Genomic DNA, 71,568 nt, shown 5'->3' on the forward strand with positions numbered 1-71,568 from the left:
TGTGCCTAAAGATGAAAGGTCGAAATTAACTGCCAAGACAAGGCAGTGCATCTTCATTGGTTATGGCCTTGATGAGTTTGGTTACAGGCTATATGATCCAATTGAGAAGAAGGTTGTGAGAAGCCGTGATGTTATCTTCATGGAGGATCAAACCATTGAAGATATTAACAAAGCGGAGAAGATAAAATCTTCAAGTTCTGAAGGTTTAGTTAATCTTGATCAAGTTCCTCATACAAATGCTGATGAAGTTGGTGGGCTCGATGACGATGGTGATGCCCAGAATCATGTTCCAGATCAGCATGTTGATGATGATAACGATGCTGCTATTGATGAAGTAGATGCTCCTACTCATGAAGTCGTGGATGAGTCAGATATTCCACTTAGAAGGTCTACTAGACAGCATGTTCCTTCTTCCCGTTATTCACCTAATGAGTATGTATTACTCACTGATGGGGGAGAACCTGAATGTTATGAGGAGGCCATGGAAGATGAGCACAAGGATCAATGGATTGAAGCCATGCAAGATGAGATGAAATCTCTGCGTGAGAACCATACTTATGAGTTGGTGAACTTGCCTAAGGGCATGAGAGCTTTGAAGAACAAGTGGGTGTTCAAAGTTAAAGCCGAAGAACACAGCATGAAGCCCAGATACAAAGCTAGATTGGTTGTTAAGGGATTTGGTCAAAGGAAAGGTATTGACTTTGACGAAATATTTTCTCCTGTCGTGAAAATGTCCTCCATTCGGACAGTTCTTGGTTTGACTGCTAGTCTTGATTTGGAGATTGAGCAGATGGATGTGAAGACTGCTTTTCTTCATGGTGACTTAGAAGAGGAGATTTATATGGAACAACCTGAGGGCTTCAAGGCAAAAGGTAAAGAAAATCTTGTATGCAAACTCAAGAAGAGTCTATATGGATTGAAGCAAGCTCCCAGACAGTGGTACAAGAAGTTTGAGTCTGTTATGGGGGAGCAAGGCTACAAGAAGACTTCTTCAGATCACTGTGTGTTTGTACAAAGATTTTCTGATGATGACTTTATCATCCTTCTGCTATATGTGGATGATATGTTGATTGTAGGCAAAAATGCTTCCAGGATTGACGAGTTGAAGAAACAATTGAGTAAGTCTTTTGCAATGAAAGACTTGGGTCATGCTAAGCAGATTTTGGGCATGCGAATTACTCGTTCGAGAGATGAAAAGAAGCTTTATTTGTCGCAGAAAAAGTACATAGAACGTGTACTAGAGCGCTTCAATATGAAGAGTGCTAAGTGGGTTAGCACACCTCTTCCTGGTCATCTGAAATTGAGCAAAAAGATGTGCCCTACTACAACAGAGGAAAAACAGAGAATGGCCAAGATTCCTTATTCCTCTGCCGTCGGAAGTTTAATGTATGCAATGGTATGCACTCGACCAGATATTGCTCATGCAGTCGGTGTTGTTAGCAGATTTCTCGAAAATCCAGGGAAAGAGCATTGGGAAGCTGTGAAGTGGATACTCAGGTATCTAAGAGGAAGATCAGATGAATGCTTGTGTTTTGGAGGATCAAATCCAATTTTGAAGGGCTATACAGATTCTGATATGGCAGGTGACCTTGATAACAGAAAATCCACTACTGGATATTTGTTTACTTTTTCAGGGGGAGCTATATCATGGCAGTCAAAGTTGCAGAAGTGTGTTGCACTATCTACAACGGAAGCGGAGTATATTGCGGCTACTGAAGCTGGCAAAGAGATGATATGGCTCAAGAGATTCCTTCAAGAACTTGGATTGCAGCAAATGGAGTATGTTGTCTATTGTGACAGTCAGAGTGCAATAGACTTGAGCAAGAACTCCATGTACCATGCGAGAACAAAACACATCGATGTCAGATATCATTGGATTCGTGAGCAATTGGAAAGCGAATTGTTCCAAGTCAAGAAGATTCACACGAATGAAAATCCTGCAGATATGCTGACCAAGGCGGTACCGAGAGACAAGTTCGAATCGTGCAAAGAACTTGTCGGCATGCACTCAAATTAGAAGCCAGTGTACCCTCCTTCAGGTGAATGGGACTGGAGGGGGAGATTTGTGGGGTCCAGTCCCCTATCCCATATTTTAAGAAAGGAAGATTTTTCTTCCTTTGACAAATTATACATTGGCAACAATTGTGGACTTGGCCAACAAGCCAATTTCTTTGTTCACATTTTCATGATGTAAGCGCTTACCTCATCATAATCGTGATGTAAGCGCTTACCTCACCATAGGAAATTCATTCCTATAAATAGGCAGCTTATGGTTCATTTGTAACACACCAAAATCTCAGACAATACATCTGAGTGAGAGCAAAGTGAGGTATTCCATAGACTGTAAGAAAATAGTCTGTGAAGAAAAATAGAGTGTGAGTGATATTGTAGTGAGGTGGGAAAAATCAAAGGAGTGTTTTTCTTTTTTGAGTGTGTAGTGGTCTTTGGAGTATTTATACTCGTGACTACACAGTGTAAAATTCCTTACTATAGTGATATCAGCTGCTCCTCTTGGCCGTGGTTTTTCCCTTATTCAGAAGGGTTTCCACGTAAAATCTTGGTGTCATTATTGCTGCATTTTATTCTTGCTGATTTAACCATAACGTAGTGTTCCGCGTTTATCACTAATACCGTGAATATTATTTTTGCGGGTCTATTTTATTCCCAACAATTCCATATCCCGATGAGGAACAAGCCATCACAACAACTATAGAGTTCTATACAACAATCTGGTTTATAATTTGAAGGCCAATCAATGCTCTGTATATCCTTAACAAGTTGAAGCAAGGATAAAGAAGAACGATAGACATTTAAACTTTTGTCCTTAGGTGACCATAGGTTAAAAGCCAATTTTTGGGAACTGAGTTGGTTCTTGGCATGATTGAGATGCTTCTTCTTAACGTAAGGTTCAGAGATTAATTTCTTCCAAGATTCAGAAACACACTTGAACCGAAGAGAGACTTCACAGGTAGCCTGCTGAGAATGTCTATAAGAATTTCCTCTTGGTAGTGAATTCCAATTGATACAGGACAAGGATGCTTCCCCAGTTTACCTTTGACGACATTAAAAATGAAGAACAAAGACTGAGGAAGAACGCTACAGCAATTAGAGAAGTATTTCAAATACACTCACTTTAATTTGTTAGAGAAGGCCAACGGACAACGGTGATCCAGATAAAGAATATAATGCTGTTCTGTTTTTTCGAAATAGGGTTAAACGTTGATCTATAATTCGATTTATAACTTTGTTTCCTTGTAGAAGTAAAATTTGATTCCTACAAGGATTGGACTACTTTTTTGTTTAGTCAACGTAAAAGGATTCCACCGTATGCTCACTTTTAACCTAAATAATTAATTATTTAAAATAGTTACAAAAGTAACTCAAGTGGATTGGATTAGCTTTGCAATGCCTAAACTGACATTTTTTTTTTTTTTTGGTCATTGTGTATTTTTCATCTTTATCTCTCCAAGCAGATGTAAGTATCGAATTTAAATGGCAAAACGGAACTTGTTGATTTAGACAAGGTCCATGGAAACTACAGACCAGAACATTAATTTCCTATGGCTAACAATCCATGGATTGATAAACAAATCGCCATTTCTGAAAAGGAAATAGAAACCGGAATTAATGCATCTTAACCTTTGAGTGCATAATACATAAGAGGATGGATGGCATGTCAATCCTCTTGTATTGATGTTCCAGCAATGGCTGCATCCGCAATATACTATCTCTTAATTGACATTGTCTTTAAGCAGATTCAAGTTATTTAAGCCTTGCAAGCAGATCCGCACAACACTTCTATAGCTAAGAAAATGTACAAATATTTCAAGACAAGACAACATTAATGCCGAATGTATTATTCAGTTTCCACCCCGTCTTCACAATCTTTGAGATGTTCTTTGAGGCTTTGTCCAGGAATATCCCACTTTTCACAAATCCATGTTGAATCTGCTTCTGGCAATGTATAGTCGTCAGGTTTGAGTGACAACTGGAATTCTGGAAGATCTGGCAGTACTTGAAGATCTCTGCAATTGCAAAGTCATCATATTTAAATGTAAGAGCCCATTTGGATTAGTTGAATAAAAGTAGCTAATACTAAAAGTACTGGAGCTGAATTTAAAGATAAATAGATACATGTTTGGCTAAAATAAAAAGGTCATGTGTTTGGTGAAAAAGTGCGACAGTAATGAACACTATTTTCTGTTAAAATGACTAAATATCCTTAAAGTTGCTAATTCTAAAAAGGGACTGACTTTGTAAACAGAAGAAGAAAGTATCAATATTATGTAAGCTGTAAGCCTCACTTTTCTTGGTCCAAAAGGTAGCCATACATCTGAGACTTCTTGGCAGCAGTTTCGGGGACTTTTTTGTTCAAATGTTTCATAACACCCCATGCTGGAGGAGTTCTAGGAAAACACAACAAGGAATTAAAGTTAGTATTTCTGTAATGGTCTATGTTTGCAATGTAACTAAAAAGAGCAAAGACATAAAAACCTGGTGACAGGTTCTGCAAGGCAAAAACTTAAGGAGGCCTTTTTACTCTCTGCAAGTAGTTCTTCAGCTGCGAGGAAACAGCATACTGCACTGACATGGCAGGAAGGTTCTGTGCCCTTGTCAACGATTATACCGTGGTAGTAGTAAGCTGCAGCCTGACAATGCCGTTAACATATATATGAGCAAGCAACATGAGAAAAGCGTGACAAGAAATCAACAATTTTGGTAGGAAAAAAAAAACCTTTGCTTCAAGGTACTTCCATTTGATGAACGACATATGCTTTTTCGCTGTTCCATGGAAATTATTATCTCCAGACAAGCAGCAAAGAGCCTGAAGGAGTTAAAAAAATAAAAAAAAAGGGGGAAGAAAAAACTTAGATATACAATCACAGGACGCAAAAAGCAAAGTAAGACAAAGTCGACTAGTCTTTAATGAAGAAGCAGGAATTGTCAAGTTGATTTGGAGTTATAAGGGGAAAATTTTCTAGCAAATAAATCAGCATTGATAAGTTGTTAAGTACCTGGCCATAGTAGCTTACTGCTTCACAAGCCAGCCTCCTCTTCACTGATAAAGTCGCATTCTGGCTTTCAAGAGCCAAACCTAATTGAATTTCGGTTCCCTGAGATAGAGGAATCAGTCAAAGGATTTTCTATGAATTTCAATGGCTTCTGATACAGCCTATGATGAACCAGATAAGTTTTATCTTTTTATTGGCATCGATCTGTCAAAGCTAATCGTCATGAAATTCTACCAGAGCAAGCTGTTGAGAAAATTGGATCTTATCATAAACTGAATTAACTGACAGCCCTGTATAAAATAATTTGGATTCATCTATCCCACTTAATCATCTTCTTATTGGAGATTGTTATAATGATCTGACTGGTATTTCCATCTCCATTTCTCCCAACTCTTTCTTAATGTGCTGCTTTCCAGTAACTACACGGAAAGCAGTTGTGTTTTCATTGATTTTACTGGCTAAGGAATCAAAACTTGTGTTCCAAGTAATCATCGAGTAACATAACATATACCTGGGCTAGTGCTTGGTTTGAGGTGGCTTCAAGAATACCCTGATGCAGATCTTTAGGCAACCTGTTCCTGGTCAAATTTTAATAACCTAATAAAAATGACAAAAAAATAGATATATCCGTAGAAATAAGGTAGAACATATATTTACATACTTAACATCAGGAGGTAGGTGGACAAGAACATCTTGGACACAGAAATCCAAATAACCTGCTGCTTTCAGCAGCAAATCAACAGCATCCCTCATGCAATCTAAAAAGGAAACGCTGTTAATAATTGCTGATCACACTTTAGAGTTTTTAAGATTAAAATTCATAACCATAATACCTCCGGATACAATCCGTTCAGTCATATCACTGTCTTTCGGTATCAGCTTCATATTTGCCTCTACTAATGTTAACATTGCCATCATGTGGAGGACAGACAGTAGTTCAAACCAGGAGTTTGCTACAGATATTTCCTGCTAATTATAAAAGAAGCAAAGGATCATATATAATGTCAGCAAGTGACAACCAGTCAGCAGATTCAATAATTGATAAAGAGTTTGAACCTCTTGCCCATTTTCCAAGTTCCTCCACTTAAATCCAATCAATTCTTGAAGCCCGAATTCTATAAAATGACATGTTCGATCGATTAGCACTAAAATTGTATGTTTGAAAGTGGAGATAACAGTATGAGAAGTGTTGAGAATATAATTAAGTAAATAAAAGTGTGCTCTCCCTAACAGCTTAAGCTTTTGGATGAAATGGTCACACAATTCAACATGGTTTCGGTGCAGGCTGAGGTCCTGAGATCGAATCTCACCACCACAGGTTATCAAAGGAAAGGGTGCAAACCTTTTCTAGTGAGGCCAACAAGAAGAGGCAAATACTCCTCGAGCGCTTGTTGTAATTCATCAATAGCAGAAACATCTGGAGAACATAATGAAGTAATCAAAAGATTGATAAGGTACAACTGATATATGTTCAAGTTCCCAATTTCAGTCCATATATACCTGTATCTTGTGCGATCAGCACAATCTGGTTCCTTATAGAAGTCAGTCTATCAGCAAGATCCTTAGGAATCACACCCTTGAGTGTCCTCTGTAGATCACATTGAACAGGAACTCGCATTGACGGGACAAATATGCTGACCTCAGGGATAACACTCTTCTTATTCTTCTTTTTTCCAACCGCGTAGACAGAAACCGCGCACCCCATTGTTCTTCAAGGGGACAAATCTCAACTTGTAACATCCTTCATATCAGCTACAAGTTGAAACTATTGAAAACATTGACACATTTATTGACTAGTAACGTTGATAAGAATGGGAAAGAATCAAGTTAGGACTATTTGTAATGTACTCTAATAAATGTTATGAACTTACTGCCAATGCCAGGCTGCTAGTGTGGGCTGACATCAAATGTTATCAGTATCTCTATCACCTATTAAGTGAAGCTTCCAGGATGGTTTAATTGATATTCATTTATATATAACTAATTAAAAAGAAAAGAAAGATTGCTACTTGCTACTGGATCCACAGTTATATAAAAAGATTAGATATCTGAGATTTGGAAGCAAATTAATGAGGATTACGAGAAATAAGTCACATGCGAATGCGTAGGAAAGACTTACAAGTTACAACTAGTCCATTATTTTAGATATAACAATTGGACTATCTATGCTATTGTCTGTATGACTCCTCGTCGTACTATTATATATTACTTGTAATTTGTGAACATTTTTCTAACAGCGGAAAATAAGGAAAAACGGAAGATACATATTTGTTTTTTCCTTCTTCAATGAGTGTAACATGTGCAAAGCTGTTTGACTTTGGAGTAAATTATTGAGCATTCTCCGTCAGTGAAATTTGTTCCTTTTGAAGTTGTGTTTGTCTTGATTTGTATGCCAATTGCACTTGGCCTAAAAGTCCATAATTGGTGGAGCACCCGAAGGCATGGCCTAACAATCAATAAAGTGAGTGAAAATCACGAAAGATCCGGGGTTGGATTCTAATAAAGACAAAAAAAAATTGGTGATTCTTTTTATGTGTTTAAGTTGTAGTGGACAAAGTTACTCGATACCTATGCAGGTAGCTGATGGAATAGTCGAGATGCTTGCAAACTGGCCCAGTCACTAGCAATATAAAAATAAAACAAGCATTAGAGTTGCTTTTACCTGTTCAAGTACCGGATGACAAGGGTGGATGCACAGTCATGGCTATGGTTCAGCCGAACCCGATAGCTTTGACTTAGATCATGTATATGTGTTAAACAATCTACTAATATGCACACTATTAAATTTCGGACATAATAACTCAAATAGACACTGTGTTCAGTGGTATCTGGATTGGATCCACTTGTGCTTGATAAAATAGCCAAAATGCGCACAAAACTGGCCAAGATAACACCATTATAAAACCGATGAAAACCTCGGCATACCATCTGCGATTCAAGCTAATTTGAGTCAGTATATTCTAGTACATGCCTGATCAAGTCTCTCTTTTAATATTATTCCAATGTATTCAATTCTATTTGCCAATTTGCAATTGTTAAATTGTACGGTACTCCATGCAACAACATAGATTGACTCATTTGCCGGGTATAGAAGTCTATGCATCTCAATTCCCCATCATTATTTAATCTGTCGGTACCACAATATTTAATACTACTAGCTAGTAAAAATCCAATTGATTGGCTAAGATCAACATCGCAAATTCACACTTGACAACTGGATCCAGACAAATTAAACAGCCATCACTTAGGTGTTACATGACGAGTTGGATCATATTTATATTGGTTAAAATTGATAGACTAAACAAGTGATAATTTTTCCTTCTAGAATGTTGTTTTGATGAAAATAAGTTGGGCTAAAATAAATCGATGAATTGGTCATCATTAAATTGTAAAATACTAACCTGTCACATTCAAAATCACCTGTTTATTTGTTCCTCTTTTTCTTAGCTCTAGCTATACAATTGGGGCATTCAAAAATGATCAGCAAGAAATAAAACAATTTGTACATTCGAAAAAATTGTTTCTATTTTCTTCATTATGACGAAAATCTTCTGTAAATTAAACTGGTCACTAAGGTAGTTCAAATAGACCAAACAATTTGGATGGATTATTTCGATTTGGATTTACAATTCCATATCAATATATCGCACCCAACTCAAATCAAATTTACGAAATCGAATGTTAAACTATGGATCGAAACTGGCACACGTGGCTGTTAATTAAGTGTCTCACAATACAAAGGAATTAGTTATTTGTCTTATATGGTCTTAAATAATTCTAACTAATTTTTGGAGTTCGAGTTCAGTCCGTTATCCCTTGCTTATGATCACTGACTGGCACACCCCATTTGCTACTGTGAAATTCAAGCAAAAAGTTCACGGATAGCCTGTTTATCGGTGGCGGATTCAGAATTTTCACTCAGGGGTTCGAAAAAACAACAAAAGCTAAATATAAAAAATAATATTGTTAATGGAATTGAACCTAGGACGCAATGACAATTTTGAACACCTTGGACCGCTTTAGCTAACCTTTTGCATTTATTCAGGGTGTTCAAAAGTTAATATATGTACATAAACACAGAAAATCTACCCTATATGTACACTGTAATTTTTTGCCGAGGGTGTTCGGGTGAACACCTTCGGCATGCTCTAAATCCGTCCCTGCTGTTTACCAGTGCCATTTACGATATAGTCACTTTTGGAAACACAAGATATAAATTTTATCCTAAGTTTTATCTCGGAATATCCCAACTTATCCCGTATACCAAACGACCTCGAAGGTTCTGTATTCTTTTTAAAAAAAAAAAATGAGTTGGGACTCAGCTTCAGTCCTGGGACTGAAGATTAGTGGTTACACTTGGAAGTTGGAAAGGTATTAAAAGTGGCTGCGTCTTAAATGACGCTACTTTTCTAGGCTGCTGGGCTACTACAAAGGGACATGTACAGCTGGGAGCAGGGATGACCCATTTGGATATGGCCGAATACGATGCATTTTTTTTTTTTTTGCACGGATTGACGGCTCTTTATTTTTTACCCTTCAAGAATATTTAAAATTTTAGATTCGAATATTCGCTCAGTCAAAAAAAAAAAAAATCGCAAGGCAACGCTTCGCGAAAATTCTGCCTTAAGGCTTGACCTTTGACTGAATCGGAATTCGGACCCAAAATCTTGGAATATTTTAGGCAAAATCCAAAATTAAAGGCCAGCAATTTGAGGGCCAAAAATTAAAGACCACCCCTCGGCCAATCGTGCAAATTGCCCATAGCATGAAGCCCAACCACATAAACAAAATACATTTGCCTACTCTTCTACATGAAAGCAACTCCGTCCACCAACGGCATCTTGCGTACTGATCCGTCTTTTTATTTCTTTTTATTTTTTACGACCCAGAAATTCATCTCGGGTCAATCCTTACCTTTGAAATAGAAGATAGTGTGAGCCCCTCTAACCCTTTCCAACTTAAGTAGATATTGTTTTGTCTCAATTTATGTGAAGGTGTATGATTGAGCACAAAATTTAAGAAATTTTTTTAAAACTTGTGATCTAAATCAATGGCCATCTCATTATGGATAAATTAGGTGATTACTAAATATAGGAGGGTGTCGTTCTTTACTTCTTCTTGGAACTGACTAAAAAGAAAAGCGTCTCATGAGACGGAGAGAGTACCATATTGATTTTTCATGACCTAGGGCTCAAACATGTGACCTAGGTCACAAATTCCTCAAACTTTACCACGTTAAAGAACTGCACCTTTGACATGAACTTTATGTCATATAGCAGCAACTTAACTATGAATATGTTTCATTAATTACATTTATTCTCAATAATGAATCTCTAGTAGTCTAGTAATTGGATTTTTGGCTAATCCTATATGTTGTCCCTTGTCAAGTTGATACTCCCTTCATTCCATAATAAGTGATGTTTTAAGTTTTTTATTTTGTTTCAAAATAAGTGGTGTTTTAGAATTTCAAGAAGAAATTGATCTTATTCTTCCAAACTACCCTTATTTATAATCAAGAATCATTAAGTAACTTTTTTTTTCTAAGCATTAATTAGGGGTAAGTTAGTGTCATAATTTTTTAGGAGTGAACAATTTATTAAGGGGATGTATAAACTAAAAATACCACTTATTATATGAAAAGGAGGAGCAAAATGATTCCCTGACATTTGCCCGACATGTTTATCAATATTGAATGCAATTTGACAAAGATACCCAGAACTAAATACTCCAATAAGTACATGTAACATGTTATTAAGTATTAACTCACGGGGTTTAGTTGACTAACAACTTTAGTAAGTGCCAAAAATACAATTTGAAAATGGTAGTGTTTCACGTTTGCCCACAAAAGATGACCCTGTCTGTCACATGAGTGTAGCTAAAGACAAAAGAAAAATGATTAATTAGGCCTAGTCTTAGCATAATTAAATTAGTCGTGTCTGTAAATTGTAATGCTACTGATATGCTTAAGATTTAATTGTTTCGTCTGTAAGAACTCGACTAATAGCAACTTTACGGAAAAATAAGGCACGTGAAACTGAATTTTTTTTTCAGAAAATTAGAGCTTCAGTCCAAGAAACGGAGGAACAAAGCTCAAGTGAGCTGCATGCTCCTGTTGTTACCATAACGAAAGGGGAAAAAAGAAGATAGTCCTCTCTCGTTTTCTTCGAATAAAGATTAGAAAGCAAAACAAGAAAGAAAGCATCGGATTCGACGTAGTACAGTTTTATCGTATTTGCAATTCTACTTTACATCATTTAGATTTTAGACGTAAGTTATCATCTCATAAAAGAATATTTATTTTTCATTATTCACGGGTTCATTTAGTTCCAAAAGAATTGAAAAAAAAGAAAGAAAGAGGACATCTATATTTAGCAAATACCAGCTCTACAAAGAACTAACTATTCCTTGTATCTTCTTTTACCTATTAACGGGCTGTAGGCTTATGCATGTATAATAGTAGCAATAAGTTTCAGAATATATATAACAGGCAATTTTCTAATTATAATTTGTATCAACTTTCTGGGGCAAAAGGAATAAAGCTCAAAACTTCAAAGTGCAAAGTAAATTACCTCTAAAGCATTCCAAAAACTAAAGAAGAGTGACCATTTAAATAACAGCTCTAAAAAGAAGGGAAAACTGTGGCTTCAGTAATGACGACAATTCCAAGTTGAAACTCAAAAACTGCTTTAGACCTTTACAGACTTTACTAAAAGAATGGGATTACCGTTAAGTAAGTTCAGTCTGGAGTTTAGATTTGTACTCCCTCCGGATCAAAAAAATAGTTCACTTAGCAAATCAAGAAAGAATTAATCTTATTTTTTCCTATTTGCCCCTATTCAGTGTTATATGATTAAATTTCAATGTCTCTTTGATTAGGGATAGTTTAATTAAATTACCTATTTTTGTCTAGGAGTTAGTGTTTTCTTAAAGGGTGTGCAAATGACTAAGTAGACTCTTTTTTTTATCCGGAGTGAGGGAGTATTATCTTAGTTATCAATGGGTCTTTTGCAATTACTAAACAATGTTTAAAAATAAAAAATAAAAAGGAAAATTTTGCTCCATCATTTCATGTAAGATTGGAGTGCATGTCATTTTGCAATAATAACAAGATGCCAAAATCAGAGATCATATAAAAGAGAAGCCCCCCATTCCCAAGGTTTTCTTTTAGTAGAACCAAACATCCCTTCAATGTGCACAACGCCAAGTTGTTCTCCAAGTACAGGGCAAGTCGTGACCTCGTAATCAGAACAGGCTGTAGAATATATGGGCCCTGTTATAGGCCATGCGTCTTTTTCCAGTCGGCTCAAATTCCGAAAAAGGATAAGAGGATCCTTGTATATATTAGACTCTTTGATCAAAATAAGCTATTATTTCAGCCAATTCACTAAAATAATACTCCTACATTTTTTTAAAAATTTACAGGACTAGAATAAATATATTTCACAGTAACGTATTAGACATTATTTTATTTCAAAAATTCAACGGGCAAAAAAGTTAAAGGTTAACGGTGTTAAAGGGTAATTCGTTACCGTGAGTAACGTTTTATGATTAATACGTTACTCTGAGTAACGACTCTAAAGAATACAAAATCTGACATTGATTGATCTTAAAGTCGTAACTCAGAGTTACAACTTTAGGCTAAAACGTAACTGAGAGTAACGTTTCTACATAATCCAGGCACGAGCAGTTAAATCCTGCAAAGAATTCCTCAAATTACGAACCCTTCTGATTGATGTAATTATAAAACTTTACCGACAATATTGATTACCCTTAAAAAAAAAGTATCGATTAGCCTTACATAAAGATATTGATTAGCCTTAAAAAATATTGATAAGCCTTATAAAAAAAGTATTGATTAGCTAAATAAAGTAGTTGTTTTTCAATTTCAAAACAACACCACCAGTGGGAAATTATATGAGCAGAAATTGGTTAATTCTCCCTTTCAACATTTTCTTATACATTTTAAAGTGCAAGTTGGTTAAGACCCAAAAGAAATTAAAGATACAATGTCTTAAGTTTGCACCAATAACTACTAGTAATTAATGCTTATATATCACAGCCTTCTCATATATGAAAATTAAGAAGCAACCATCTTTCATATCTACTGCTTAACGAAAAATACTCCATCTTCTAGAAGCAAAACAATAGCTAAATTTGGTCTCTCAATTCACTTCGCGGGAACTAAATTTGTATAAAGCAAAACGGCAGCTAAGAATGGTTTCCATCAAGTTGTAGACTAAGAGACCTTAGTGAATCATATATACTCCATAAAATAAAGCACACAAGTCAGCTAGGATAAAATAAAGAACTCAAATCAGTGGAACATTGAAACCATTAATTAACCATAAAACGTTACTCACAGTAACATATTAACCATAAAAAGTTACTCACAGTAACGAATTACCTTTTAACACTGTTAACCTTTAACTTTTTGCCCGTTGAATTTTTTGAATAAAATAATGCATAATACGTTACTGCGATATACGTTTATTCTACTTCTGTAAATTTTCAAAAGAATATATTATTTTGATAAATTAACTAAAATAATGACTTATTTTGATAAAAAATTCTATATATTGTGTTCTTCTTCAACTCCATCTTCTTTTGATCTTTTATAACAATACCAATGTGATTATATTTCCTCACGATCTCAGTCACTTTCCCTGAGATATTGGCTTTTTTTATTGAATTATGTTTTAATTATCTTACCCTTAAAGAATTGAATCTCTGACTTCACACTTAACGAGTAACAATCAAGTGCCATATCACTATCTACAAGCTAACGTACAAATAACTATTCCTCTGTCTCAATTTCAATTGAAGTGTCATTTTTCATCCGGTGTTTAATATCTGCATTGCATTTTTCAATTAATTCGATTACGAGACACACAAGGTCGATTAGAGAGGGAAGCACTCCGTAACAAGATTTTTTTATTTTGAGGCTCGAACCCAAGACCTATAATTAAGAGAGAATGAGGCCTAATTTTACCTATAATAGATTTATAGGTTATTTTGAAAAAAAATATATATTGAACAGAAAAAACAAGGCCTTCCATTAAAGTTGGCTTTAGGCCACTGATCTTATTGAGCTGCCCTTGTTCAAAATATGCTTAATGTATTAAAATATTCTTTAAATTTTGTGGTTTTAAACTTGTCATATAGCATGCTAGAATTGTAACTTACTAAATTTAGAAAGAGACACTTCTTTTTAGGACAAGTCAAAAATGAAACTATGACATTTAAATTGGGACGGAAAGAGTATTGCTTATTGAAATATTGTTTTGTATATCTTTGAACATGACCATTGACCAAGCTCATGCATAAATCACCAGTCCATCACATGTATGGTATTTATGGGAACTTACTGAGAATTAAGGCTTTTAAAAGAGAGAGCACTATCCTAGGCACTTGCAGTAGAAATTCTCAAACTTGAAAAGGTTAAATTTACTTATTGAGGTAGTTTTAAATTTTGATCAGTAGTTAAACTCATCCAAAACCTAATGGAGAAAACAAACAAATTAGAACTTGACACAATGATGTGTAAAAAATATTTACATAACTAGATTATTTACGATCGAACCTTTCTATAATTAATATATATATATATATATATATATAAATTTGTTATAACACATTTCACTATAATGATCCAATTTTCTCCAGAATCGATTTTTCATATAATATTTTGCTTCTCTCTAATAGCATTCTACCTATAACACCAGTGACATTCATTATAGCGATACACACTTTGTAAATTTACCTCTCTATCACAGCCATACTCAATTATTGTATAATAATATTTTGTAAAAAATATATTATTTATAGCTATTGTTAAGAGTCAATTGTTACTTGGGGCGAGGTCTTCAAAGAAAAACTATTGAATTCCCTTTTGCTGAAAGTTTGGATAAAATTCTTCATTAATGCAAGCGTACTGGAATTTATGAAACAACCTACAATGGCAGAATTCTTATGAAACAATCTACAATTGTAGAATTCTTACTTCAAACTTGAAATATTTAAATTCTTAATTAATTTTAAATGCATATGTTCCTTCGGTTTTAATTCTTTATCGGTATGGTACAACTAATATGGATTTATTAGTAATTTGTTAGTCATTTCAATCTTTAATTAATGAGATATGAAAATCAATTGAGATTTTAAAATTAACAAATAATTATTTGTGTACTTTTGCTTATAACAGCCAAATGAGATTTAAACATCAAACATCAGCATACATACATAACAACACCTCACTATAGCAGTCATGAAATTTTCGGACAAACGCTGTCATTATAGAGAGGTTTGACTGTATTACAAATTAAACTACATTGATAATATAAATCCTATTTACAACCAGGATTTAATTTACATGCAGAGATGGTATAATTTTTATTTAAGCTATCCGCATATTTTAACCAGTTTTAATAACTAACTTACTTTAAAATCACTAATTTTAATTTTTATTAATAATTGTTTGTAATTATTTTTTAAGGTACTTATAATGTAAAGATAATAGTATTATTAATCCTTCAGTAAATTCTGATTTTGATACTTGTAATATCTAATTAAGCACATTAAATTTTGGATTAGTTCAACTGATGAGCTTTTCATCCTTCTTCTGCTTACTACTCTTTCCAAATGTACCGAATTATCACCGGTTACGCTATTTAATTGTCTATGTGTAATTTTAAGTAGATATTATTGTTCAATATTTGAAGGTAAAATAGTTTTAGAATATATATAATGAGGTATATTTCCTATATAAAGGAACCAAAATCACATATTTTTAATTAGATATTATAAAAAAAAAAAAATTAATAATTGTGAGACTAAAAATGCTATTATTCCAATAATGTAAGAATTCTTTTCGTTGGGCATAAAAATAGAACTCTTAAATGTACCCAAAAGAAAATAGAACTCTCAAATGTATCCAAAAGAAAATAGACTTAAAACTGTCATACGTACATGAATATAAAAGGAAGTTTCCGGTTGGGTGGGTGTCCGAAAAGAAAAGCAATGAGCCAGAATTTTTGTCTAGGAGTTCAAATATATGAAGAAGCAAATGCACGAAGAAACCAAGGTGATTCAACATCTATTATATAAATAAAAAAAATATTTTGAACCTTATATACAGCGGTGGATCTAGGATTTTCATTCAGGGTGTTCAAAAAAAAAAAAAAGCTAAATATAATTTATTAAGGGTGTTCAAAAGTTAATATATGCACATAAACACAAAAAATTTATTCTATATATACACTGTAATTTTTTCCAAGAATATTCGGGTGAACATCCTCCACAACATGTGGATCCGCCCTGCATATATATAGAGTGTAATTTTTTGCCGAAAAGTTACTTGGCTCCGCCCCTGGAGAATAATAGTGGGAGTGGCACATTGCTTTTCATTTTTGAGTGTGTGAAAGAGAAAAGAAAACCGTCACCAATAAAGGGAGAGACCTCAGTAAACCTAAACTGGTCCCCTGTTTTTTCTCCTAGACTTGCTCAGTTGCTCTGCATGTAGCACTAAATGCTTTCTCTGTGTCGGGTACTGTTTTGTCAACTACCTTCCATTCCTCCTTCATTATACTCTTCTTCCATTTCTTCTAATTCCACACCCATTTATTGCTTCTTTTTATAGTTCTTGTTCTGCTTTCTCTCTCTTTTTTGCTCGTGTTTTGCTCTCTGTGTTTTCAGTCTTCTCCTTCTCCCAAGAAAAAAAGAACATTCCTTTAATTAGCCATTATAGGTTATTTATTTCGCATTTCTTGATGGGGTTTTAGCAAGATTCTTGCAGCATTAATTGTTTGGTAGCTCTATCTCGACTTCTCTTCACATTTAGACTTTAACGCTTCTCATTTTCACTGAACTGGGACGGGGCCAGCCAGGACATTTCTTTCCACTTGGGGTTATTCATGATTAGCCAAGAATTCTAAGGTCCAATCTTGGAGGAAATTTGGCTCCATTTGAAGACACTGTTAAATGGGTTGCTTCAAGATTCTTGTGATAGTGTTGGTTATACGTGCTTTCTTCATAACAAACACTTACCAGTTACAGTCCTATGAAATTCAAGCTCTTCTTCAGTTGAGAAAGCACTTAGAATATCCAAGTCAGCTAAATGTTTGGGAGAATTACAATGGCGATTTTTGTAGTTTGACTTCAACACCGCATATGAGCATTACTTGTCAAGACAACTCTGTTACTGAGCTCAGAATCAAAGGAGATAAGTTGGTTAAGTTAACTGAATTTAATGGATTTCCAATTCCCAATCAAACATTATCTGAGGGTTTCTCCATTGCTTCCTTTGTTACCACTTTGACAAGGTTAAATAACTTAAAGGTTCTTGCTTTAGTTTCTCTTGGTATTTGGGGACCCCTTCCTGATAAAATTCATAGGTTGGGTTCTCTTGAACTTTTGGATATGAGTTCAAATTTTCTATTTGGTTCTGTTCCTTTACAAATGTCAAGATTGGTAAAGCTTCATACTTTAACCTTTGATGGCAATTTTTTCAATGATACTATCCCTGATTGGTTCGATTTATTAACCAATCTCACTATACTAAGCTTGAAGAACAATAGGTTGAAGGGTCAGTTTCCTATTTCGTTGTCTAAAATCACCACCCTAACTGACATTGTTCTGTCACACAATGTGCTTTCTGGTAAATTACCGGATTTAACCGCCTTGTCTAATTTGCTTTTATTGGATTTAAGGGAAAATCATTTGGGTTTTGAACTACCACCCTTGCCAAAAGGAGTTACCACAGTTCTTCTTAGTAGTAACGCTTTTTCGGGTGAAATTCCGGTAGAATTTGGCATACTGAATCAACTTCAACACCTTGATCTGTCGAATAATTCTCTGAGTGGAACGCCGCCTGCTGACTTGTTCTCTTTGTCAAGCATTAGTTACTTGAATTTAGCGTCTAACGTTCTTAGTGGTTCGCTTCCTAACCTTCTACATTGTGGGGGTGAACTTGGTTTTGTTGATATTTCTGATAATAGATTGGTTGGTATGCTTCCTTCTTGCTTGAACACAATTTCGGATAAGCGAATTGTTAAGGTTGGTGAAAATTGCTTGTCTATTCACACTCAATATCAGCATTCAGAGGGCTATTGCAAACAAGCAAATTCGGAAAAGAAATGGATCACTGGAAAAGAAATAGCATTATTGGCAGGTGTTATTGGGGGAATTCTAATTGTTGTGGTGTTTCTATTAGTTGTGCTTCTCGTCATTCGTAGAAGAAGACATGCACACAACATGATGGATCAACACATGTTTCCGAAAGTTGTGCAACGTAATACACAACCCGGAATTCCATCTGAACTCCTAGCAAATGCCAGTGAGATGATTTTTTTCCTTCAGTTTAATCAGTTTAATTTTATGTCAAGGAAATGTTTCTCCAGAAAAACTTTGTATGGATTAAACTCAATCTTCGAATCCTCAGGAATCATTTCTCAAGCGGCAAACGTAGGATCACAAGATGCCACATCATATCGGGTGTTCTCCATGGAAGAATTGCTAGAAGCAACAGAAAATTTTGATCAGTCGGCATTACTTGGTGAAGGGTCAGTTGGAAAAGTATGGCTTCAAAACAATTCTTATGGTTCTCATTGACAGTTATTGACCTTGATGTTCTCCATTCAATGGTCACACTAAATTTTGACTAAAAATTAAAGAATTGCTGTAAACCTTGAATAAATGAAGCAGCAAGTTTTCTCTGTTATTTTCGTTGCACAGACCATGTCTGACAATGATAATGCAATGGATGCACAAGTTCACCAAAATACAAAATGGATTTAGGAGTTGCTTCTTTTCATAATTGATTGCTTATGTGATTTATATTCATATTCTGCATGTGTATCTTTGATTTCTTCTGATGATAAAAACCGGTGATCAGCATTAATGTGCTTGTGCATTTGAGTTAATATCTAGTGAGCACATGAAAATTCATAGAAATATATAAATTGCCCTTAAAGGCTAAACTAGATAGTCACTTACTTTGAGTGACTTGTTCTTTCTTGCTTGAAACACAGAATTATTTTAGTTATTAACAACTCTCTCAATATTTATCTCCATGTCAGATTTACAAGGGAAGATTAGAGAATGGAGTTTACATTGCTGTAAGGTCATTAAATGTGTACAGAAAATACTCTAACCGGAACCTCAAACTACGATTGGATTTATTGTCAAAGTTTCGTCACCCCCATTTAGTTAACCTTCTCGGTCACTGCATTGATGGCGGAGCACCAGATGATTCAACTGTGCCCAGAATTTTTCTCATATATGAATATATCTCTAATGGAAACTTCCGTGCTCATCTATCAGGTCAGCAATGTAAACCTTTTAGCATGAGCATTTGCATGAGTTTTGATGCTTGGTTGAATATGGAAACAGTATATGCACATATGATGTGCTAATTGATTTTTTTTTTCTCCGACAAATGATTGGGATACCCTTGTTGATGAATCTCTATGGTGAGCTAGGCCCGAATGATCCCTTCTCATAAAGAGAGAGAAGTGGTCGAAGAAGTATGCTAATTCATCTTATTTTACTTTTCCTGCTAGTAGTATACACTTTCATTTAACCCTGCATGAGTGCATGTCCAATAAGCTAATGAAAATACAAGATATGCACCATAAAAATGAGATTACATGTTCCGCTTATCTTAAACAGCTGTACCTGCAGAAAATAGTCCAAGAAAGATCCTCAAGTGGTCAGACAGGTTGTCAGTGCTGATTGGTGTTGCCAAGGCTGTGCACTTTCTTCACACAGGCATAATTCCTTCTTCATTTAGCAATCGCTTGAAGACGAGTAATATATTGCTTGATGAGCATAACATGGCAAAACTTAGTGATTATGGGATGTCCATCCTTATGGAAGAAAGTGAAAAGGTGTGTATTTAAATATTTTGGTGAGGAAGGCGAGAATTCAAAATTAGGAAGGTGAAAATTCAAAATTTAGGATAGACAGTAATTTCTCATACTCAATGTCTTTTTTCAGGCCAAACGAGATGACTTCACCTCCTGGTAAGATACTTTTCACTCATATGTATTACCTTAGCAACTGGGATAGATTTTTCCCGGCATTCTATTTCAAGAATGTCAACTAGATGCATATATCATCTACTATAGGTCTATAGCTGTTTGCAGAATATAGATTAGTGACATTTTCTTTTCTTATGTATATAGGCATATGACAAAGAAAGAGGACGATGTTTATAACTTTGGTTTCATACTACTGGAGTCACTGGTGGGTCCTGCTGTTAGTGGAAAAGGAGAAGCATTTTTGCTTAATGAAATGGTATGAAACTGCTAATATTATCATGCAACTCCTTTGGTCATTTCTGTAACCTAATAAGATGCTCTTCAGCAATTTGTTCCCTTAGTATCCTGGACTTTCTTGCCATCTCTTGCAATCTTGGATGAGTAAAGTAAAACAACCTATTCCTTACAATCACTATGAATATAGATTAACAGAACAGAGATTAACTTTTATAAGGTAAACGTCCTGATATGCAAATACCATAGGGAGAAAAGTTGAGTTTGTTATTAGTACAACAGTCAAAAGGCTTGATTTTTTCACCGGTGTTATATATATTCATATCTCTGTGAAAATGTAGTTTGAGTTGAAAGATAAACACTTGATTTTCTCTTTGAATGACAGGCATCCTTTGGTAGCCAAGATGGTCGACGCAGAATTGTGGATCCAATAGTGCTAACCACTAGCTCCCAAGAGTCTTTGTCAATTGTAATATCCATCACCAACAAATGCATATCTCCAGAGTCATCAACTCGTCCCTCGTTTGAGGATGTACTCTGGAACCTACAATATGCAGCTCAAGTCCAAGCTACATCAGGTGCTACGTCGCCATCATGAGCTATTTCAGAAGTTCAACTGCATTGAATCAACGGTATTTAATTTGGTCATAGCATGGGAGCAAGTTAGCTGATTTCATGATGGTTGTGGAAGTACCAACCGGTAGGCTAACCTCAAGGCTCAAGTTTAAGCTATCCCACATTGTCTTTATTTTGCATTAGAATTGTAAATTATATTTATCAATTCTTTGATTCTAGTAATAGGTGATGTTTGCATAGCAAAGGCTCTAATTTTAAATTGTATCCTAGGGGTACAACTAGAACAATAGTACTGAGCTGTATTTGTTGTTTCTTGTGAAAGATCAATATTTTTGGTCCAGATTATAATTGCAAATAGGCAATTGAACTCATGGAGATCTAGATTCAGACAAGCCAATGTTTGGTGAAACCGAAAGAAAAATGTGGATACCGCAAATGCAAGACATTATGACTATGCTAACAAAATTTTGGTGGGTGCTGTTATGAGCAATTTGGTTGAGAGACCATACCACCTATAATATAACTTGCACACAGAACTACAAAATTGAAAGGACAAAAAAGGGCAATATGTTTAGCAAATGGTAAGTTCCTAGTTAATTAATGACACTATTACCGAACGGAAAGGAAATGATTTCCTGTGTCCACTTACCATTTAAATAGAAAAAAAGGTAAGATTTCTTGTATTTACATATTTTTTGTGTTATTTTATACTGATCTTCTATGAAAAATTCATATAACTAAAATAACATTTGTAATGGACTACAAAGTTAAATCTCCATGGAATGCTGTGATACATAAACAACGACTTTCATTTCCAAATTGAGAAAGAAAAGTTAGGAACAAAAAGAAGAGGAAGGAGGACAAAATCAAACATTAGATTAAGATGGGTCGTTGTTCAAGTTCTAACAAGGGCCACATTTTGTTGTTTCATCATCTTTAATATAGACGTGCCAACCAACTAAAATCTTGAACCAATTTACAACTTTCATTTACCTATTTCGTGTTTTGCCGGTTGTATGGCATTTCACAAATTTACCACCGTCCTTCCACTTATTTAAAAAAAAATTTAAATTCTTCGAAAAAATTTCACTGATTACCCATTATCAGGATTAGAATAATTGAGGGAAAGTTATTACGATGATAAAAAAAAAATGATTGCCAAAAGATAAATTGACTAGTTCTCATTATTTAATTAAGAAATCCAATTACTGGTCGTTAAAGAATACAAAAGAAAGAATTAGGTAGTTATTAGATAATTCTTTAGTAATTAGTAACTTGAAAAAATGATTATCAACCAACTAGTTATATACATTAAAATATACTACTATTATGTATATAACACGTAACTCAAAACATTAGTATTTCCAGGTAACTTATTAGATAATTGCAGATTAATAAGTGTCCTCTATTCTTAATCAAAAGTCTTTAATTCGATCCCTAGGAATCAGGGGCGGAGCTACATTGGCTCCGAGGGTTCATCCCTCGACGAAAAATTATAGTGTATTTTCAGAGTTAAAATTATTTTGTTATGTATATATCGTAGATGTTGAACCCCCTGACTTCTTCGTGTATTTACCTTTTAGAATTTTTGAACCCCTGGATGAAAATCCTGACTCCGCCACTGCTAGGAATGAAGTCACATCTGATAAGGGTATTTTACTTTTTAAAGTGAGACTTTCATGCGAACCTAAATATTGAAGCTCCAAAATAAATAATGAACACCGAAAGAAAAATGAAAAATAATCACTTGAAAATAGAGTCACCTTTTGTAAAGTGAGACTTGCGATGCAAATAAAGATTAATCATGTTCTAAACTGAGTACCAAATACCGAGAAAAAAATAAAAACAGTCACTTGACAAGCATTAATTAAAACACCTGAAAAAAACAATAACTAAACTGCTAAGATATGATTACACATTAAAATTTTCTAATAATATTAGATAAAATATGTACGTTAGTCCATACAATATGACTTAAAGCCTGTTTGGATGAGCTTATACCTATAAGTTGTTAGCTTATAAGTTAAAAAAAAATAAGTTGAGGTAGTATAATTTTTTTTTTTTGGCTTATAAGCTGTTTTAGATAAGTTAAGTCAAATGGGCCTAATTATTTTTTTAAGCTTATTTTAAGCACAAAATGACTTTAAGCTGGCCAGCTAAACATTCAAAAAAACTGAAAACAGCTTATAAGCAACTTATAAGTCAATACACACGGACTCTTAAACCCAATCGAAATAGTGCTTGGTCTCAAGCTGGGAGAAGCTGGTAGTATGACCCCAATGTCGGTGGAATCATTCAAATGCCCGTTTCATTACAACCAAAGTACTGCCCCACCTTTTCATGCACCATAACTCCACGCGCCTTTCTAGTTACGTTTATTGCACGCACTCACCTTTTCAGCCTTTAGCTATACGAGACAAAACAAATAAATTTATTATAAAATGCAATTTAATTTTAGTAGCTCGCATGTTTCAATCTTCCCTTTCAAATCCTTCATTTATTAATTTAAATATTTAAAATACTCCCTCCGGCCGTATTTACTTGCTCATGTTTGACTTGATACGCTTTTTAAGGAGCAATAAATAAAATGATAATCAAATCATACCACTCATAATTATTACCCCTGTCCACTATCCTTTTCTTTTGTTCAAAAAGAGTGTCGACTTATTAAATTAAGGAACAATTAATCTTATTCTTCCAAAATTATGCCTATTAAATGTTAAATGATCAAATTTCAATACTTATTTCATTAGGATAATTTAGTCAAATTATCTATTTTTATCCCAGAGTTAGAATTTTTTAAAGAATGTGCAAATAATTTAGTGAATACTCTTTTTGATCCGAGAAAGTAAAGCCATCTAGATGTTGGGAAAGGAATAGTATTTAATAACAAGAGAAAATATGTATAAAATAATAAATATCTCTTGATTTTCCGAGCGGAACAAGTAAACGTGTACAAGTAAAATGGACGGTACATAAAATGCAGAAACTTTGTAAATGGTGTTTGTGTTGCACCTTCCTAATTGCGAGTAGAACTTGTGTATTTTCTGACAACCGGAAAGCACCATTGATTTTTTAGAACAAATGCAGCAGTCTCCACCACTCGAACCTTTGCATTTTCAACGCTGCATTTCTTTATTTTACTATATACATGTTTATTGTTCCTATATAATACGTACTATATGTTGTCTGTTCCCAAATTTTCAATTAGAAAAAACATTCTTCTCACTGCTCACTCCCTCACGGCCTGCAACACAAGTTGTCGGCAACCACTCCAATGCTCAATGCTTTCTAATTCTCCTTAGTAAGTCTACAAATCTTGCAATTTTTGTGTATATATTTTTGTGTGTGTAATGCTTCATTTTAGTACTCTAAATTTGCTTTTTCTTCGTTTCTCTGCTTAACTCTAGAAGCATTAACTGCTTTCAGAGATTGATGGTTGCTACTGAACTTCATACACATTTTATTTTACTTCTAACAGATTGAAATGTTTAGCTAACAACATGGTTACTTTCTTTTCCATGAGTTATTAATTGGCTTGAGCATTTAAAGTAAGTGTTCAAAAGTACACTATTAATTGTTTCCTGAAAGAAAAAAGAAGCTCTGTAGAAAGCATAGAGCATGTGCAAGCACAATGAAATGTCATGGAATATGGAGTTATTAAAACTTGATATTCTAATCACGTGAACTCATTTAATTCTGAAAGTTCTACTCACTTACTATTGCTACTCTTTTTTTTTTTTTTTTGGTTGATTGCCTTATCCAAGTTAGGTTGCATTAATTGTGTTAAAAAATAGTAGGTTAGGCCATTGTAGAAAAGATAAAATCAATTTGCTCTGAGAAGCCAGCAAGTTAAGTTGGATTTGTTGCTAAGGGTTTTGCTTTAGCCTTTGCAGGCTTGTATAATTCCACTGAAGACCATTTTACATTTGTGTCTCTGAAATCATGGTTTCCGGACCGAGGGCGAAAACTAGGAAAGGCCCCTCAGTTCAAGTTGATTATCTAATACATATTCAGGAGATTAAACCTTGGCCACCCTCACAGTCCTTGAAATCGGTGCGGGCTATCCTGATCCAATGGGAACATGGAAATAGGAATGGCTTTACTAGTCAAGTTGTCCCGTCTTTAGGCTCTGGTGTTGGTGATGGAAGAATTGAGTTCAACGAGTCTTTTAAACTTCCCGTGACCTTACTGAAGGAAATATCTATCAAAGGGGGAGATAGAGATGGAGACGAGTTCCAAAAAAATTGCATTGAGTTCAACTTGTATGAACCCCGCCGTGATAAGACAGTGAAAGGTCAACCTTTAGGAACCGCTATTATCAATTTAGCTGAATATGGTGTTGTTAAGGAGGGTTTGAACGTAAGTGCCCCTATTAACTGCACGCGGGCTTATAGGAACACTGCACAACCCCTTCTCTTCCTGAAAATCCAGCCAGTTGAGAGGAGTCGAATGAGCTCATCCTCAAGGGACATTTTAACAAGAGAAGCGTCAGTAGACCGGAATGGTGTTGAATCTGTTTCTACATTGACAAGTGAAGAATACGCTGAGGAAGCTGAGGTTGCCTCGTTCACCGATGATGATGGTTCCTCACACTCATCAGTTGCTGTTTCTTCTTCAGCTAATGGTTCGAACTGTGGTTCACTACTACAAGGAGAGGTATAGTGCTTACTTTTTTTCAGTTTAGTATATGTCCTCTGCAGTATGGATTCACCTTACATGATCCCGAGTCCTTCCTTTTTGTTGCTTCCAAATTGGATGATGCAAGGAAGTTTCAGTTGTGTTGTGTTTAATATATACTTAGCATAGGAGAAGGGAAGTAACTCCATGATATCCATCTCTCCATACTGTTAGAAAAATAAGTAAACAATATTGAAGAAGAAAGGCTTTGAGGCGTGAAAAACCGACTTTCCTTTAAGAGATATTGCCCGTATACAGATTGGGGAAAATACAGACAATACCCTTTAGGATACAACAAAACCTATGTTTGTACCTACGATTTTTTCTTTTGCCACTTCATGAAGGGAAAGCCTAATAGTATTTCATGAATAGACATGTCCATTTAAATTCAAGTTATGAATAAAACTTGAAAATACCAAGGCTTTTGATATTTAAAGTCTTCAAACTCATTTCGCCTTCCGTTGTGGGACAATCCCATTTCATGTATATTACAAACTATCTGACACATACTAAACAGAGAACTACTCCTTGTACACCTGTGCTTGATAGTAAAATTATGGATAGTTAATGCACGACTTAGCCAATGCTGTAAACAAAATACGAAATCCCAGTAGCTTGACACCTTGCGGTCATTGCAGGATGAAGCTGAGGGAGTGAAAAATGACCCTGGACAAAATGAAGATGAACATGTCATACATTCAAAGAAAACATCTGCTGATATGGATGAGAAGACAGTGGTGGAATCGTTATCGAATTCGAAGGCTTGTTTGTCTCAGTCTTCAACTGATTTGTCTTCTGATTTGGCATGGCTCTCAAGGAAAATTGGTGGTAGTGGTAGCAATAAATTGCCAACATCAGGTGTGAATGAAATAACTGAAAACACTCAGAATCCATATGTGATAACCGAACATGTCAAACCAGTACAACAAATGGAACGAATAGTGGTTAATAGTGAAAGTGGTGGTGAAATATATACTCCGCAAAGTTCCATAGAAAGGAGGGTCAATAGTCATCTAGATCAAGAAGATTTTCCAATCTCACATATCACAGATGAGTGTAAGAGCTTTATGAATGCTGAGAATGCTTCTACTCCTGTTGGGAATAGGCAAGAGGATGCGAGAGCTGTTGTTACCGAGAATGGTTCGTATGAGGGTGAAATCAGTGAGAATTATCAAGAGAGGAGGCAAGAATCTGGTGCACATAACAGAGAGAATTATCAGGAAAATGAACAAGTACAAGAAATTGTTGAAGAGGAAGAAAGTGAGGATGCTATGAAGAATGACTCGGAAGAAAGTGGCGTAAATTCTGCTGACACGGATAGTTGTGGAACAAAGAGTAGTATCTTGAATAATGAGAGATTAAAGCATGTGAAGTCAGTTAGGTCATCAGCAGAACCTAACAGGGTAAACGGGTCTGTCAGAGGCAATCAGATCTGTGCTCGAGGTTTATCAATTGAGAGGAAAGATCGAAAGGAACAGTCAACAGACACATCAAGAATTATTTTGGAAAGCAAACTCCATAAGTTGGAGCAAAGAGTAAAGATGGCTGAAGGAGAATTGAGAGAAGCTGCTGCAATTGAAGTTGGCCTTTATTCGGTTGTTGCAGAGCATGGAAGTTCCACAAATAAGGTCCATGCTCCTGCTAGACGCCTGTCAAGGTTCTATTTCCATGCCTGTAAAGAAGACTCTCTATTGAAAAGGGGAACTGCTGCTAAAAGTGTCGTCTCTGGATTAATTTTGGTTACAAGGGCATGTGGAAATGATGTTCCTAGGTACTTCTTAGTTTTCAATCATTTTTGGCATTCAACTAGCAGTTTTGTGTTTGTCAATTTCACTTATATATGCATTTATTTTGTACTGGAACAAGTTGTTCAATTACAAGTATTTTGATATGAAAGCCTAGTCCAAGCAACTTTGCAGACCTGTGATGACTTATATCTTAGTCCTAAATCCAGTACATGAGTATACAACAAGCTATTTTCAAAGGCTAAGAGCACTATAATTATCATTGCCTTTTAGAAAAGGCAGCTATATTTTATGCCCAAAGAAAGTATTTACCATTTTTCCTAACTTATTCTTGTTTTATGTCTGAGCACAGGTTAACTTTCTGGTTATCAAATTCGCTGGTGCTAAGAGCAACTATAAGCAAGTTCCAGAGAGAGCAAAAAGCTGTATACAGGGACAAGAAACAGATATCGTCTCCACTTAAGTGGGAGGCTTTCTCCAGCAATGGTATTAGGGATGATTTTTGTGAAAGTTTTGGCAATTGGGAGGACCCTCGTACATTAACTAGAGCACTTCAGAGAACAGAAGCTTGGATATTCTCCCGTATTGTTGAATCTATTTGGTGGCAGGTCTCTCTTCCAGTTCCAATTGAACTTTAAAATAGAAGAATCTATTATCCAATTGATTAATATAATTGTCCTTTTCTTTTTCCAGACTCTCACTCCACATATGCAATCTGGTGCTGCAAAAGAAATCCGCGAAAGTATGAATTCCTTGATAAGCAAAGTTTATAGAAGGACAGCAAGTTCAGATAATGAAGAGCGTGGAAGTTATTCTTCACAGCTTTGGAAGAAAGCCTTCAAAGATGCATGTGAAAGGATTTGCCCTGTTCGAGCTGGAGGGCATGAGTGTGGTTGTATGCATTTTCTACCCAAACTGGTACTACCTGGCTCATTATCCTTCAATATCTTTTTTGTCCTAATTATAACACACATTATTATTAGTCTGTGTAGAACTTCACAGGCAATCTTGGAATTTTTTTACATTGAGGTCTACCTCATAAACACTGATTTATAAGACACTCCGATCACGTAAGATGAAGTTGGGTTACGAAAAACTAATTTACAGAAAATGTGAACTCTCCAACTTTGTTTGCTTCTTTTTTCTTATGATGTATGAAAACGTTGCTGACTGAGATTGTAGTCTAGTTCTAGTCTACTATTACTTTGATTGAATTATGTTATTTTGGCATGAGTGGTAGTTGTTATGCTTTATGGTTCAGCATCTTGCAAAGCTCCAAAAATGTTTTCATTGAATTGTTTTAATGTGCATCATGCTTGATATTTCAAAACATTTCTATCTTGTTGATGAGAATGTCATTCTTGTAAACAGATAATGGAACAATGTGTGGCGAGATTGGATGTAGCTATGTTCAACGCCATCCTTCGAGAGTCTGCTGATGAGATTCCTTCAGATCCTATATCAGACCCGATTAGTGATGCCGATGTTCTTCCAATTCCAGCTGGAAAGGCTAGCTTTGGGGCGGGGGCACAGCTGAAAAATACGGTAAGAATTACGGTTGGATATTTCCCTGTAGATGGAGTATTAGAGTTTAGACGTGACAATAGATAGCTATTTGCCTGTTGTTATGAAAAGTATTTTACATTGCAGCCTTTGATGGAAGGAAGAACTATTTATTTCATTAACTTTCTTTTCTGCTTATAAAAAATAAATCAGGCACCTCACTTTCTCCCTCTGTATCCAAGAAAAAGGGAATTTTCAAAACCAACCGTGCCTATTCAATTATAGACTTGTTTCCGAACCTACAAACCTATTATTTTTCCTAACTAATTCATTTTTCCCTATTTACATTCAACCCCCTTTTTTCTGCATATCCATTCTAATGACATTACGTAGATTTCATTGGCAACTTTTGTGAAAAATTATTATTTATCCTTTGATAAACATGCACTTTTATTTATGTGGATCACAGATTGGGAATTTGTCCAGATGGCTTACTGACCTTTTCGACATTGATGATGGAGAATCACTAGAAGATGGAAAAGAGGCAGATAATAATGAAAAGGATGCGAGTAAAGAACTTGACACCTCCGCAAAGTCTTTCTACCTTCTTAATGCATTGAGTGATCTTATGATGCTTCCCAAGGATATGCTTTTAAGCAGGACAATGAGAAAAGAGGTTAAACTGAGAGCCCTAACCATTAAGATCTGTTCTTAATTTGTTTCTTATTTTTTTTCCCTCTTTAATATGGTGCTGCTTGTTTCTTCAGCTATGTCCGGCATTTGGTCCATCACTAATAAGAAGGGTTCTTAATATATTTGTCCCAGATGAGTTTTGCCGTGATTCAATACCTGAAGCTGTACTAGAAGCTCTTCTCTCAGAGGTAAGCTCATCTATAACTTCTGGAAAATATTCGTTGTGTATTTGCCAAGCTAGAAGTTGAAGCTACGGTTTTGACTGGAGTATAATGTCAAGCATTTTATCACGACGAAATAAGTCTTACAAACTCAATCTGCTTCTGCATTTTTTTATTTTTTTTTTGACTAGGAACCTTCTGAGGCTGAGGAAGATTCTGTTAGAAACTACCCATGCACAGCAGCTCCTGTGGTTTATATGCCACCTCCAATAGCTTCAGTAGCCGGTATGTTAGGTGATGGTTATAGCTATTCTAAGCTGACACGAAGTGGATCTTCAGTGCTCAAAAAGTCGTACACAAGTGATGAGGAGCTCGAGTTATTAGATTCACCGTTGAATCTTATCATGAGCGATGGCATTAAAGCTTCACAGTCTTTAGCAAAATCTAGTTCGATGCCAAAAAGTAGTGGAAGGCAAAGGTACCAACTCCTTCGTGAGGTTTGGATTGACAGCGAGTTAACAGACTAGTTATGGCGTTAAAAGATCGTTCTTGATTTGCATCTGAAGGAAGGTATGGATCAACAGTGAGCATATGATTTGTGGATATGATAAGCACTTGTTATGTGTCTTCATGTGTAGATATTGAAGGAGTTTGGTGTCTGTAGAAACGATTTAATAAACTTGAAAAAAAGAGAGGCCTTTACGATTTAATAAACTTGAAAAAAAGAGAGGCCTTTTTCTTTCCATTATTGAGATATCGCACTTGAATCTATAATACATTCTTCTGTTTCTACTACAAAGTTGACAAAGCAAAACATACTCAAAAGATGTATAGATAACAGCAGATAACAAACTCTGTTTTCTGCTAAAGATTCGTTGCTACAACATGGTTACACTCGTAAACAAGAATGAAACAAAAGCTAGCTCTACTTTCCCGGCCAAAACTGATTTTGTTACACTCATATCACTCACCTAATATACTTGCAAAAAGAATTACTCACAGGAGAATCAACTCAGCATCCTGCAGTCAACTGAGTAGAACCAGCTGTGCTCATCATGTGCTGAAGATGCAATGCAGTCAAAAGGCCTTGCCATGTTTCTGAAGGTCCTCCTGCTACTTGAAAATCGAGGAGCTTTTTCTGCTTCCTATAGTATTCCTCTAAGGATTTGATCTTCAAATAATACACAGAAAGCATAACGAATTGAGTGAGAACCAATGGATGCTAGAGTTCGGGGGAAAAATTGACATTGTTATATAAACTCTTTAGCATGACTAGTCCAACTAAGGATCAAGAACTCACTATATTAGCTTTCTATCAAGAGTCTTTTGCTCATACATTTACAGTAGAAATTCTACTAAACAGAAGTGCTTTGAGAATGAGAATTTGAGTAGATGTTGAAGGAGTTTGCCTCTGTGTAATTGAGAAGCAACAGGACAAAATCACATTAAGGCTGATGAATCTTAGCTAGGCAATCTCAAATCCTAACTATCTCAAATTTTTGTGGCTACTAATTTTCCTAACTTCTAAAATTTACAATATCATAGAGATACCTGTTCAGCATGAACATGTTGCTTCTCTCTCCAGGCACTATCCATGACCCTTGAAGACCTTAAATTACCACCCTCTAGTTCCAAATCGGCTGAATAAATTCCGTTGCTTCTATCATTCTTTGACAGGTAACTGTCAGAACACTTGAGATTCAGAACTAAATCTATGTCCACAACTTTGTCAAGGATTTCCTGTATGCATAATAAAGCACGAGTATCTATATCAGAGAAAAGGCTACACATTTTTAAAGAGTAGATGAAAACTTAAAGATCAAAAGTAAAAGAAAAACGAGACAATAAGAGATTTACATACAGCCTGAAACTTTGAACGAGGAATCCCATCCAAGATGAACCCACTTTCACCCCTGCAGTAACCTTCTTCTAGCCTCTTTGATAACAGATCAAAAATAAGTTCTTCTGGAACAAGCTTTCCATCATTCACAGCATCCGCAATCTTCATAGAACAAATTAAAATACAAGAACAGTTAATTCAAGTTTTAGGCTGACTCACATGGGTGCAAAGAAAGAAGTCATGTCACGCTAGGGAATTCTTTTCCTAGAAGAAATCTTTCGGTTCCCTTTTAATGAAAGTACGCCCAATTCCCAAAATTGACTTTGTAGGTCATAGACTCGTAGCTAAGAAAATGGAACTCGGGTCTAACTCAACTTAATAAAATTGAAAGATTAGACCCTATAAGGACACAAATACATTTTCTCTAGTCCCAACCAATGCGAGTATGCGACACACTTGACACCTTCGCTTGTACGCCCAAGAATATTGGGAGCATGGAGAACATAATATAGGGATCAGCGGTGGGTAAACTAAGAATAGAGATAGGACTGGCTCTAATATCACGTTAGAAGGACGACATTAGGCCTAACTCAATTCATATGACCGAGAATTGTCTATAAGCAGTTAATTTTTTCAACCAACGTCAGACATTTAATAGTCAATAACATAAAGGCTAAAAGAGAAATACCTTGTCGTAGAGAGTAGAGCGAGTGTGGAGTTCTTGACGAACGAGAGAGCCCATGGAAATATGAGGGACATCAAGAAGTTTGGATAGCCATTGGGCGTACACATGTCTCTGGGTCATTGGGTCCCCCATGATCAGCCACTGCACTCCCCTCCTAGGAACTGATCCTGCAGATTCCTCATAGTCGTAACAATCATAATGATAATCAAGCTGAGCTGCAGCAGCTGACCCGTAGGCCCGAACCCACTTGCTTGAAGCCCGAAGAAATGGTCGGGCTGAAACTCCCAGGAAACTCAGCACTGCCATGACTTGTGGAAAAAAAAAAAGAAGAAGAAATTTCTCTATAACGATGTGAAGAGAGAGGCCTAAAGAAGAAGAGAGTGTGATGGTTGTTAAAAAACTGCGCTGAAAATGTGTGGGATTTACATACGTGGATGGCATGAATGAAAGGAGTTGACCAAGAAATGGGGTGGATGTTTTTAACCAGACTGGGTCTTATTACTCCTAGTACTTTGTTTGAGGTAGTCCTTGGGCAATGGAAATAACAGAGACCTGGTGTGAGAAAAGGGCGTGGGGCATGTGCTATTGTAAATGACGTGTTGACTTCGTGGAACATTATGTGTGTTATTCCAATAAATGACATGGCAATCTAAGCCTGTTAACCGATTTCAACTTGCCCGGACCGGCAACTGGTTAGAAAACCGGTTAGAAAATAGGTTGGTTTCCAGTCAAAAAATTGGAACCGGCCACCGATTAACAGATTTCAAAGTTGGAAATCGAAACTGGCTGGTTTTAAACGTAAAAAGAATCTTTTATTTTTATTTTTTGTATAGTATATGTATATTATATTATTTCTTAGTATATTGTAGGTATATTTATATATGTTATATAAGTTTATAACTAAAGTTTATATATTTACTACTCCCACCGGATCAAAAAAAGAGTCCACTTAGCAAATTAAGAAAGAATTAATCTTATTTTTTCATATTTGCCTCCATTAAGTGTTATATGATCAAATCTTAATGCTTATTTAATTAGGAGTAGTTTAGTCAAATTACCTATTTTTGTCTAGGAGTTAGTATTTCCTTAATGGGTGTGCAAATGGTTAAGTGGACTCTTTTTTTAATCCAGAGGGAGTAACTAACAACATATATGTATATATATTAAGTTATATGCTTAAGTTATAACTTTCTATTTATAACTTAAGTATATTTATACTAAATATACCTAAAATATACTAAGAATATACTTATAATATAAATAAACTTAAGTTATAAAATAGAAATTTATAAACTTAGAAAAAACTTAACTTATATGGTTATATAATATATATATATATATATATATTATAAGTAGCTAAGCATATAAGTTAAGTTTTTTCTAAGTATAAATTTCTATTTTATAACTTAACTTTATTTATATTATAAGTATATTCTTAGTATATTTTAGGTATATCTAGTATAAATATACTTAAGCTATAAATATAAAGTTATAAACTTAGAAAAAAATTAACTTATAAATAACTTAAGTTATAATACATATAACTTAAACATACATACATACATACATGAGTTGTATGTATATATATATATATATAACTTTCTATTTTTTAATTTAAGTAGATGTATATTATAAGTATATTCTTAGTATATTTTAGGTATATTCCTAACTTAATATAAGTAAAAATATGAACAAAAGTAAATAAAAGAAAGTTCAATGAGCCATATATTTTATTCATTCATGGATAACATTTATTTGCAAGTTGTAGTTTTTTGTAACTTGCAAATAATACATGAGTTGCAAAAAAGTAGTACAAAAATAAAATCAAAAAGTGTCAATCATTTGGCTAATATCGGCAATATTATATTCGGTCGTTGAGATATCTTCAAAGTCTTTCATTTGGTCTATTCCACTTGCTATCAAATCTTCAATCTCTTTCTCTTTGCCTTCCACCGCTTCTAAGTTTTGGTTGCGTCGCTTCGATCTAATTCAATCGCAAATGCAAACTAGTACTTGTAAGCTAAATTCGGATAATGAGTGTCTATAGTCTCCAATTTGTTTTCTTCCTTGGCTAAATGCACTTTCCGAAGCCACGGTTGATATTTGAACCGTAAGAATATCTCGAGTCATTCTTGAAAGTACCGGATGACTCGTCTTGTATTTCTTCCACCATGCTAAGACGTCCAAATCATCTAGTTGGTTGATATCCACATTTGGCTGCATAAAGTAAATGTGATATTCATCAAAGTTTGCATTATGAGAAGGAGTTAGATGTGAATGTAAAACTTTTAAATTCGACAAACCCGATAAGCCCTTTTTGCTACTTTGAGAAGTAGTAGGGCGTGGAGCAACGGGTGTAGCACTTTCTTCCAAAGTAGAATAATAACTAAAACTTTTCTAAACTCAGCATCAATAGCGAGCTTGGCGTCATGTAAAGATGGTTCAACTCCCTCGTCAATTTCTAAATAGTTATAAATTTGACCAGCCAATGCTCTAGTATAAGGCATTTTAAAACAAGGATTTAAAAGAGAACCCAATATAAATCAAGTTGGGATGGGAAAAAAATACTTCTTAAATTTTGTTGTCATAGAAAAAATAGCCGCTTGATAACCAGATTTATCTTTGTACTCATTTAAAACTCTAGCTATTTCCGTTAAGTAGGTTAAAATTTCAGTTACCGTGGGATAAAATTGTCTAAGAAAAAGCAAGAGTTGTATTATAAATTTTTTGTAAAAGTTCAATACATTCCTTAACATCTTCCCAATCGTTAATATTTATCAAATCATCATTATCCGTATTAAAATGGTTGTGAACTTGTTGTATGCGAATCCTATAATCATATGCTTGCTGTAACATAATGTAAATGTAGTTCCACCTAGTGTCAACTTCTACTTGAATTTTCCTAGGTCTAAGGCCATTTTGCACACAAGAATTCTTAAAATCTCTCATTTTTTGCTTATTAGAATTACAAAAAAGAAAAGCAATTGCATTTCTAACTTTTTGAATAGAATCTTCAAAATAGTCAAGACCATCTCTAACAATCAAGTTTAAAATGTGACAACTACGTCTCACATGAAAAATATTTTTTAGCAGAGGGTTTAATTCCCTTTTTAAAAGACCAACTGTCTTTGTATTATTAGAAGCATTATCTAAAGTAATACAAAATGTTTTTGTATAAATGTTAAAAAATTTCATAATAGTTGACATTGAATCCGCTAAAAGTTTTCCATCATAACGACCTTTCCCTTTATCGTATAAAAAAGCTATAATTCTTTTATCACTCAATTATCATCAACCCAATGGCATGTAATAGCAAAAAAATCTAACTTGTTAAAACTAAGATCCAAATCGGCTGTAAGAGAAACACTATAATTTAAAGAATTAAATACATGACGCAAATAAAATCTATATTTTTTTATATAAATCTATAATGAGCCTGTTTGGATGGGCTTATGTCTATAAGCTGCAAATAGCTTATAAGCTAAAAAATATAAGTTGGGATAGTCTAACTTATTTTTTTGGCTTATAAGCTATTTTCAGCTTATAAGCTGCTTTAGATAAGCTAAGTCAAATGGGCCCAATTATTTTTTTGAGCTTATTTTAAGCACAAAATGACTTTAAGCTGGCCAGCCAAACACTCAAAAAAGCTGAAAACAGCTTATAAGCAACTTATAAGCCAATCCAAACGGGCTCAATATCTGCTCTACAAGTACTTCTAGGAATACCCTCAAACAACGGATTATAACAACGTTGAATATAAGTAACAAACCTCAAACCCAAAGGAAAGGAAAATGGTAGAGCATCAAAAGCAACCATTTTAGCTATTTCTATACGATCTTTTTTCTTGTCATAGCTAAAAATTTTACCGGTTCGTGGGTCTATTGTTTGTTGAATATCCCTCACATTTGAACCCGTTTTCTCTCCTCAAACATCCCTATGTCTAGCTTTCATATGACCCGTTAGTGAACCCGTTCCACCATCCTTACTAGTTTGTTGCCTAAAAACAAATTCTTTTTTTACATATATTACATATAGCTACTTGTCTTTCCTTATCTTTAGTCATAAATTTTCAAATTCTAGCGGTTGGCCTATGAGTTTTTAGCAGTTTGTCTTGTGTATGTGATTGTGCAGGATATATATATCTCCTATGGGATTTTCGGAGGCTTGCGTTTCATCATTATCATCAATTTCATTAAAAGTGCCAGTATAGTGTTGCATTACCTCATGATCTAAAAGTGGATTATTTATACCAATATCAATACCTAAATTAGGTATTTCGTTTACAAATGTTTCCTCATTAAACCCACCACTAACAATACCAATACTACCGCCACCACGTCCCACTCTCTTCAACATTATTAAATAGAATTAATTTAAATCATAAGCAAATAAATCACTAGAAAATAAATTGCAACGAATTAAATTGCTTAAATTAAATAGCGAAAAATAAAGATAGAGTTGGAACGAAAGTACCAAATTGCCGAACTAATTTCCACCATAGTGAAGGCGGCTAGAATTGCAAATACACCAAAGCTTTGGAGCTACTTCGGATTGTTACAAAATCACCAACTCCACCAACAATTTTTTTTTTTATAATTGTAAAATTAATAATTGAAACTAGAATAAAACTTTATAATATTTAATTGAGAGAAATTTAAAGTGGCTAATTGTTGCAAAGTAGCTATAATTGAGAGAAAGAGAAGAGTGAATTGATGTGGATTAAAATTGGAAATAGAGAGGGTACATATAGGGGTGGGGAATGGGTTAAAGTATATAAAAAAAATTGGTGGGGGAGGCCAAAATGGCTGTTTGGAGTCGTTGGCAATGATCATTTTTGCAAAATGGACCGTTGCCCAACAGTCCAGTCCACTGGCAGCATTATTTAAAAAAAAAAAAAAAATTTGATTCCGGTTAACCGATTAATCGATCCCATATTTTGAAAACCGACCCGATAAACAGGCGGCCGGTGAACCGATCCACCGGTTTGGACCCGTTAACAGGCTTATGACAATCTGCTTCTAAATGCAGTATAAAAAGATGGACAATTTGACATTGTCCATAGGAAGTGTAGATAGATCCATCATTATACTTCCTCTTCTCAATTTATGTGTGTTTTTGCTTTTCGAAATTTAAATCAAGTAAAGTTTGACCAGCATTATAAAATGTACATTTTCATGATATTGACGTGAAAAAAGTTGTAACTTATATCCCTTAGGTTCTAAATAATTATTTAGTTGGCCTTTAACACACCCTTAAGATATTAATTTCTAGGAAAAATAAGTTATAGGATTAAACTACACTTAGTACTACCTAGTTAACATAGTTTTTGATTACATAAAAACACACTTATATATTTAGGGGTAAATTTGAAAAAAATTAATTAATTCCTTAAATATTGAGTTGATCTAATCTAATTTAACTTAAAAATTTAGTCTATACTTGCCTAAAAGTTCAAAAAAAAAAAAACTGAAAAATTAAGACGCCCACCGTGGGGCTCGAACCCACGACCACAAGGTTAAGAGCCTTGCGCTCTACCAACTGAGCTAGACGGGCTTGTTGGTACAGTATTAGAGATTTATAGCTAAACATATAATGTTTTCGCAACTATTCAAACTTGTATTTTGGGCTTCCAGGAGCCCACCCTACTCCAAAATATTACTCCCTGAAAGGGAGATTCGAGAAGAGAATTATACACTCAATAAATAGCTTAGACTTTGAAATATTATTCCACCTTTTGGCTTTCCTAGTCTCCTTCCCCATGACTTGGTACATTAGAAGCACCTTCTTCTTGGTTTCTTCCTCTATATCTCGAAGCCCAATTCTTCTATGAAACCTAATCAACGGTACACACCTGAAAGTCCAGCGGTTTCCTTACGCACGCCACACGCATTCTGCCGCACTCAATATACATATATATATCTCTTTCCTCTTAGTTTATTTTTGTGTTTGCCTTATAGAACAATTCCATAACACAGCAAGACAATATACATATATTTCTTTTTCTCTTTATTGATCATAAAGGATGGCAGAATACAAGCAGCACCAACGCCTATTTGACCGTTTTGATGAGAACAAAGACGGAAAAATATCAGCAGAGGAACTACAACAATGTGTCCACTTGATTGGCAAAGACATGTCGTACGAGGAAGCAAAGGCTGCGGTTGAGCTTAATGATTCGGACAACGATGGCTTGTTGGATTTCGAAGATTTTGTGAGATTAATCGAAGATGGAAGCGAAGAAGAGAAGGCGCATGAGTTGAAGGAGGCATTCAGGATGTATGAGATGGAAGGATGTGGATGCATAACGCCTGAGAGTTTGAATAGAATGCTTGCTAGATTGGGAGAATCAAGAACTATTGATGAATGCAGGGGAATGATTTGTCACTATGATATTGATGGTGATGGTCTCCTCAATTTTCATGAGTTTGAGATTATGATGCGTTGTTAGTAATAGTGAGTTAGAGACATACCCTAGTTGTTTGTCCTTGTTTCTCTTCACCTTTTTTTTTCCCCCGATTTCCTTGAATCTTTGATTCTTTCAGTCTTGGGTTGATTTGTGGATGGCTCATTCTTTCTGTATATTACCGGATTGTACCTTAATCTAGTCTAAAGGTTCTAATTTTAGTGAAGAGTTGATATATCTCTGCTTCCAAAGTTCTTTTGTTGGTATTTGAATCTTGCAAAGCATTTTGTCCTGTACTTTAGTAATCTACATCAGTTTAGATACTCTTGAAATGTCTTGTTTCATCATTTGGCCGTAAAAAACTGTTTTTTTTTTTTCAGTGTGACATGTTGGGCGCTTCCCTCGCTTAGCAGGCACTTCAATGTCATGATCAAGGTTATAAGGCATACCTTCCTTGCCAATAAACCGAAGAGGTGGCACTAAACAATTGATATTTCACTTAATTGTAACTTGTTTTAATTTTTTTTGCCCATATATTTGTTATTTGCTTATAATTAGTCTTTGGACCACACATACATATCTGTAAGTTTTTCTCTATTTGAGCCTTTTTAAATTAAAGCCTATGTTTTATTTGTGCTTAAAGCACCTCCTATGCTGACACTGAATCTACTATGATCTGTAATATCTCTTTCGTTTTACCTTTTGGGGTGTCCTTTGAATCAAGGAAACGAACTTAATCTCAGGCAACAAAAACATTTTAATAAAAAGTCAGAACATGTTTGGGAGATAGAACTGAAAATTGATTGACAACGGTAGCTAAATAAGAAAATCACCATTGATTAAAAAGTAGCTATATAGTTACTCAGTACGTACATATTTACAAGTTACAGTAATAATAAGCAAATAAACTCTCTTATAGTATTTTTGCCTTAAGTAGAGAGGAAATCCAGAATTTATGACTCATAAAAACCATACAACAAGTTAAACACCTGATAAACTAGTCACTTTACAATTCACAAAAGCTGGTGACTTCAACAAATCACAGGGTAGTACTTGTGCTTGCAGCCTTGAACAAAGGTTTGCAAGAGCTTTCGGAGATTAAGAGTTCCTCCCCTTCCAGTAATTCTTCAACCAATCTTGATAACTTCTCCACAATTTCACCAGCATTTGGTCTTAATGACGGCTCTTCCTCCACACATGCTCTAGCCAAATTTGCCAATGTCACTGCTGCATCAAATGAATAATTCTCTCCCAATGCACTGTCTATCCATTCCCTTAGCTCATCTGCATTCTCTGACTCTAAAATAACCTTTATTTTCTGAGAGAGTGCTACTTCATCTTTTATAGGTGTTTGGCCTGATAACACCTCAAGCAAAATTACTCCAAAAGCAAAAATATCAATGCTCGGGGCAATGATTTTTCGTTCAAGATACTCTGGCGCCAGGTAACCTTTTGCAACATCATCTTCAACGCATCGAGCCATGCCAAAATTACCAACTTTAGCCTTGAATTCTTCATCAAGAAAAATGTTCCGGCTCTTCATGTTTCGGTGAACATAAGGAGGATCCATGATATGGTGCATAAATTGGAAGGCAGTGGCTACATCCAAACAGATCCTTAGCCTCTGATTCCATGTCAAAAAAATATCACAGGAAGAAATGAATTGGTTTTTCATTGCTAGGCCACCATGAAGCCAGTCCTTTAATGAACCATTTTTAGCATATTCAAACACCAAGAATGAATCAGGACCTTCTGTAATGCACATTCCTAAGAGCCTGATAATGTTCGGGTGATGATGAATTGCATCGTTGAATAGCCCGAAATCTATTTTTGAGATACTGCAAGTCTCTATCTGTTTGATTGCCAAATTTTTACCACTAATCCGGCCATGAAATACAGAATCCTCGATAAGATTGGAGGAATCAAATTCCTCTGTTGCCTTCTCTATCTCTTCAATAGTGTAAGTCTCGACTAACAGTTTATGTGGGGTGGCATCAATAATCTGACCATCAAGATCATTTTGAGACCCCTCGAATGAAACTTTCTTTTTGCTGGTAGTTCTCACGCTTAAGCTCAACTTTTGTAGCTCCATATCTCCTTCCTTACTCGAATTATCCCTTTTCCTCTTGAGAAAAATAAACAAGAAAACTGCTGCAAGTGCTACAATTGCCACAAAGGCAACCACAGCGACAGCAATATAAACTCTCATCATCCGCATTTTGATCTTCTTTTTATGTATTTTGGTTGACGCGATGCTTGCTGCCGGATAACCCAAATCCGGCTGCTGAGGTTTTGGAAATGAGCTAAGTTTGGGTTTACCTGTTGGGACACGATATAATTAAAAATTAAATATATGCTCTCTTATGGCTTAAAACTTTTAGATGAGACGGTTTCACAATTCAAACATGTTAATACAGCAGGCAAGAGGTTTTAGGTTCAAATCACACTGCCACTATGACTCATGAAAAAGGGTTAGGCCTACACGAGAGGCGGCATGTCAAGACACAATATAACTAATTAACTAAATGTGTGCTCTCTAGCAGCTTAAACTTTTAGATGAGATGTTTACACAATTCAACATGTTATTAGGGAAGACAAGAGGTTTTAGGTTCAAATTGAACTGCCACCCTAACATGTGAAAAAGACTTAGGCCGACATGTGAAGGAGCATGTCGAGACATAATATAGTTAAGTATTTAAAAGTATGCTCGCTCTAAACATTACCTTCGAGTGGAATCAAAAGAGTTGAACCTGGTGAAAGTCCTTCAGGTCTAAAACTACCTCCTTCTGATCTTCGATTGACATCTATTATTCTTTCAGCAGTCGTATTGAAGCTGATTGCTAAGGCTGCAATTGTATCTCGTTGCTTCACGGGGTATGATAGCAAAAGTTTTGTTTGCGGACTAATTTCTTCCGTAGAAGGACAAGCACATCTCAATGGAATGGACAGCAAAACTTTCTGAGAAAGACCAAAAGGAGTAACATTTGGATTTTTCTCCTGAATTGCTTTGCAAGTTGTTAAGCCTTCCAAAGATTGAGCAATGCTATAAAAGCTCTCACCTTTGATTGTTGTCTTTGTTAATTCTGCTTCAAAGAAACCACCAACGCATTTACAATCTAATGGAATTATTAAAGGCTGGTCAATTGGAAGAAACTCTGTATCAGCAGAAAATCCATTTGCTTCTCCTAGAACGTATCGATTGATACCCAAATAAGAGCTCAGATTGAAAAAAGAAGAGTAAAATGAATTAGTCCGAAAAAGTGCAAATGTCCCACATTGTAACGGTTGCACATTTCGGTCACATCGATAGCCAGAAGCAGCTGGATATTTCGATTCACAGCTTAATAAGTCCTCTCCAAGAGCAGAACCAGTTAGAAAAAAGAAGAAAAACAAAGAACAGAATTGAAGATCGACTATCATAGTAACACTATCTAAGTGAAGGACCACTCAGCACTACGTGGTTAGCTTAGTAGCATAAATAGGTTGGTCTATGGCAGGGCAAAGGAGATGAATGTTTTGGATCTGTACAAATCAGTGTATGAAAAGGTAGAATTGTTTGGACAAGAGTCTTGGATGATGCAATCCTTGTATATATGTCGAGGATAATTGTTGACTGTAGTGTTCTTGGAGTGAGTATATATCTGGCAGAATGGCTGGCTATCTATCCCAAGATTTGAAATGGCTAGCCGTCATGATTATACCCTCAACGAATTCCTTTTTATTTATGCTCATACATGCACTTGAAAAAGGTCATCTTGATTCTTGCTTAGGAAGAATAAGCAACAAATGAATATACGTGCCTTGGGGTAACAACATATATTATAAATGAACTTGGTATAGCATGTCTTGATACGAGGATGCGAAATGGACCGTAAAAAATGAAAATCTGAGAGAAATAACTAAAAACACAAGTAACGAGGTGAAAAATTGACTAATGAGGTGGTCGCAGAGACCCCTCGTACGGCTAAATTTGTTTGCTGTAATCGTTACTTTACAGTATAACTTAATAGAGAGAGGGGATAACTGATCATGTGAGGATGGAGGATGGAATTTCTATATTGAACTTAGCTATGTGCTCACTAATTTATAATGAGGAAATAGGAAGAGTTAACCACACTAGACAACGACAAATAGTCCCAACCAAGTTTAGAAGCCAATTCATAATTTAAAGTTTGACAGTTTCGACCTTTATGTCTTACTATTGAATCTAATATATTTCTATAATTATGGATTCAAAATTTGATATTTATTGAGATTTTTTTTTTTTTTTACATATATTTCTGTGCTCGGTTTAAGAAATTTATATGTTCAAATGAACTCGTTTATTATACTCCCTCTGTTTTAATTTATGTGAACTTATTTTCTTATTAGTCCGTGTAAAAAAGAATGACTTCTTTCTATAATTGAAAACAATTTACCTTTATGCAATGATTTATAGCCACACAAACCATATGTGACTCATTTAACGAGAAAAGGACCAAAATCATCCATAATGTTTGGATTTAGATCAAAATCATACATATTCTTTCACATGGTGCACTAATAGTACATTATGTTTGCCTAAGTGGTGCACTTTTAGTCACAATCCCAAATACATTTAACGGAAAAGAACAAAAATGCCCCTGAACTTTTAGAAAAGGTATAAAAATACCCTTTATTCATCTATTTTGCTAAAACTACCCCTCAATTCAATTTTTTGGCTCATTTATTCCCCTTGACTAACGGACAACACTAATTTTTTTTTTTTAAAAAAAATAAATAAATTGCACATGACATTTTATTACTGAAAAATTGATTTATTCTTTTAAAAAGAAATCTGAAACCTTGGAATTTTTTTAAATTTGGAAAACTTTTTTTTAACGAGTAAAACCTTGACTAACGGACAACACTAATTTTTTTTCTTTTCAAAATGTGAAAAATTGGATTTTTATAAAAATCTGAAAAAAATAATTTTTTTATGGAAAAACTGTGTTTAAAAAAAAAACCAGAAAACTATCTTTTTTAAAATCTAGAAGAAAATTATGGAGTATTAGTTTTGCACATTTTACTTAAAAAAACAATCAGTTTTTCAGATTTAAAAATTGAATTTTCTAAAAAAAAAATGGGGTTTCCACCCGTTAAATTTTTTTTTCCAAACTTAAAAAAATTCCACATGTTTTAATGAAAATCCAATTCTGTTTTATATATATATATATATATATATATATATATATATATATATATATATATATAAAAGGCTTACTACATTTGTTTTTTTAAAGAAATGGATGTTGAAAAATTATTTTTCCTTATTCTACAAATAACGATTTTTCAGATTTCTTTTTAAAAGAATAAATCAATTTTTCAGTAATAAAATGTCATGTGCAATTTATTTTAAAAAAAAAAAATTAGTGTTTTCCGTTAGTCAAGGGGAATAAATGAGCCAAAAAGTTGAATTGAGGGGTAGTTTTAGCAAAATAGATGAATAAAGGGTATTTTTATACCTTTTCTAAAAGTTCAAGGGCATTTTTGTTCTTTTCCGTTAAATTTATTTGGGATTGTGACTAAAAGTGCACCACTTATGCAAACATAATGTACTATTAGTGCACCATGTGAAAGAATATGTATGATTTTGATCCAAACCCAAACATTATGGATGATTTTGGTCATTTTCTCCTCATTTAACACCACAAGTTTAAAAGTTTCTCTTTCTTAAACTCCGCATCTATCAAATGAGTTTACATAAATTGAAACGGAGGAAGTATATTTCATCCGCCTCCGGACAAACTCGAGGGCCATCAAAGTAAGGACTAGTGGGCTTGTCCCACATTTTGCCTACTGAATGGATGTGAGTCGAAATGTTATTCCCTTTTGATGATGTAAATTACTGTTGACAATTTAGTTCCCTAATTCAATTCAATAACATATATATTTAGCAAGACAAATGACAAAATTTTATCAGGCAAACCACAGTATTAACGCTTAATTTCACTGTTAAATGAGCAATACATGGAGTATATCCTAATCATATATCCGACTACTAAATGCGAAAGCACACATTATATTTCTCAAGCACACCAAGTGTTCGACATGTCTCCGTGCGCAAATTAAATCGAAAAGATGTTTAAAAAGATTGATGTTAGGAACTTTCTTTTTTGTTTCTCATTTGTTGTCTGGTATTCGCATTAGGGTTTGAACTAATTCTGACTAATCAAATTTACACCGCGTAAGGCCCATTTGAAGGAGCAGACTCCCTAATAATTTTTTTTTTTCATATTTAGGGTTCAAACCCGAAAACTCTAATTAAAGACAAAAAAATTTATCCATCCCACCACAATTCTTGTTGGTTGATGTTTGAGAGAATTAATTCAGTGTGATGCTCTCTTGTCTTGGTTCATGACTTAAGAGGAGGATAAGAGAGGCGTCCAATGGACAAGCATTACATGCCAATAGAGACCTTCTTTGCATGCTAAAGTTGAGGCATTTAAAAGACGTTTCAAGTTACATGATGGATGACTCAAAATTCCATCAGCACCTAGCTATAGCCTACATTTTATATGGACCATCTGTAAGATCTTAAAAAAATATAATGTATCTGAAGTAGATTCAAAATTTTAATTTTATGGATTCTGAATTCTAAAAAAAACAGTTTATTATGTTTTTAATAAATTATACATATTAAATGAATTTCTTAAAACAGATATTAAGTTTTAACAAAAAATAATTGGATTCTACCTAATTCGTAACTAAAAATTCTAGCTTCATCTCTCACGTAGCATGTCGCTTAAACTGTTTTTCAATTACAAAATCATTTTTTCTCGAGGATATGTTCTCCTCTTTCGTTTTTCATTTTTGTGGAGAAAGGTGGAAGAAGAAAGAATGGCGCACGTGAGACCACGTGCACAGCACCATTGAGCAAGCTCCAGATGAATAAAGAAATGAAAAAAGGCCCATACATACAGATACAGAGGTGAGAGTTACGAGAGCTGTCCGATTTCTGAGGCCAACAAAGAAAAGGTTTCTTTTGTCGAGAAACCCACATGAGCTAGTAATATAAACTTGAAATTAGAGAAATTCTACTAATTCACCGTTCACAAAGAGCATTCCCCTTGCAAATTCATGCATTCAAAGCCAACAAGCCACCACTTAAATTTGTGAAGGATATTCCGATGGAATAGTTAACTTCCCATCGATCGAATGCCAAGTGTTACCATAAGAGGAATCAAGTTATTATACTAGTAGCCTATTTGATCAAGTTTCTACTAAGCCTAAAGTGTTTTTTTAAAGAAAAAGATATAAAGTCTGTTTGGATTGACTTATTTTAGGTGTTTTTAAGCCAAAATAGTTTTTAAGTATTTTTGTAGTATTTGGGAAAGATAAAAAAAAAGTGCTTATAAAAACTTGTTTTTAAGCTAAAATAATAAAAATAAGCCAAAAGTTATAAGTTAGATTTCGTAACTTATGATTTTTGGCTTATAAGTCAAAAGTCATAAGCCATCCAAACAGATGCATACTTATTTTATAGAGTTGAGGTGTTTGACCAAGCTTTTATACATATTAAAAAAAAACGCAATTCAACGCAGAAAACCTTCCACTGGCAGGCGATCGTGTTTTTCACAGGATTTTTCGTTACTCATGTTAGCATTCTCACTTCTGATATCTCAGGTCTTGTCACCAAAAACCCTCCCCGATAGGTGTTCAGCATGTCCCTTGCTTGTGAACTTCTTTAGTAGGGCGGAGGTGTCATTCCTCATGTTTACCGTTATCCCCAGACTTCACTCTTTCAACACTTGTATACTTTCTAAAGAGTCAGGCATGTCCCGCAAGATGAAGCTTATCCTATTGCTGTGTAGAATGCCACAAATTAAAGGCTAGGGATATTAATGAAATCCTAAACAATTGTTTGTGCGGATTGCCCTTCATATCGACTGATTTTTAATTTTTGGCTCTCAAATCGCTGGTCTTTAATTTATTCCTGCTTCTCATTTAATGAAAATTTGTGGGCTAAAGTACTCTTATTTGTTGGTCTACAAAATTAGAGATTCTGGGTTCGATCCCTAGCAGAGTAAAAAAAAAATTTGCAGGTCAAGAATCCATAGAAACTATGCCTATTCGAGCAAAGTCACATAGAAACTATGTCTGGCGAGCAAAGTTACATAGAAACTACGCCGGACAGGCATAGTTTCTATGTAACTTTGTCCGAATAGGCATAGTTTCGATGAAACCTTGTCTTGAAACTCTGCCTGATCAATTGACCATAAACTCAGCTTAAGGCAGAGTTTTGCCTTCAGGCATGGCAAAACTCTCCCTTAAGGCAAAGTTTGCCTTATACCTGAAGGTAGAGGTTTGCTTTAAGGCAATTTGTTTTTTAATTCAGTTGAAATTTTACAAGACTTTGCCTTAAGGCTTAACTTCTGCCCGAATAAACCTAATTTTGTTACTAAACTCTGCCTTGCGAATTTTTTTTTAATTATTTATTGAGCCGAGGTTTGAATCCAGGACCTCGGAGTATTAAGCGAAAGATAAAAATTGAAAACAATCAATTTAACGGACAAAAATTAAAGAGCAGTGCCTTTGAAGGCAATCGTGCAAATGACCCTTACGAGATCAATAATGCGTGAAAATATTGCTCATCACAGATCCTATCATTTCAGCCCATAGATCCAAAGGAAGGGCCATTTCATCGCGGCCCGCGGAAATAAGAGCAAACATCTTGACAATTAGCAGCCCATGACAAAATACAAATATTTTGTATGATATTTTTATAAGACCGAGCCTGAGCTAGCTAGTTTAGGTACTTGCTAAATTCACCGATCATTTTTGTCTATTCTGTGATTTTAATCCTGGTCCTCCATAATTTCACTCACTCATTCAACGGTAAACCACACCTTTAAGCACGAAACAAGTTAGATTATCTTGTCCTGTTCGAGATGTAATGAAGGAAAGCCACACAGGAAAGCTAGTTGGCATCGAAATATGCTGTTAGTTATACCCAAAATATATTAGACAAACTTATGAAAAATAATTGTCGGGTTAAGACAAATTGAACAAGCAAAGATGAGGCGTCGGAAGTGGTTGGTACTATGCTAACAGGCTAGGAAATTGCCGTTATATCGAGTCATCAACCAATTAAAAAAACCAACACGACAAGTCTCCTTATTTTTTTGTTTTATCGATTAATGAACGCTCTTTGTTCATTTCCTATCATTGCTATCTCCATATTAATAGTGCAATCTCATTTAAGCATCTTAGACATTGCTTCTAATTACTGTTTACAATAAATAGGCGTATAAAACTTATAAAGTTCAATTCTAATTGAACTTCTTAAATTTACAAATTTTGATTTTGTAGGACAAAGAATTAAGGACCATTCCTAAATATTTATGAACAGATTTTGGGGTATTGTGTGTGACTGCAAAGTCCACGGTAACAAGATGATATTAAAGAACCGTGCATAAACAAAAAAAGTCATTTTCAGTTTCTGATCAAGTCGGCGAATTCCCTTTCTAAATAATTTAATAAGTGGATGTAACATCAAAGTTTAATTAAGTGTTAGCATTAGCAGGGCACTTGCATCTTTAGTCGTCTTAAATTTGTCCCTTTCAAAGTGCACGATAATGACATTAACAAACCATTACGTTTTTCAATTGACAATCCTAAATCCTTACACTTGTTCTAGTTACAGCTACCACTAATTAAATGACTCTAGTAGTTAAATGACTCTCTTTCCATACTCGCCAAGCGTCGTGTACTCCACAAAGTTTACCTAGAAAAATTATACTGTAGTAGTTTTTTTGTTGGTAAATGTATAGTTGATGATTATGTTTGAGAGCGAGGTAAAATTCAGTGATTATGAATCTCTATTGTATTGGGCAAAATGCGAAGGATACGGTTGTATCAATACGATTAGGGCACGTGGCATAGAGGATAAGTCATAAGGTGAGTCAGCACTGCTACCACCGGGGGCAGAACCATGATACCGGAGAAAGCGCTAGGTCTGGTGTAACATTACAACAGCTCTGGACCAAGAACGCAACAGTCTGTCGTTACGTGCCAGCTCAAGCGTTACGGTTACAATGTTATTACGTTTAATGGTCCTCTTCATTACTCATTATTGCCATATATTTAAAACTCATTATGGGCAGGGGCCGAATATGTGCCCCTAGCTCATACTATAAATAGAGATGACCATTTTCATTGTAGAGGACTCAAGATACAAGTTAATATACTCAGCTCTTACACTTATTCTTTGCAAAATCTTTATTCTTATTGTCTTATTTGTTAAGCTCTAGTGCCACGGTTTGGCCGAAACGAAGGAGTCTTGGTTTGGAATTGACACTTGCAACCCAGACTTTTCCTTACTTCTTACTTTGTTTACATATATTTATATTATTTCAATACTAATATCATTGTTTTACCGGTTACTTAGATTCATGTATCCCTAACCACGTTTATAAATTCAACTGAGCCGTTTTATGGGTAAACATATATTATTAACAAATTAAGTTTTTTTATTTATCATTTATCACTATATATCCACGAATCCATCCTTCGAGGCCACTCCAAGAAGATTTAAAGCGAATAGCTGCTTACATACCATTTATTTCTTCGTGTGTACTTCTTTAATTTGATCATTCACGTATGAATTATGATCACTATTACGAGGAAATTTGAGGGAATTAGCCAATTTGATAATGAACTGGTGATGGAATTATACAGAAGGAAACTACGCAGAACAACAATAGATAAATAATCAAATAAGTAGATGGTCAATGTAGTAGTGATTGATTACACATGAAAATCAAATAAACGATTTGTGACATATATATGACATGTTAATTAGGCGCCGACCCTTAATTTGCCTCCAATCAGCAGGAGTCACGAATCAAATCGCCAAAGGTTCTCAATTCATGCCTAACAAAGAGTTCATTTTCTCTCTATATTATTTTTTATTTCGTCTATTCATTGTTTAGACTTAGGTTAGTAGCACTTTTGGTCCATCACTTATTGATAAATTATTATTTTAGTTCATATCATATCTCACTAAATACATTAAATTTTTAATCAATTGAGTTGGGCATTTGATCCTTTTGCTAATGAATATTTACGAATTTGTCATAATTATTAATTGTTCCACAACATAATTACTCATGCGTTTATGTTTTGAAAATAGAAAAATATAACATGTTTTTTACACGAAGGTACCAAAAAATACATTTTAATTTATTGAAAATTTGAGTCATATATCACACCAAAAGCAATAACTTACCAATAACTTATTTGGGCCAAAAGTATCATTATCCCTTTAGGGGTGGTTTGGTACATGGTATTAGCTGGGATATTCCAACACTAACTGTGAGATTAATTTTATACCATATTTATACCTTCTACCAAACAAAGTATAAAGTGCATCTCAAACTTAAAGATGGGATATCCCATCTTATCTCATTAATACTGGGATTATTTTATCCCATCTAAGTGATGAGATAAATTAGTCCCAGGATTATAATCCTGGGATAATTTTATCTACGTACCAAACGACCCCTTAGTTTCCTAGCTATGCATGAGCTCATTACTAGCTTGAGAAATCCCAAAAGAAATTTATTGGGACTTATATAGTTTTGTAGAACTAGGCGGGTCGATTGATCGGAAGTGAGATTACAAATGGCTAATATAGTGAAATGTCAATATGATTACTACCACTGAAACAAAAGAGTAGTCAATATTATACCACAGCTCCCTGTGTTAAACATTTGGGGCATGTTTGGAAAGCCACCATGTAATTGGAATTGGATGTAATTACACAGTTTGACTTGTTTGTTTGATTAAGTAATTACACGGTTAGGTAGAAATTGAGTGTAATTGGGAGGGTGTAATTACACTCTCCAATTCTCAAAGGGGGTTGAGAAACGGGTGTAATTACACCATGTAATTATAGAATACTTTTTATTTCTTTCTTTTTTTTGTTTTATTTTAATTTCTTTTTTTATTTTCTTTTTAATTTCTATTATTTCAATTTCTTTTTTATTTTTACTTTTACTTTTTAATTATTTTTCTTTTTATATTATTTATCTTTCATTTCCTTCCTTCTCATTCTCAACCTTTACTTCTTGTGGTTCCATGTAACTGCTCGTATTTTTTTTATTCATTTAACATAACTGTGTTATTTTTCTAATTTTAGAAACTACACATCTTAATATTAGAATGAATGAGTCATTAACAAACTTGGCATATAATGAGTGACATTATTAAATTAGAATTTTGTTGTGAATGAGGTTATAGACTTATATTTTCCCTTTCTTTTGAATTATATTTACTTAAGTTACTTTGGAACTTACTTATGTAGCAATGAATTTGACATAAGAGTATTATGTTCAACTTTTGAATTTTGAATTTAGGTTATATTTTCGATTTTAATTTATTTGTTTTAGTACTATTGACTTATTATTTCACATTACATGTTGTTTATTTTTTACTTACATTTGAATAATTTTATGGCATTATATTTATAAATATTACTTCTTTTGTCAAGCATCCAATCCATGATGTTCTCACAAAAAAGTCTGCTTTTAAGTTTATAATTAATTAAAATTAAAATATTATTACTTTGAAAAATATGTATCAATTATTTTTTACAATATTAGTTACAAATATATGATTATTAATTAATATATTTTCAAGAAACAATGTGTTATTAAATAACTAATTTAATATCATTTATAAAGGCACTTATTTTTTAAATATTAATTTTAAAATTTTTATAATTAAATTTTATTTTTAAATTAAATTAACTGCGTAATTACACTTGTGCAACCAAACAACGTACTTGTAATTACACTGTAATTACATTATGCAAACAAACAGATAGTTGTAATTATAATATTGTGTAATTACTAGACTGTGTGATAATTATCCTAGTTTTTACACCAATTCCAATTGCCAGATGGCTTTCCAAATAGACCTTTGGTCCAGAACGGATCAACATTGTCGCAATGGGAAAGCAATGACCCGCAACTTATATTTGAAAGAAAGGTGTACGTCGTCCCTACCGAATAAGGGAAAACAAAAGATAGGAAAATTGGATTCTGAAAAGGAAAAGAAAAATAGTAGTACTATGAAAAGGAAATATTCCAATTAAAAGTGACTTCAATTCTTGCCTTTTATAATTTTTCCTTTGTCCAGGATTATACACAAAGATAAAGGTAAATACTGTAGCGTTATGGTTAGTAGCTCACCGTCAAAGTCTAATCTCTAACCTGTTTGAGCAAACAAATTATGATTGATTAAGTCTTACATTAGTTAAAAACTTTTAGCTTTCCTATTCTTGGTTTTTTTTGTTGATTTTGTCGACGAGATGGTTAATACTGCCTTTTCATTTACCTTGTCAAGGAGTAATGAAGTTCGGCACACAGGAAGTTGTGTAATCAAAAGTGACTCCCTCCGTTCAGTTTTAGTTGTCTTAGTTGTCCACTTTGAACTTTTTACGATGTTTAAGAAATAATAAATGAACTGCATAATTTACCAATGTACCTATATTAATTGGTGCATATTCTTATTGGATTTCAAAAATGATTTGAAGTGAGTAATTAATACTATCGATAAAATAGGAAAAAATAAATTGTCTTATCTTGATATGCTAAAAGTGACAAGTAAAAGTGAAAATCTATTTTTGAAATATTAGACAAGTAAAAGTGAACGGAGGGAGTACCTAATTTTTTCATAACCATGTGATATTAGGAATACACTGGCCACGTATGGTCCATTTAAGAGGAAGCACTTTCTAATAGGGTTCTTTTATTCACCGTCCTCGCACCTGAGAGCTCTAGTTTAGGATAACAGGATTCCATCCTTCTTACCACGGAGATGGAGCTACAATATCAAGTACGTGTTCGAATGAACCCAAAAACTCTTGCTTAGATTCAATATTTATATTAAAAACTTAATTAAATATTTAATTACTAATCCAATAATTAAAATGAGCTTTGGATTTAGAATCTATATATGTATATTACTAGATCTTGTCTATTCTCTTGTGGGATGAGAAGTTAATTAAATACTCCCTCCGTTTCAAATCATATGTTATTTTTTTTTATTTTACACGGCTCTTAAGACAAAATTAATTGGGAGGAATATTTGACTAACTTTATACTTATTTATTTTTAAGTTATTATCCCTTCTTCATTAAATGCTTACTATATTTATGTGTAATCTTCATTAATGACAAAATTTTACTTAGGGTAAAATGGAAAGAAATAATTAATTGTGCATAATTATTTTAATAATCACGATAAATAATTTGAGAGGGGAGAGTAGCACTTAGCAGAGTGAGGACCGAAAGATTAAAAACCAAATGTTCGCATATCTACCGAAATTGGAGAACTCAAAGTAACAAAAAGTTGAAAGTTACGTTCTGCCAGAAAAAGAAAGAAGAAAACAAATGTCGGACTTTAGATTTAATATTGTCAATAGGTACAAGCACGGTAAATAGTTATGTCAACGTTTAGAAATGAAATATTACTATACTTTCCCGGTTGGCTATCCCTATCACATGTTAATTAGTGTAATTTATGTTGAACTATAGTCGATAAATATAGATTCTAACAGCAGTACTTAGCTCAACTTTATTGTCCTCATCAATCATAAATGGTAGCTCTTCCTAGGAGAAGAAAATAAAGCAAGTAAAGCTATTATCTGGATCGGACCAATTTTATTTCTCTTTCCTATTTTTATTAATAACAAAAAATAGTGATGGAGCATTCTTTCTTACTACTATTTGAAAACACCTCGCCAAAACATTCGAAATAAAATAAAAATGGTCAGAGTAGGGATTTCATGTTATGACGTGGATACAATTATCGTTTGAAGTTTTAATAGCTAAGTTCAATATACACTAGAGGACTCGTCCGCACTTCGTGCGGTCGTGAAAAAATATAAAATATGAACAAATAGTAATGTTATAATTTTAAAGTAAAAAACAATATTTATTAATCAAACGTCTTTTTTATTAGGGCAAAAGCGCAAATATATCTCTCAACTTTGCGATTTAGAGTAGATATACCTTTGTTTTAAAAGTGGTGTATATATACCCTTGTCGTTACAAAATGGTGCAAATATATCCCTGCCCTTACACAAATAGTGCAAATATACCCTTTTTCACTAACAGATTTAAAAAAAAAAATCATTTAGCTTATTTTTTAATTAAATAAATTTCATGTGGCTTTAAAAGTAAGTCTACTCATTTTTTTGAGTAGACATATTTTAACACCACATAGTAATTTGTTTTTTGGTGGGTCGGGTCTAGTTCGTTTAAAAGAATATCTCTGTGGCTTTATAAAAAAAATAAGTCTACTCATTTTTTTATACGAACCAGACCCTACCCGCCAGGAAAAAAATATGGTTTTAGAAAAATATATCTACTCAAAAAAATGAGTAGACTTTTTTTAAAGCCGCCGTGGCTTAAAAAAAATAAGTCTTCCCATTTTTTATACAAACCAGACCCGACCTATCAGGAAAAAAATTTATCATGTGGCTTTAGACAAATATGTCTACTCAAATAAAATGGGTAGACTTTTTTTAAAGCCACGTGGTATTTTTTTAAATTAAATAATAAACTAAATGATTAATAAAAAATCAATCAGCAAAAAGGTATATTTGCACCATTTTGTAGCAGCAGGGGTATACTTACACCATTTTTATAAGGGGGGGGGGGGGGGGGGGGAGGGGGTATGTCTGCTCTAAATCATAAAGTTGAGGGGTATATTTGCACCTTTTCCCTTTTTATTATTCTACTATTTTTTAATTCATGATTCTTTGGTTAAGTTATATATAATCTTTTGACTAAAAGAATATGTTAAAGACGTCAAGACCGAGTATGAAATATATCACTATATGTTAACTTGAATGGAAATCAAAAAAAAGGATTGTCAATATTAATATATAGAATGTCAAAAATGTTGATGCCTCGGTTATTGTTAATATGTGAAGCATTTCGTTACATTTTAAATTTGAGCTCTTAATACAAGGCTTTTTCTTTAATAGAGACTTTTGAAATATCAAATAATATGCAAAATGAAAACAACCATTTGTTGGACTTTACTAATGAAAGCAAATGGCTGCTTGTTCGATTGTGACTTTCGTATTCTAAATTTAAGTTGAACTGCATTAAACAGAAACAAAAGGATGAAAAAAAATTGGCTAAAAAGGAGAAAAAGAAGAACAAACAGAAAACCGAAACAAGCTTAGCATAGCATATTAGTGAAATTATGAAAAGATTGCTAGTTCCTAATATTAAATTTAGATACTACTTTTTGTTTTCCAACATCCCTTGGTGTTACTTCATTAGCTAATTCATACATTTATATTATTTGGAGCATGTACTATTATGACATATACTATTAAATGTAGTTACCCAATAAAACTTATTTAACTTTTTGTATAAGAATGTTTCAAGGATTACTAAAATTAAAAGAAAAATTTCGTAGATTTCATCTTTTATATAGCTATTAATAACCATACAAAATCTAATTTTTAATTGTATATGGAGAAATAGAATTAAATTTTATTGACATAATCTGTTAAATCAACCTTGTAGCATGCAAAATAATAGGGACAAAACAACTAATCAACTAATTTTTGTAGACAATTTTTTCGACGTCCTATTCTTTGGACAGTTTATCACATCTCCAGTAACCGTCTATCAAAACAAATAAAGAAAAAATTAGTTACCTAGCTAAAATAATGAACAAAGAGGAATTATTACTAAATACTTTTTACTAAGTAAAAAATGCACAATAGGACACAATGCATGATGGATGGCATACCCAAAAAGAAAGAATGAGAAGCGGTATATATATAGGGCACGAAATAGGATATCAATTAGTAGATGAACAAATTGGGTAATTATTGGTGATTAATTACACGGGAAAACGGTTTTTGGCCAATGCTAAAAAAGAGTAAATAAACAATCAGTATAAATAAAATTAAGTAAACATTTAAATATCCTAATTACAAGAAAATTAGATACATTGCATGTGGTGAAAAAGATGTCATCAAATCTTTTTTTTTTTTTTTTTGCAAATTAATTAAGAAATACTAAATCTAAACTATTTAAATGAAACAAAGAAAAAGCATTACCAAAACGGATATTCATGTCAAATGGCTAGTGATGATAATGCCTTTGTACTTCTCTTCAAATCTCCCCATAGTCATCTTCTAGTCTTCTTTAATTTCATTTGTCCGCCATTTGATATTCTACTTATCCCTGCTACAAATAACACATCGCAAAAATTGATGTACTACAAATAAGAATTGTAAAAAGATAAATTAAAAGCCTATATATTATGTTCTTGCTTAGAATGAAATATACGACAACAACAACATACCCAGTGAGTCCCACAATATGGGGTCTGGGGAGGGTAGATTGTACGCAAACCTTACCCCTACCTTAGGTACGGAGGCTGTTTCCGGAAGACCCTCAGCTCAAGAAAAAGCATAGGAAAGGTTAGATACATGTAAACAATTCAAAGCAATTATGAAAATGGAAACAACGAAAGTGAATAAGCCATGATAAACCATTCTGTGCAAACAGATACTCGCAGAAATCAAGGGACAAGAAACTAAAGATCAATGCAACTACTCGTAAGAAAGGATAAACGCGACTACCTACTAGTCTTCTCTTAGAATGAAATATAGAATACCAAAAACCAATTTACTAAATTAAAATCTTAGAAAGTAAGATCATACACAATATTTTTATTACTAAATACTTTTTACTAAGTAAAAAATGCACAATAGGACACAATGCATGATGGATGGCATACCCAAAAAGAAAGAATGAGAAGCGGTATATATATAGGGCACAAAATAGGATATCAATTAGTAGATGAACAAATTGGGTAATTATTGGTGATTAATTACACGGGAAAACGGTTTTTGGCCAATGTAGCTACGTGGTCTGAATTCAAGGGTTTAACTGAGATTTATTACATAGGTCTAGTGATGTACGTGGGCAAAGGAATATTTAAGGTATAAGGATGAGGCCTTTTAAATTATGTAGAAAAATGTCAAAAAAGGAGAAAAAAGATAAATAGAAATTGAGGGCATAGAGAGGTGTTACATCACCTTATCTATGCCTAACTTTATATTATACTAGATGACGTATGCCCGTGCGCACTTTAAATTATAGTGTATCTATGTGTATGTAGTGATAATATATGTATATTTTATATTGCTAATAAACATACATAAGTTTGCACTGTTTTTATGCATATATATATATATATATATATATATATATACTATGTTCAAAATACGATTAATATAACATTGTAGTTTGTGCTTCGTATTCAAAACTTCATAATATTAGTGTTTGTTACGAATACAAAGTTTGCAAAAATTTATTAATACTTTTTAAAAGAAGAGACTTGTTTAAAAGGAAACTATTTTCCTCTCTTTGAGACAAAACAATAGCAATATTTAAGTATCAGTTGATATTTTGAATTTTAATTCGATTATTTTAAAGGTGTAAAATATTCTATTATTAATGTATGTAGATTGGACGTAAATAATATTTATTATTTTTTATCAAATTTTGATTTGGATAATTTTAATTCAAATTATTAAATTGATTTTACATGTTTAAAACGAAATAAAGTAGAAATTTGATTTTCTATTTAAACGAAGAACTACTATTTTTTAATTTTTGGTGAATATTTTTAGTTTAGCTCATTTTACTTGTCATATTGTCTTTTGTACGGTTTTTTAAGAAAACGTCAATTAGAATTATAATTTGACTAATTTACCTTATTTATTAGTTGATCTCCATTTAATATTATTTTTTCTTTTACGACATTAATCTCTTTTTACATTTATTAGAGTAAGAATAAAAATTAAAAAGTGATTAAATTCTATCTTATTTTAAAATATAAATATTTTAAGTATATTTATTTTCGTAAACATAACAAATAAATGACATGGCGGAATATCAAATACAACAATTAAATATCTAGATTAGATCTCACGCTAATATAAGAAAAGAAAGGAAATTATATGGTTTGGCTGTTATACCCTATTTTAACCGAAATCAAAATAGTTTACAACATTTCGGTAATTCCGGGATTAATTAAAGTACAGGAGTCGCCACCTAATTATTTATGGTGAATTAGGACACCTAAGGTTAATTAAAGTAATTATCTAAAGTTGATTTTATTTTAAAGTCTACGAAACCAAAAAGATCTAGGTAAGGGTTCAATTAGTCTAAAGAGAAGGTATTAGGCATCCTTTAAGACCCATTAACAATGGTTAACCGACCGGACTTATGTTAGTTAATTAAAGCTAAAAATGTAGATGTAACATTTTACAACATTTAAGAAAATATATTTTTTAAGTATTGCTAAAGTTATAGATAGACATATAAGAATGCTATTTAAAATAGGACTTGTAGAAAATAATGATTTGCATAAAAATGGCTTAGTTATAAATAAACTAAAAGAAGCGGGATGTGTAACGTTTACATGTATTTGGAGAAAGTAAGTTATGCCGACTAACAAATTTAAAAGAGTTATTGTAAGATTAATATCGGTAAAGTTTAAAGTTTTACGGTATTAAAATATGACGAAATCGTCGGAAATCGGAGAGAGGATTTTAATAATAATAAAAAAAAGGAATGATTCAAGTCTTTATTATTTTAAAATATTTTGAAATCAACATGATTTGTTTAGAAGGTATAGTTATTATTTATCCTTTGGTATCCTTTTGGGAAATCATTTCGTGTAGCCCAAAATGTTGTAGCTACTAGCATTTAAATTCATTCTAAGTCTTAAACGATCCTACTTAATCTTCCAAACTAGAATTCCTACAAACCCCGCTAGGATTCATCTAAGCTAAGAAAAAACAAGAATAAGATAAAGTGTTAGTCAATCCATACAAGTCAAATACACTAAAGGAATAGAGTAGAGGAGGTAAATATAACTAAATGGGCTTAGCCCATTTAAACACTGTCGCGATCGACCCTTTTTCCATATGGGCTTGGCCCAAGAATCCTTATTATATGCTGCGGATTGAGGATGACTCTAGAAGAAAATTTCGTTGGGCTTTGGCCCAACACCGAATGCGAAAGATGATGAGTCCCGAATTGGGACTCCATTTTCTCCGATGTGTACATGTAAAAAAAAAAAAAAAAGATAAAGATTAGTGACAAGGAAATTTACCCAAGGATATCATGGTTTTAAATGCATACATAACATGAATTTAACGTGACCACATAGGTATTGATCTATTTTTTAGCTAATTCTCGTGACACAACAAAACCCAATCCGGATTATAAATGCAAAGAAAAGAAAAAGCCAAGCTTAAACATCAAGGGGGCAGCAGGCCCAGGATAATATTCATAAGGGATATAATACGAATTTCTTTTAGTAATATACGTAGTATCCTTTCCCATATACACCTAAGTGTATACCGACCATGTATATCTCAAATATTTCGTGCATATAAGCAGGATTTAAACCCAAAAAATACAGCAAAATGAAGCTAAGGAAAAGGTAAGCCTGCACATGCTGATGTGGGCAGCCAACTCGTAGATACACAAATTATTGGTCTCACATCAGGCAAATCAAACATAGGGGCAGATTCAATCAATTGCCACAAAGGTGATTCGTGTTATCCTCCTAAACATGCAACTTCACTACACAGTTACTTCAAACAAACTAGATAGATGACAATCTAGATCCCTTAAAATGAAGGGGCAAAAGATAGGGGGGCAATATTTATGAATAATTTTAAAGACCTAATCAAAACACACAAACCAACAAACAAAAGAAACACTAAAATAAATATTAAATACGATAGTGTCACATTCGCTATTATAGTCAATACTTAACCCAAACACTCAAAGCAAAACAAACATATGTTGAGTTCAACCATTTTTAGGCATGCTGAGATATAGAAATCAGATTGAGCATCTTTAAAGAAGGATCTTAATATATGATTCAAGTTTACAACATCTAAACATAACAATCAAACTGTTCCCCCTTTAATTATCTAACTAGTCACAAAAGTAAAAAAAAAAAAGATTTATGATTTTTGTCCAGTTAACGTACCCATAAGAGGTATATGTATTTAACAGAAAGGAAATTAAACAGGTCACCACACTACATAGCTTAACCAGATTTCAAAACAGAGGCACTGCCAGGGACAGCAGAGTATGAGCAGCTATCGAATTAAAACCTCTCTTGGCACAGATGACTTCATGAAAACACATATAAGAGTTGAGCTAGCCTTTAGCATATTCAAGTATTTCATTTGTTTGCAGGTTATTTAGACAGAAGCATATCCACTAAGTCTAGCGTGTTTCAAGTTTCAAATCATGACTAAATCCCTCAAAGTAGACTGGATTTTAAACTTAAACAAGACTCATGACAAGATTACACTAACACAATGAAATCTGGGCAAGGCATGTAGATTTCTTAATCATATGTCTTCTAATACATTTACCCTAAACATAACATGCTTGAATGCAATATATTTAATGATTAATCAAACTATGGACATTAGAGGACAATGATAATCAAAGGCTTCAACAGGCCAACAGATAAGGAGGAAACATGTCATTTGAGCAGGTTTTGAAAGAAAGAGATTAATCAGTTCATAAGGCTAGCTAACCATCTAAAATACATTCACTTAAGCCTGAAGCAGATAATCCGTGAATGATCTTTATTAATTAAAATCTAAGGGAACTATGTTAAGTTAAATCAACAACTGTCCCAACCAGTGCGCGAGACTTTTATTTTAGCTGAAACAGGACCGACATTATATGATTACAACTAACCTACATCTACATTAGCCGAATAAGCCATAAACATGCTAATCACCCGTTAACAACACTAATCAACCGCTAAACACAATAATCACAGAATAGTCAAAGAATTAAAGACTGAAATTAGAAGGAAAGAGATTGGGTATTGCTGGCCTGTTTTGGGTACAGTGAGCTGGGTGTCGATGTCTCGGATTTACGCTCGAACGAATTCGAATCAGATCGAAACAGACCAGAACGATTTATGTAGGGAAAATGTTCCAGAATAAAAGGTGATTGATCAAAAGTGTATGAAATTTTAGGGTAAGATATGGACCCAAAAAATCCCTCCCTCGGCTAAGGACTTAAGGCTGTTTTATAGTAGACGAAAACTAGGGTTTCACTCGTTTTGGGCGGGATTTGAAGTTGAATTCGTTTCAAAATCTGAACGTTAGGGCTTGTTCTGACTTTAATCAGAAACGAAGAAGATGGAGACAAAACCCCCCTGAAAACTTGTACTCGAGAAATCAGAAAGGCTGATAAAGCAAGATTCTCCTTTCACAAATGGACGAAAATCCTTACAGATGTTTCAGATCGCGAGCAGATGATAGTGAAAGAAAACAAAACCCAAATCCTTCAACTGTTGAAATGCTAAAGAAAAGGCGCCGTCCATTAATTCCTTTTCCTCATATGGCCATGCATGGCCTGTTTTTTGCGAAAGATTTCTGTGGTTTTGTCGAATTTGTTGAAGAAGATAGGGAGGAGGAAAGAGAGGAGAGTATGCGGCGTCTTTCATTAGGTTTTGTTTAGGGGAAGCTGATGAAAATGAAGGGAAATGGACCGGGTCGTCCTCTTTTGGGCTGGTCTGTTGGGCTGGCCGAATTATTTCGGATAGTGGGCTGATTTCTTTTCTTAAGGGAGGCTTAGATGGGCCGGTTATTATGGGTTGAATTAATATTTTGGGCTCCTAAATTAGATCAAATATATTATGTAGTAATAATAATAATAACAATAATAATAAATTTCATAATTAGTGTTAATATAATAATCTTATCATTAGTATATAAAATATAAGCAAAGTAATAATAGAGTAAAAATATTACCTAAGCTATGTCTTATGATCAATATATAATAAGTAAGTAGCGATGTACGACGTATTAATTCTTAACAATACTAATATAGTAGTAGAAATTATAATAAAGTAAGGGTGAAAAATAAGATATTTGATTTATCAATAACTTAGAAGCTCAAGAAAATGAAATGGAATAAAGGAAGGACAAAATTGGGTGTCAACATTGGCTACATAACCTTTTGAAGAAAAACAATAATATAAGGTCTACGTTTTTTGTTGTACAATAATTTCATTTGCTCTCACTAATGGGTTGATACGCATGTGGCAATGAATTCACCATTATTGACTTAATGAGGATACTTTGGGAATTACATGAATATTGTTTAATTTTTTTAATATGGAGTGCCCCTTTTTTTTACATTGCTTGTTTTTTTAATATGGGGTCAACCTTTTTTTTTATATTGCTTTATTTTTTTTAATATGGGGTTCACTTTTTTTTTTTTATATACATGAGCTTGGAGGCGGTGGGGTTCACTTTTTTTCCTTTTTTTTTTTTTTAAAGACGAAACCACTTTGGCTTATATAATGTATCTATGTATATGTCGTTGTGTACAATTGTAAAGATTTATGTATTGGGTAGTGATAGCATATATATATTTATATTGCTAATAAACATACCTAAATTTACACTGTTGATGCATATATATAGATGAACATTAATACATATACACAAATGTTATTTGTTTATTAAGTGGAATTATGTGAGCATAATAAAATAGTGAAAAGTAAAAGGAGTGTAAAAGTGACACGTGGCCAAAAACATAATTAATACCTGCCACTTAAAATGACATCATCTGTTGTGATGCAATTTTTATGTGCAGGGGCAAAATTGAAAAAGTACGAATATATTTAATACTAAGTTATAGTAAGATTCTACTTTTAACTAATGAAAATGGCAAGTGCTTTGACCAAATTGCCCTTGGTTGATGATCCACTTCTTCAACTCATGCTTTTATATTGTTTAATTTTTAAAAAGGGAATTTGTCTATTACAAATTAAAAACTGAAAAAATGAAAGAAATTGCACGAATTGTCCTTCAAATGGGCTGGTATTTAATTTTTGCCTTTAGCAATTAATTTTAGAAATAATTTCAATAATATACAATCCAGCATAAAATATTATATTCATGTAGTTATATTTTTAATTTACATCTGTATAACCAACTTCTTTTACAATAGTGTTTATACACACGACATACAACATTATACACTTACTGTACATAATGTGTCGATCTTATATAAAAGCGTATAATAATGTATAAAAGGGTTATTTTGGGTAATATTAAAAATATGAGTCATTTAGGTAAATATTTTTCCCAAATAGACATAGGCTGTTATTTTTGCTAAACTTAATGCGTAGTGGCCATAAGTTTTTAATGGTGCGGAATATAGCTTGTGAGATACTATGATGCAGAAATATAAATTTATACCCCAAAATTTTATTTTTTTATTTTTTATTTTTAGGGACAAAAATTAAACAACAACACAAAATAAGGGCATAAGTGACAACGAGCCTAAAAAATAGGGAGAAAGTTTTGGTAGGACCCACAACACACATGTGGATCCTCACCTTATTTTTTTTCTTTTTTCTTTTTTACATGAGTAAGAGGTTGATCTCCTAATTCTTCACGTGGATCCCACATTAATTTTTTTTTATCTCTACTATTATGAAAGAGTGGGCCGCACCTTAAATTTGTTTTTTTATTTGTACTATTATAGAAAAGTGGGCCCCAATTTATTTTTATTTTTTAAAATTCTACTATTATAGAATAGTGGGCCCACCTTAATTATTTTTAAGATCGTTTATATTTCGTCTTCTTGATGTTATTCCTCATTATTGGTGTGAGACGTATGTGTCTAAACTTATACCCAAAGGTATAAGTTTTAAATGTTTTGCTTTTATGACTTCTATAGCAGTTTTTGTGTTCAATTTAAATCGTTATTTCTTTTTTCCCAAACTTCACTTCTTTACATTTTCTCTAAGCATACCTTTACCATTTTCTGAACTTATTATCATTATTTAAATATCGTATTTTTTTCTGTTGCAATTGTCTTCAACTTCTTCACTTGGACTCCACCTTAATTTTTTCCTAGCAATTGTCTCCTACTTCTTTACGTGGACTCCACCTTAATTTTTTATTTTTATTTTTGTAATTGTCTCCTAATTCTCCACGTGAACCCCACCTTAATTTTTTTAATCTCTACTATTATAGAATAGTCGGCCCCACCTTAATTTTTTTTTAATCTATACTATTATAAAAGATTGGGGCCCACCTTATTTTTTTTTTTTAACATTTTTTCTACTATTAATTTTTTTTTAAGATTGGGGCCCATCCCTTTTTTTGGGGGGGGGGGGGTGGAGAGACTGCCGACGAAACTTTACTACTGTATAGAAACTCATGTTTCTATATAGTAGTAATTTTAAACATTTTTTCTACTATTAAATTTTTTTTAAGATTGAGGCCCATTTTTTTTTTTTGGTGGCAGCGGTCTCCTCTGGTACCTACTGGTATGTCAGGATCCAATTGGTCATGAACATCGTAAGGTGTTGCTTTTCGCAAATCCCAGCATACCCCAGAACCTCTTAACATTACACCACTGAATCCCCAATCCTTTGCTTGCGACCAACTTTTCATACTAGTTGTTACCTTACGTTGTCTTTTTGCCAATATTATTGAATAGCATGGCCTGGGGCTAAGATAACTCAAGTGGGAGAGCCGTGTTATGGGTGACCTTATTGCACAGTTCTTTAAATTTTTTCCTTCTTTAGGCTCCCAATTTCTCTCTTTAGGCTCCCAATTTCCCTCTTTAGGCCCCGAATTTCCTTCTCTTGGTCCAAGGCCTTACCTCTCCACATGGGGATGGGGGGAGACTGATGACGAAACTTTACTATTGTATATGTTTCTATATAGTAGTAAAGTAATATAGATTCTGCACATGGAGATTTGAGGGAAATCTCTATCTTTTATTTTTCCCAACGTGTATCTAATGGTGCAATTGAAAAATTATACTGCAAATAGAATAAAAATTGAAAAATTGAATCTCTTGATAGAAGAGGACGTAACTTTAAATAGAGCGATAGAGGAAGTTTAAATAATTTTAGGTCACAAGTTTAAATAATAGGTGCTGGTGTTCATCTTTTTTTTTGGGTCCCTCATTAGAATTCCTGGCTCTGCTAATGTATCCTTCTCTCTCCAAATTTTCTTTGTTTTCTTTTTCTTTCTGTTTTATCAATAAAAATAAAGCACTTTTTGTGTTTTTATTTTGAAAAAGCAAACAGTAAGCAAGTTGGTTAGGTGCAAGCTTAACTATAATAGGAAAAAGTGCCAACCAAAACTGGCAATTACTGGATTTAAATTTCAAAACGAAAAAGCTGAAACATTAGCATAGACCAGAACTTGACGTTAAAAAACGGAAAAGGAAATATATTTCCTGAAAGGTTCACACAATGGGAAGATAATTAGAATATCGATCTGGTAGACTGGTAGTTGGATACCTTTCAATTTTTTGCGCGTTCGAATTGTGTGTGTTCAGTGACAAAATCTTACGCATATTTTACACGAATAAATCACACACTTTCAATTAGTTAGAACAAGAAAAATATACTCCAAGAAAGAGAAGAAAACTTCCAGGAAATTTCAGACCAGTAGTTTGGTTCTGTTTGGCTTGTACCTACCCTTTTGACTTGCCACGTATCCATTCAATTATTTCAAGCCAAAGCCATTCTAATATTATGTCTTGGTTGACACCCTCCCTCTACATTTTTCCTTTGAAAATGTAAACTTTAAAAGCGTTTGTGTTACTTTTAAGTTTTCCCGAACATGTTTGAAGAAATGTACTACTTGAACACTTCTGTAATAACTTTGTAAAGAGTTCTAATAAAAAATAAAAAAGCCAGGCACACGCCTTTTTTCTCTCTCTTTTTTTTTTTTTTGAAAAAAATATTCTCCGAAAGAATGTCTAAACGAACTAATTCATATTCATATTTTTATTTAGTTGGTTAATAATTACAAATTAACAATTGTCTCTGAATTCCTTTTCCTTTATTTGACATCTCTCTCAATCTTCCACGCTATTAACAACGAAATTAATAAGTGACCATGTTGTGCATGATACTGAAAATAATACTCATGTAACGAAGAAATCACACAGCAATATTGGACAACTGTGAGTCTAAGATAATCCCGAATAATGTGAAGGCCTGAAACGGGATATTTATTCTCAGGATCTTTTGTCAAATTATATAAAAAATAATTTTCTTTCTAAAATAAATTTAAATATCAGAAAAAGGGTAAATCCAATATTAAAATGGAAAAGGGAGGCACGTCGTTATGGAGTAATGCAAATTAAATTGGTGCATAGACTTCCACGTGGCTATAGTATTTTGATTAAATAGTAGAGTCAATAATTCAATAGCCTGCTGATAAGAACGAAAAGGTAATCATAACATTTTGCGTGACCATATTGTAATAATCCAATTTTTAAATAAGAGTTTAGTTGGTAATTTCAGGTAAAAGAAATTTAAAAGAAAAGAAATTCGTAATTAGAAGTAAAGAGAAAATAGAAAAAGAAGTAATTTAGTGGGCCAAACCTAAAAAGGAAAAGAAAAAAAAAAAAAAAAAGGGGGGGGGGGGGGGGGGGGGGGGCTTTAAAATTCTGATGGCTAAGCCATCAGACGTGAATCACTAAATTGCTGAAAGAAAAGAAAAAAAAAAGAAAAGGGAAACATGCCAACAGAAGGAGAAAAAAACAGTGGGACAAAGGAAAAGAGAGGATAAAAATAAGAACTTTCATCCCAAATCATCAAGGTAATGACTCTAATCTTTTATTTAAGTTTATTAAATAATTATGGGTGAATCTTTATGGTGAAAACATGGGGATATTTTGAGGAATTGAGAAAGTTTAGCTCAAGGGTTCTTCAATCAAAATCATTGATTTGAAAGGGAAAATAGCGTCGGATTTTAGACTTCTATATATCGTTGGAATCCTCTCGTTAAGGCCTTTCCGAAAACATAAGTCTTGTCGGGTTTTGAACACATTGACCAAAGGGCATTTTCGTCCTTTAAAATTTGACTTTAACCCTCTAAAAATATAGAAGTGGTTTACCCTAAGGGTTTTGACAATTCTAAATCCGTTTTTGTGTAGTTTGAGGAAATCCGGAGACTCGAGAACGCAGTTTTGGTTTATTGGGAAGTGTGCTTGAATTGTGAATTTGAGGTAAGTGAGACTTTAAGCTTTGGGTACTTGATTTTCAAAACCCGTTTTAAAAATATGTTTTGTCTGCCTGGTCCATGTGTTGGGGCGAGCGTGAGCTTGGCAGAATCGGTGGTCCTTAAGGCCAACCGCATATACTTTATTTTCAAATAATTCAAAACTCTCTTTATAAATTATTTTGTGATGTGATATAACGGTGAGCCATGATATTGGGGCATTGTGTATGCTTCCCTTAGAATTGTGTATGCTTCTTGATTATATTGGGGCATTGTGTATGCTTCCCTTAGCATTGTGTATGCTACCTGACATATTTGGCACATTGTGTATGTTGTCGTGGATTCATAGTGTTGACTAATCCTTTAACTGCCACTTATGACGGTTCGTAGTGTAAATTGTGTTGAGATATATAATATATTTGATAAACAGTGGTTTGGACCTTGGTTGCTATTATATAATGATATATTCATGTGCATAATATTTTTGTGCTTGTTGTGTGTTTGTATTTTCTAACACTTGTTCCAGGGGTATTTGAAGTGGCGGGTCGAGGATCTTACTAGGTTATATTTATGTATAACTCACTCCTTACCTGCATGTCCATGTAGATACTGTCGTTGAGAACGAGGCTGGTAATTGAAGACTTCGTGAGTGGATTCTGTTGCTGAGGTGAGCCACCACATTGTTCGTGGAGGCAGTCATTTCAGCTTTATCTAGTTTATTTCTTTTATTTTGGGTTTACATGCCCGACACTCGAACTCATGTAACTCTGTTAGATGCTCCATGATCTTAGCGTGGGATGTAGGCTAGAGATTTTTTTTTTATCTTAGCGTTGGTTGGTTTTCATCAATAGATTATGGATTTGGTTGGCGACTATTTCGCATTTTTATCATTAATAACGTTGTTGGACCTGCACTTATTTTCTTTTAGTGTTTTTGTAAATGATTAAGAGTATGATATATGGTTCGCCTGGCGGGTGGTGTTTGCTGGGTGCCAATCACGTCTAGCGGGTATTTTGGGACGTGACAAAGTTGGTATCAGAGCCTAGGCTTTAAGTCCTGGGTCATGGAGCAGTGTTTAGTAGAATCTTGTTCATGGGTATGTAGGCGCCCATACTTATGACCTTGAGACTATTGGACATCTAGGAAGTTTTCCCTTCTTTCATTCCTTGTTCGTGCGTGAGTTGAATCAAATTTAACCTTGTAATATTTATTTCGCAGATGGCTAAGAAACGCACATCTTCATCTGCTAAACGTGGTGCTGGACAGAGTGCTACCCGCGGTGGTAGACAAGCTAGTGCTCATCAAACTAGAGCTCAGACTAGGACTTAGGCCACTCCTCAGCCTGAAGTTGTGAATGGGGGTCAGCCCCAAGTTGCATCAGAGCAAGTGCAGGAACAAGTGGTTCAGAACACTCCGAAACTCTCCAGAATACCCAGTCGATCTGGCCCTCTTTGGCCGACTCTCATCCTGACTCCTATCGGGCTGACGCCCCTTATGCCGGTCCTCCATACCCTGAGCATGTGCCTGTATACGTGCAATATCCCTACCGGTCTGAGCGGCCAACACCAAACAACTGTCGACCAGATAATCGTCTAGCCCCATAATATACCGGTGTAACCTATCCATCATAGTAGCTACCACAGCAGGTGCATATCGGGCCAATGAGTCAAACTCCAAACTGTACTCTCGGACACTGCGGCCTCTCTGTCTTAGCAACAAAAACCTGTCAGCCCTGGCCCGCCGTAGCTCCGGAGGCAGAAAATGGCTAATAAAAGCCTCAGCAAACTCATCCCAAACTGCTGGGGGAGCACCGTCGCCTCTGGATAACTCCCAGGACTCGTACCAATTTGCTGCTACATCATACAACCGGTACGAAGCCAACTCAACTGACTCGGTAGCAGAAGCCTTAATCAAGTGTAGCGTGCGCCGCATCTTTCTGATAAACTCCTCTGGATCCTCCTCGGGCTTTGTCCCGAAGAACTCTGGTGGACTACAGGTCAGGAACTCACGAGCTCTCGAACTGTCACGCCTGTCTGCGCGACCACCTCCCAATCCGTGCCCCTGAACCTGCCCTGCTATCAGTCTGGTCAACAACTGGACTGCATCTCTCATAGCCCGATCCTCAGCTCCCGGCTGTGGAGCTGGAGGCTCAGGTACTGGCATCTCGGGAGCTGGAGGTGGAGCCGCCCCCTGATCAGCAGCTGCCGCAGTCCCCTCTGGCTGTGGCGGTGTAGAGGAGCCCTCTGACTGGGGCAAAATCTCCAGAATAATCTGGGCACGGGCCCTGGTAGTCCTCTGGGCCTGGCTAGTCTCTCCCGCTACCACTGACTTGGCCTTCTGGGCCGCTGTCGCCTTTTTCGGAGGCATGACTGCAAATGTAACGATTCGTTAGGGAGGAGTCATCCTGATAACACAGCTCTATCGCACGATCTAAGACAAAAAAGAAGGGTAACATCATAAATGCCCTGTAGCCTCCTGTTTATAGGTGTGGTGCACAACACACCGATAAACAAGACTCTACTAGACACGGTCTGTAGACACTCCGAGGACGGACCGCTCTGATACCACTTCTGTCACGACCCAACCCCGTAGGCCGCGACTCGTGCCCGAACAGGACACCTTACGTACCCGATAATCCCAAACCAACTTGTGAACTAAATACACATATATAAAAGCCAAACGGAATCGCAAACTATCGTACATAAGCAGATGTAGCGCACGAAAGCCGATAAGGCCGTCATAAAATACATATTCCCAGAACATATATACACAACCCACATATGTGTCCACAGACCTCTACGAACAATAATAACAGAAACATAAGACGGGACAGGGCCCCGTCATACCCCTGAATAAGCATATACATATGTGATAGAAAAGTCTATACCAAAATGTGGCTCCGGACAAAGGAGCACCCCAAAACAGCAGAGCAGATATCCTAAGCGGGCGGATCTCTGAAGCGGGTATCTGTACCTGCGCGGCATGAAACGCAGCCCTCCGAAGAAAGGGGGTCAGTACGGAATATGTACTGAGTATGTAAAGCATGGAGTACAGTAAACAAGATCATAACCGGAATAGAAAGTACAGAAAATGAGTGCAAAGTCCAAAATATCAAAATACACACTTACAAAACATAAATAATGCATGCAGAAACATATGCCAAATCCGGCCCCAATACAGGACTCGGTGAACAGAACGTGGCGCCACCCCGCAACTGGCGCCACAACACATCATACTTCGGAGTAGGGAATAGCTTCGTAACATATCATAACATATCAGATGGCCATATCATATCATATCATATTACCAACATCAGAACATAGATGTACATAGCACATCATACTCCGAACCCATGTACATGTCATACCTGCCCCCTCACATCGAGGCACGGCGAACAATGCAGTAGAATACGCTTGATAACAAATCCTGGCCCGGGCTCAGTGGGGGAAACATTGAGGCATCCACGAACGGAGTAGTGAGAAACTAAATGCAATAAAAATATCATATATTCCCAGAGACTCAATGAGGCATATCGAATGACAAATAGAAATGATGAAATCGGACATAATCATAGTAAGCATATTTCGGATGTCATAACGGGTTGCGGAGGCATAATCTTTCTGAGATCGTTTCCAAGTTCCAAAACAGTTTATAGGACTTAATAGGATATTTAAAACCATTTTTTTTAATAGCTAGAGGAGTAGTTAAAACATTTCATTTTATATTACTTGAAAATAAGACAATAGTACCATAAAGGACAAAACGGGAATAGTGGGGCCCGCCTCGGGTCAACCGAGGTGGCGGACAAAAATTATGTATAATAAACTTTATGGAGTCGCTTATGAGGGTTTTAAGGTAATCAGACTTTATTTACACAAGTTCTAGGTATTTAGACAACTTTCCTAACCATTTACAACAGAATTAGTTCAATTCCACTAAATGGAAAAAGGGCAAATTTAGACGCGGATTCCGAAGAGTAGAGTAGTCCCCGAGGTCCATATTCAAACCTAATACATCTAGGACATGCCAAGAGAAGAAAAGGTGGAGCTTTACATACCTTTCTTGCCTTTTGCGCTCGCCAAACCTCAAATCCCGTTTCGTCCAAAACCTACAATTGGTCACATTTACCAAATGTTACTATAAGGCTTTTGGCATCCCATCTTGAATTAGTACTTGTCTACCGAAATTTCGGCAGCACCTCCCCTATAAATACGACACCCCGAGAATTCAACTCGGCCAAAATAATCAACAACAACCCAACAACAACATCAACAACAACAACAATCATTATATAACACAATATAGCATAACTAGTCCTCTTTCCAACATAGTGTCATAACCTTCATTCCGACTTCCCATTTCCAAACCAAACTCAATGTTTTCATATTCATGACTAATCAAGATCATTACAATATAATTCGGAAGCATTTCATATCCCTTCTACAAAATATTCACGAAATATACAAAATATACCAACTTTCCACCGAAGCCATAATTCATTCAAAACTTCTAATCTTCTACATTCCATTTCTATGCCAACTTAGACCATTTTGCCTACATTTGCATTGCAAGGATCTTAACAACACAACTAGCATATTAAATAACATTAATTCATTTCCATTTCAATTTCCATATCCACACGGCTAACACCTATATTTTCAACTTCAACCAAATTCATTCAACTTTTTGGTCTTGTTTTTCTCTCCCTCTTGGCCGAAACCCTCTCTATCTCTTTGCTCTTGTTTCTTTCTTTTCTCCTTAGGTTATTTCTTGAAGCTTCTAAATGAGTATGACTCATATATACCCCTTTAAATAATTATCACATGCAAATTAATTAAAATCAAATGGGCTTGGCCATGTTGGCCGGCCACCCCATCTCTTTTGGGCCTCA

The 71,568-nt window shown here is 34.4% G+C and overlaps 6 protein-coding genes and 1 non-coding gene across 11 annotated transcripts; 3 read left to right on the forward strand and 4 right to left on the reverse strand.

Moving 5' to 3' along the window:
• Positions 1–3,579: 3,579 nt before the first annotated feature.
• Positions 3,580–7,161, reverse strand: LOC132623556 (uncharacterized). 3 transcript variants are annotated; one of them, XM_060338334.1, is made up of 12 exons: positions 6,884–7,157; positions 6,513–6,777; positions 6,355–6,429; positions 6,069–6,127; positions 5,846–5,981; positions 5,674–5,770; positions 5,524–5,590; positions 5,016–5,114; positions 4,736–4,825; positions 4,495–4,649; positions 4,305–4,406; positions 3,580–4,025 (listed from the first exon to the last, which is right to left on the reverse strand). In XM_060338334.1, the coding sequence occupies exons 2-12, from the start codon at positions 6,715–6,717 to the stop codon at positions 3,857–3,859; spliced, it is 1,254 nt and encodes a 417-aa protein (XP_060194317.1). In that variant the 5' UTR covers positions 6,718–6,777; positions 6,884–7,157; the 3' UTR covers positions 3,580–3,856. The 3 variants fall into 3 exon arrangements, with proteins under 3 accessions (XP_060194317.1, XP_060194319.1, XP_060194318.1); XM_060338336.1 differs by having other exon boundaries at positions 5,524–5,584; positions 6,513–7,161; XM_060338335.1 differs by having other exon boundaries at positions 5,846–5,978; positions 6,513–7,154.
• Positions 7,162–16,396: 9,235 nt separating this feature from the next.
• LOC132623272 (probable inactive leucine-rich repeat receptor-like protein kinase At3g03770) lies at positions 16,397–21,226 on the forward strand. Of its 2 annotated transcripts, none has more exons than XM_060338006.1 (7): positions 16,397–18,342; positions 18,448–18,581; positions 19,085–19,328; positions 19,677–19,894; positions 20,004–20,029; positions 20,192–20,303; positions 20,667–21,226. In XM_060338006.1, exons 1-7 carry the CDS (start codon positions 16,989–16,991, stop codon positions 20,877–20,879), a joined length of 2,301 nt encoding a protein of 766 aa, XP_060193989.1. In that variant the 5' UTR covers positions 16,397–16,988; the 3' UTR covers positions 20,880–21,226. The 2 variants fall into 2 exon arrangements, with proteins under 2 accessions (XP_060193989.1, XP_060193990.1); XM_060338007.1 differs by having other exon boundaries at positions 16,400–18,342; positions 19,689–19,894.
• Positions 21,227–23,870: 2,644 nt separating this feature from the next.
• On the forward strand, positions 23,871–30,431 carry LOC132621478 (uncharacterized). 2 transcript variants are annotated; one of them, XM_060335763.1, is made up of 9 exons: positions 23,871–24,161; positions 24,745–25,516; positions 26,176–27,308; positions 27,635–27,890; positions 27,976–28,200; positions 28,654–28,827; positions 29,255–29,461; positions 29,553–29,666; positions 29,831–30,431. In XM_060335763.1, the coding sequence occupies exons 2-9, from the start codon at positions 24,803–24,805 to the stop codon at positions 30,164–30,166; spliced, it is 3,159 nt and encodes a 1,052-aa protein (XP_060191746.1). In that variant the 5' UTR covers positions 23,871–24,161; positions 24,745–24,802; the 3' UTR covers positions 30,167–30,431. The 2 variants fall into 2 exon arrangements, with proteins under 2 accessions (XP_060191746.1, XP_060191747.1); XM_060335764.1 differs by having other exon boundaries at positions 24,754–25,516.
• Positions 30,345–32,688, reverse strand: LOC132621480 (probable adenylate kinase 7, mitochondrial). Its single transcript, XM_060335765.1, has 4 exons — positions 32,168–32,688; positions 31,501–31,641; positions 31,191–31,379; positions 30,345–30,810 (listed from the first exon to the last, which is right to left on the reverse strand). Exons 1-4 carry the CDS (start codon positions 32,603–32,605, stop codon positions 30,652–30,654), a joined length of 927 nt encoding a protein of 308 aa, XP_060191748.1. The 5' UTR covers positions 32,606–32,688; the 3' UTR covers positions 30,345–30,651.
• Positions 32,689–37,644: 4,956 nt separating this feature from the next.
• Positions 37,645–37,717, reverse strand: TRNAK-CUU (transfer RNA lysine (anticodon CUU)). Its single transcript has one exon. It is a non-coding gene; the product is annotated as a tRNA-Lys (tRNA).
• Positions 37,718–38,084: 367 nt separating this feature from the next.
• LOC132623668 (putative calcium-binding protein CML19) lies at positions 38,085–38,804 on the forward strand. The gene has a single exon (XM_060338459.1). It carries the CDS (start codon positions 38,187–38,189, stop codon positions 38,610–38,612), a length of 426 nt encoding a protein of 141 aa, XP_060194442.1. The 5' UTR covers positions 38,085–38,186; the 3' UTR covers positions 38,613–38,804.
• Positions 38,805–39,384: 580 nt separating this feature from the next.
• On the reverse strand, positions 39,385–42,945 carry LOC132623667 (protein LYK2). The gene is made up of 2 exons (XM_060338458.1): positions 41,291–42,945; positions 39,385–40,886 (listed from the first exon to the last, which is right to left on the reverse strand). Exons 1-2 carry the CDS (start codon positions 41,985–41,987, stop codon positions 39,607–39,609), a joined length of 1,977 nt encoding a protein of 658 aa, XP_060194441.1. The 5' UTR covers positions 41,988–42,945; the 3' UTR covers positions 39,385–39,606.
• Between the last annotated feature and the right edge of the window lie 28,623 nt (positions 42,946–71,568).

This window comes from Lycium barbarum, chromosome 12, assembly GCF_019175385.1.
Source record: "Lycium barbarum isolate Lr01 chromosome 12, ASM1917538v2, whole genome shotgun sequence".
Classification (NCBI taxonomy): Eukaryota; Viridiplantae; Streptophyta; class Magnoliopsida; order Solanales; family Solanaceae; genus Lycium; species Lycium barbarum.

Bases quoted from the DNA above. Each gene is read 5' to 3' on its own strand.
- LOC132623667 (XM_060338458.1), bottom strand. From the start codon at position 41,987: ATGATAGTCGATCTTCAATTCTGTTCTTTGTTTTTCTTCTTTTTTCTA. The intron at 40,887-41,290 runs GTAATGTTTAGA...GTGTCCCAACAG, and splicing joins TCTTTTGATTCCACTCGAAG to GTAAACCCAAACTTAGCTCA.
- LOC132621478 (XM_060335763.1), top strand. From the start codon at position 24,803: ATGGTTTCCGGACCGAGGGCGAAAACTAGGAAAGGCCCCTCAGTTCAA. The intron at 25,517-26,175 runs GTATAGTGCTTA...CGGTCATTGCAG, and splicing joins GTTCACTACTACAAGGAGAG to GATGAAGCTGAGGGAGTGAA. The intron at 27,891-27,975 runs GTCTCTCTTCCA...TTCTTTTTCCAG, and splicing joins TTGAATCTATTTGGTGGCAG to ACTCTCACTCCACATATGCA.
- LOC132623556 (XM_060338334.1), bottom strand. From the start codon at position 6,717: ATGGGGTGCGCGGTTTCTGTCTACGCGGTTGGAAAAAAGAAGAATAAG. The intron at 5,982-6,068 runs GTTCAAACTCTT...TTTTATAATTAG, and splicing joins ACTTGGAAAATGGGCAAGAG to CAGGAAATATCTGTAGCAAA. The intron at 5,591-5,673 runs GTATGTAAATAT...AAATTTGACCAG, and splicing joins CACCTACCTCCTGATGTTAA to GAACAGGTTGCCTAAAGATC.
- LOC132623668 (XM_060338459.1), top strand. From the start codon at position 38,187: ATGGCAGAATACAAGCAGCACCAACGCCTATTTGACCGTTTTGATGAG.
- LOC132621480 (XM_060335765.1), bottom strand. From the start codon at position 32,605: ATGCCATCCACGTATGTAAATCCCACACATTTTCAGCGCAGTTTTTTA. The intron at 31,380-31,500 runs GTATGTAAATCT...TTATGCATACAG, and splicing joins CTCGTTCAAAGTTTCAGGCT to GAAATCCTTGACAAAGTTGT. The intron at 30,811-31,190 runs GTATCTCTATGA...TATTATTTGAAG, and splicing joins AACATGTTCATGCTGAACAG to ATCAAATCCTTAGAGGAATA.
- LOC132623272 (XM_060338006.1), top strand. From the start codon at position 16,989: ATGGGTTGCTTCAAGATTCTTGTGATAGTGTTGGTTATACGTGCTTTC. The intron at 18,582-19,084 runs GTATGGCTTCAA...TCTCCATGTCAG, and splicing joins GTGAAGGGTCAGTTGGAAAA to ATTTACAAGGGAAGATTAGA. The intron at 20,304-20,666 runs GTATGAAACTGC...TTTGAATGACAG, and splicing joins CATTTTTGCTTAATGAAATG to GCATCCTTTGGTAGCCAAGA.